The sequence below is a fragment of the Oxyura jamaicensis genome, chromosome 1, assembly GCF_011077185.1.
Source record: "Oxyura jamaicensis isolate SHBP4307 breed ruddy duck chromosome 1, BPBGC_Ojam_1.0, whole genome shotgun sequence".
In the NCBI taxonomy this organism is placed as follows: Eukaryota; Metazoa; Chordata; class Aves; order Anseriformes; family Anatidae; genus Oxyura; species Oxyura jamaicensis.
Genome location: NC_048893.1, coordinates 13,799,760 through 13,861,924, shown reverse-complemented (window position 1 = coordinate 13,861,924; position 62,165 = coordinate 13,799,760). Strand labels below are relative to the sequence as shown.

Genomic DNA, 62,165 nt, shown 5'->3' with positions numbered 1-62,165 from the left:
TTTTTTTTTTTTTTTTTTTTTTTTTTTTTTTTTTTTTTTCCCCTGAGAAGGAAGGAAGGAAGTTTGCGTAGTTCAGCAGCAGGAACAGCAGTAAACAAAGATGAGTTTTTATCCATCTTCTTCCAAGTTTCCTGGCTGAAATGACAGCCTGTTTCTGCCTCCTCTTTAAAAAGGAGTAATTATCTCTTAATCACAAAAGTGGAATGAGATAAATTGAGGGAGATTTCATCTAGCTTCCCTAGAGGAATGCCAGGAAAATAAACTTTAAAAGATCATGAAAACAATGCAGTTAACTTCTTCAGGTAACGAAGATTGAATGTGTGTAGGTGCCAGCTGTCGCTGTGGGTACCTTTATGTCACAGTGACGAAGAGATTAGAGTTACAACAGAGCTACCAGTTACTCCAGAACTTCTCTAAGTGACTGGAAACCACTTACACAGAGGTTAAATAAATCATACACATATGAACAGGGCATGGCACAGCAGTTCACCTGGGAGGACACCGCTTCAAAGGAAAGCTCTGTGACCACTGAGCTAGCAGAGGCAGCCAGCAGACCCAGCAGTTGGTGCAGGAGGGCACACGATGGCCACTTCACCTCCCATCTTAGCAGTGCACACTCCCTCAGCAACCATGTCAAGGTCTGACACACCACAGAGCTCATTCCCCCGTAGCTGCTGGAATTGCTGTGCTCGCCGTGTTGGAGGCTGCCACCCACCCAGACCTTCTGGCAGTGGGTGCAGCACCGCAGCCTCAGGTTGCAGGGAGTGCCCGGGGCCTCTCTGTGGAGCAGAGGCTGACTCGCCTCTTCTGAAGAAGGTGTGTTATTGTTGATGAGTTTTGTCCTTACCAGCATGGTGAGGAGAGCTTTAAACCAGGAGAGATGGGGGAAGGGGAGAGTTATAGAGACCTGAGAGGCTTCATGGCGATTCCTCCAGCAACCGTATGCAGCCAAGGAAGTGCCTACCAAACTGTTAAGAAAGGCCTGGAGGTCCTGGGGGACAACAAGTTGACCATGAGCCAGCAAACACAGAAGCATAGAATCATTAAGGTTGGAAGAGACCCCCAAAATTGTCTGGTCCAACCATAATGTGCCCTTGTGGCCAAGAAGGCCAATGGTGTCCTGGGGTGCATTAGGAGGAGCACTGCCAGAAGGATGAGGGAGGTGGTCCTTCCCTTCTCCTCAGCCCTGGTGTGGCCTCACCTAGAATATTGTGTCCAGGCTCCCCAGTACAAGAGAGACATGAAGCTCTTGGAGTGAGTCCAGAGAAGGGCTACTAAAACAAGTGAATGGACTGGAGCATCTCTCACATGAGGAAAGGCTGAGGGAGCTGGGCCTGTTCAGCCTAGAGAAGAGAAGGCTCAAGAGGATTCTGATGAGTTTGTATAAGTATGTGAAGTGAGGGTGTCAAAAGGATGAGGCCAGGCTCTTCTCAGTGGTGCCTAGCAATGGGATGGGAAGCAACAGGCACAAACACAGGAAGTTCTGTCTGAACAGGAGGGTGACTGAGCACTGGCACAGGTTTCCCAGAGAGGTTGGGGAGTCTCCTTCCCCAGTGTTGTTCAAAAGCCACCTGGACACAGTCCTGGGTAATATGCTCCAGGGGAGGTTGGACTAGATGATCTCCAGAGGTCCCTTCCAACCTCAGCCATTCCACAATTCTGCGATTCTGTGGTTTACAGCAAATGAATGCAAACAATGGTGGGTTGGAGCTCTGAAAATGTGACAAGCCCTGTTGGTGCTGGAAGGTCAAACAACGCTATAACAACCACCACAGCCACAGTAAACCGATAACATGTTGAGAGACCATAAATCACTCTTTCCTATCTCTATCATTGTGTTCATGACACGCTGGGTTTCTGATTGCTCAATGAAATGTCATTTGACTCAAGATGTTTGGTGCTTGTAAGGAAAGCTGTTCCTGAGCCAAACCACTCCTTTAGGGTGCAGACAAGGGTTGCAGCACTGTGAAGAGTGGTTTTGTAAAGCATAGGATCCTCAGTGAAATTACCCTGGGCCTCCCCACCCAGGTCCTTCATTGTATGACAAAAAACAATACGCATGACAGAATCTTAACTTACCGTCCCTGCTGAATTTAAACCAAGTAGTTTCTTTTGCCACCTAGCTGAGATCAGTCCCTTGATGCCAAAACACCTTTTTCTCATCAGAAAAGAAAAGAAGCCAAACCACTGAGTATTAAGTCATCATTTATAATTAATTTTCTTACAATTAAAATAATTTTCTGAAATCTTGCAGAGTTTGCTTGTTTTATATCAGGTTCTTAGACAGCACTTACATTATACATGATCACACTTGGAAAAGATTATTTCACCACATGTGTTTGCAGTAATTATTCTTTTGAGTGTGTTCCACTTGATTCTGTAAAACTATGAATATGCCAGAGGAAATACCAAAGGTGAAGATACTGAATGCCACTAGTGTTACAAAAGATAAATAAGCTAAAAATGTTGACATGACAGCCTGCGATACCATGACAAGTTGTGGGTTGTCTCCACTCCAAAACTGCTTTCAAGCTCTGTTCTTTCCTACAGCAAGACAGGATGGGGAGGAAGGGATGAAATAAAATACTGAATGAAAAGAGAATATTTTTAGCTGTTACCAGCAAACTTTTCAACTCTAATCTGCTTTTCACCCCTTCTGCTGTTCAGACTCAGGGACAGGAGAAGCAAACCAGCCTCACACTCACAGCTGCACTCCTGGCCCCATTCAGCAGCTCCATGTGTGTGCTGCTGCCACTAAAGTGGACCAGGACATGTTGGCCTGGGGGCAGAGAGCTCTTCCAAGAGGAAGCTGCCAGCAGCTACAGCCCAGGGAGCAGCTGATGCTTCTGTCCATGATGGTGCTTTCATTTTTTCTTCTTGCCCTTTCATGTCCACCCCTTCCCAAGAGGTAAGCAATTCCTCTGCAACAACCAGAGTCTGTCTTTGCACTTGGAGAAGCAAGGTCTTCATTGACACTAGCTCCTAGACCATGTTCATTGCCCCGATTGTCTCTGCACCTTCCCTTCTCTCCCAGTCTTACCGGCACATGCCAAAATAAGTCCAGCTTCATCCTGCCTTTGAGTCCACAGCAGTGGCCACCCGATGTTTTGCAGCTGAGATAGATAGAGAGCTTTAAGGCTGGTGTAACAAAAATGCAGCATTCATTGTGGAGAAGAGGTCAGTATTTGCCTTTGGGGGCTGGTGAGGGTAACCCCCTGCCTGCAGATTCCTATTTCTGCTTTTGTGCTTTCACCCCATCCTGGCCTGGTGTTTGTGATGGCCCTGCTGAAGGCTTGGCAGCTGTGGTTGGCTCTTTCCTCTTGGTCTCTGCGGTTGGCTCTTTCCTTTTCTCTGAAGTCTCTTTTTTGCTTGGTGTCTCTGCTCTGTCTGTGTCTGGGACGCTGCTGTCTGTAGCACTTGATGTTACCTGCATGGCTGGAGTGGGCTGAAGGGGCTCATTGCTCTTCTTCCACCTCCGGGCCCCCGACCATGTATTGAATTCGTAGATTTTGCCAGTGACTTGCAGGGGAGAAAAGACAAGGAATTAAAATCATGACTACTTCAGCAGATTAAGACATGACAGATCTCCTCACGATGAGGCTAAAAAGGAAAATGTGAAAAACCTGGAAAACCAGATGAGTTTGGGAAGGCAGCCCTGAGAAGGAAATCTGCATTTCTGCAAGTGTGGTACCCTGGAAGTCGTGGTGGCCACTCAGTGGGGATGCTTTTCCATTAATACAAAAATGCTGCACTTTTTTTGAGGAGAATAGGAACATGCAAAACAGGACCTTGTTATCATCCTAAGCTTCTATACAAATTCCAGCTGCTGTGGGTTATTGTGGTCAGTGTAACAAACCCATACATAGTCCTTAGTTGTTATGACTTATTCTCCTCAGATTTGTGCCTGGGGCTACGCTGGGAAAGGCCACTGTGTATGTTTGTGCTTACTTTTTCAAGTGGAGTTGCTTACTTGGTATAGCAAAACCTGATAGCACCACAATAGGCTGCATATGTCTTCCAGACCACATCAGGTCATCTAGGGTGACACGAGGTTCAGAGATCTGGGATTCCCCATGGGTTTTAGCTGTATGTGTTGTGTCACAATTTTAACAAACTGATTTCCTCCTGGCCTGCTGTGAATACAATGAAATAAAATGTATTTTCTGTTTGTGCATGGATATGCCTCCCTCAGATATACAAAATATTGTTAAGTTTGGTTTGGTTAGCACACGTTGCTACCTTTCCTTACTACAAAGATGGTTGGCCCTCTTCAGATTTTATGAGTAATTTCTACCTGGACACAAAGCAAGTCTCTCCTCCTTCAGTTCATCCACCATCCAGAGGTAGGTGGAAAAATGCCCATCCATCCGTTGTGATTGCCTCATGGCCTGAATTACTGTCTCTTGCTAAACAGACAGAGGATCAGGAGCTGCAGTGTCACTGCTTGTAATTAAACGCTATTAATACGAGACAAACAAGACTATTGAGGCCTGGAAAGAAACGGTGGTTACGTGTTACTACACGTTACAGTTTGTATCAGAATTAATGGTTTCTGACACATGAATGCAATTTGAGCAATTAAGGATGAAACTGGATCTCTTCACGTGGTATTTTTTCCGAGTGCTTACAAGGCAGGCATGTTAAAGCAGCCCAGATTGGGCAGCAGATCCTGACCAGCCCTCCTAATCGTATTCAACAGATGATATGCTGGGAATTATCAAATTTCATCTCTGAACTGCCAGCACTTGATCCTTTATGGCTTGGGATGAGCCATGGAGGGGAGAGGGAGGATTGAGGATCCCACACTTCTCTCCTGGCACCACAAAGCCATGTTACATCTTAGTGCTTGTGGCAGGCATGGCACAGGTGCTGTGGCTCTGGGGGCAGTTTGGGTGGGCTCAGTTGGCCACAAGCATGGTGTGGTTGGGTCTGCTGAGGAAAGGAACCACCAGGTGTCCAGCTCTTGCAGTGGCCTAGAGCACATCCATGTTTAACATCTAACAAACCCAGTTACACAGGCGAAAAGCAGGGACTTCTGGATGTCCCTCCAGAACCTCTTTATAAATAGCAGGTGGCCTTGGACTTGGCCCAAACCATCGTCAGGCAGCCTTGTGGATGAACTTAATTGCACAGTAGGGGCCCATTTGTTCACCCAACTTCTACTGAAGTCCCTGTGCCTAGCGTTTCCTATTAGCTCACAGCCTCTAAGAGCCCAGAGACAGCTAATAAGAAACACGAGGTACAGACACTTGGGTGGAAATTTGGCTACGTGAATCCAAGCCTCAAAACAAGCCTGCCTTTTTTTTTTTTTTTTTTTTAGATAATTTGAGACAGACCTATTTTCAGATGTATTTGTTGAAGACCTATTTTGACTGGGTGTTCCACATTCTACCAACCCTTCCTCTCCATTACTGGGGCCCTCAGCCACCACAATTTTATCTAAAAGCAGAATGGTCTTCTCTGTCCTCCCCATTAAGAGATGCCCAAGCCTCAGCTAAAGAGCAGCAATGTGCTGTTGCTACTTGGAGTGGGTTTGTGCAGGTGTGAGTAGCATTCAGAGAGAGGTTTTGGAGACAGAATCAGCACACCTGTGGCTACATTAATCCGCTGGCCATTTCCCATGCATGGGGAGGTGAAACCATGTAGCTGTGACAGCACCAGGGCAAGAGGCTGGGAGCAAATTCCTCCTCCTCTCTCACCTCCTGGTACCAGCTCCTTAAAGTCAGGGTTAGCAGAGCAGCAGTGAATAATCTGACCGTTGGATGTGAGTGTATTCTACCATTAGAAATGTTACTAGGGCACTGTCTTGATTTTCACTATCTATCTGTGAAATATAGCTCCCGTTCTCCTTGGAAACAGCAAACCTGAAATACGAAAAGCAAATGTCAAACCATATTTAAGTCAACTAATCCAGTGTGTTTCCGGCCAAATATTCATATTCACTGTTAATTGCTTTTTATTACCTGGGTCTCTGGCTTCTCCATCAAAGACAGTGTTTAGCCTTGTCATTTTCTGTGAAGAGAGACAAAATGTGGAACGAATCCTGTGAATTAGTTAAGCAAGGAGGAGCAGTGACTTGGAAATGCTGACCTACATGGACGGAGGCGGATTTGTATGACCTGTATAGTGCATTCCTGTAGGCTGAGTTTAATCAAAACTGGCAACAAAGGCCATTTGTGGTGTAGGGTGTTGCTGCTAGATGTTTAAAGGAGAATTAATAAGGTCTAACATGCAAAATACCCCCACGTGTGTAAACCACATGAGCTTCACCTCCACCCAGAGGAGGCTTGGGAATCCCCTCTCCAAAGAGCTTGGGGAGGGAGAGTGAACACTGCAGTCTTTATGCCATTATGGCTATGGAAAAGGAAGGAGCCCCTAGATGTGGTAACTGGGAGAAAAATAAAAATAATGAAAAAATCTATTACAATGGAAATAACTGTGATTACACCACATGATGGGGATCAAAACTAAACTTTAGTTTTGCTCTGAGGCCAGCAGTACTCACCAAAACCACTTCTTTCTTAGGTTTCTTCTTTTCTACAAGAAAGAAAATGCACGTTGTAAAGAATCAGATTTTTTCTGACATTGACTATAGATATTAAAGTCAAATTTCCCCCAAACAAATAGAGATTCTTAGTTCTCAGCTTCTCAGACATCTCAAATGAGTCTTACTTCTTTTCAAAGGGTGATCCCTAACACTGAAAAGCAAACATCTTCATAGTGTTTTGGAGTGAGGATTCACAGTTGCCAATGACAAATTAAAAGTTGAGCCTTGAAAAGTCTTATTCCTTCAGTCATGAATAAATAACAATGGTTTCTTAAACAAAACTTCCTTCATAAATGATATGAACAGATATAGAAAGTCAAATGTGTTCATTATTTAAACTTATTCGCACATTTGTTCAGTGAATAATTCCTTTTATGCATGTCACTCCGCTCCACACTGACACAACCAGGGTTTTCTTTAGGGGTGAGATGCCCCCACCCAGAAACCTGGCCAGCACAGGTCTGTGCACCACATACCACCTCTTCAAGGCATATTTTGAGGACTTGGGTGTTGTAGGAGCCTTGGACTGCCTATCTACCCGCAAGTGAATTTCACTTCGGGGGATATTTGAATTACAAATGTAGATCTTTTCCCATGAATGTTTGTACTTACTAAGCTTGTGCGCTCAAACATGCGTTTGGAGACAAAACAGGGAAGTGCTGCAAATCCAGTCAAGTCATATTCAGATTGAAGAACAGTTTGGTTATATGTGAATTTACCACACTATTAACTCATCCCACATGCAAACAAACACAGCGGCAGTGCCACAGGCATCTCAACAGCATGGATTTGTGGATGATACCCAACTAGTTGCTATGATTTCTTCTTGTTCACTCCTTGCTGGTTTGTTTAACGACCTTCCTTTAGAGGAAGCCACCAATGGGCTTTATGGCCAGGCATGCAATGCTCTGAAATGTTGCAGATGGGCCTGAACCTGAGCACCAATGGGAAACCTGTTCTGTCTGGCCTTTGCTGCCCAGCATTCGGGAACCAGTTTTTCAGAAAGCACCAAGCACCCATTTTTATGGAAACTGGCCAATGCTGAAATGTCTCAAATTGGGCAACCAAGAGAACAGCTAGTTTTATTGGGGTTTGTTAGTCATGTGTTTTGTTTTGTTTTTTCAAGCTGGGCAATACTGATTGAGGAAAGGCATGGCAGGCTTGTCAGGGGAATGCTAATGAGATTAAAAGGAGGACTGCTTAAAGAACACCTGGTTTTGTGTGTGTAACTTACGCCCCTGCTAAATTATACAAACACCTTTACAAGCACCAATACTAATAAATCTTGAAGTGTGTGTGGTGAAATCAGGGGAGCAAATGAAAGGGATCAGAGAACAGGGAATTAGAGTGGAGAGGACTCTTGAAGGTGGTTTGGAGTGATAAGATTTTTTTTAAGAGACAGCATATGAAATGCATGTGAAAAATACTGTAATTCTTTAGCATCCATACCAGAATACCAGGCTACTCTGAACTTGGGTTTACCTAGTAGTTAAGAGATCTGAGGACCAAAAGGACCGCCTCATAGGCTGGCATCCCATTATCAGCCAGCGTGTTTGATCAGAGTACTTCTGTACTTGGCCAAATGCATTTGTCATAAATGGATTTACAAATTTTATACAGAACAGTAAACACAGTGTTGTTGAGAGGTATTACAATATAGAAAAGAGGTACACACCTGGATCATTTATCCTGTAATGAAAAAAAAGATTAAGAGGTGTAGTTAGCAAATGTCATGCTTATGCCTACATAAAAGTATCATGCTTCACTCTCTTCCACTTGGCAAGAAGGATGAGTTTCCTTGAGTTCTGGGATTTGCTTGATTTGTTTGTTTTATGCCTTTCTTTCACTAAATGCCTGCGTCATTTAACACTGCTCCCAAACAGGAAGACAGCCCTGAGCATTGTGCTAACACATCTCCAAGAAGGGATGATAGTAAAAAGATAGACTTACTGATGATAGCATTATGGATTTATGTAATCTGGAAAAATGTATTTTCAGACATTCTCATCTTGTTCCATCCTTGGAGGAAGGTCAATTTTTTTGATCTGCTGTGCTCAGATGATACTTTTTAAAATATTTGAAAGATTGTAAATGTATTTGAAAATATAAAAATTGCTTTTTAATGGAAGAGCCTGCTCCCAATGAATCACTTGCCCTATTAATAAATAATAACAATGGCCAAGCTATATGCTTCTAGATTCATTTGTCATTTTTATCACAAATTGCTAAACTCCTTGCACACACCATTTGAATTATAATCACAGTCATATATTACTTCTTTACATTTTCTACAACTTCTAAATTTAACTTCAAATCCTGAGAATATTTACAGAAATCCTTGTTAAAGCCCAGTCCGCTGACAGAGCTGCTTGTCTTTGCTTTTATGAAAATGCCATTTTATAGGCACTCGGACTCCCAGCAGTGATCTCTTCCCACACTAAACCAGAGCCGTTCCCAGGTGCTTCCATGGCTTTTGCCAAAAAAAAAGAGCACTTAGAGGTGCCATGAGGCTTTATGGGCCAGAGCCTTGCAGCAGGCCTGGGTAACACTGCAGGAAATCTGCAGAAGCTTTGCCAGAACACAGAAATTGGCATTAGCACCAATGTTTGGAAAGGGCTCTGAGCTCTGAGGCTGAGAGGGAGGAATATGCAGTGGTACCTGCCTGGATGGGAGCACCCTTGCAGTTGGCATCGGGTACATTTGTATTTTTGCTCAGCACAGTTGGGCACGGACTCCAACAGGGCCTTACAAGATTAGCTGCCTTTAGAGGTCATGACTGTTAATTCCACTGTGACCTTCAGCTAATGCTGAAGTATTAGCAAATCCATTTTTAAAAAAGTGTCATTTTTCCTTGACTTCTTAACACCAAATATTGCCGTAGCCAGTAATTGCATTTACTACAGCAGAGGGCATACCGCCATAAAGCATTCAAAGCACAGATTTTGTTATGGCTGAAAAGGCTGAGTTCTCTCTGCCCGTGCCAGGGGCTCTCTGGCATGACACCTGGGAGGACTCACAGAGGAGCGCCGTCTGCTTTGTGCGCCGGAGGGCAGCGGGTGCGGATCCACATGGCCAGCAGGAGCCCCAGGTACCCCAGCAGTCCCAGGAGCAGCAAACCGCCGAGGGTGATGATGAAGGGCACGTACCATGCCGAGTCAGAGTAGAGATTTTCCTTTTTTGTCACCAGAGTAAAGCCAGGCTTTTAAAACAAGATAGGAAACGTTTCTCAATGCTGCATTCTTGTAAGGTTACCAACACCGACAGCACCGTTCATCTGGCTGAACTTCTGCACCCAGGCACCTGGCCCAAGCTTGCCCCAGGGCTCTGCAGATGATCGGCAGAGGAACATAGCGTCTGCTAGAAGTGATTCACACCACGTACCTCTCTGCCGGCTGCCGAGGCAGCTCAGATGGCTGAGATGGACCACCGAGATCCTGGGCAACCAAAGGCAGGTGAAATGGAGCCCACCCACAATGCAAAAGCTGGTTCCAGATGGTGTTTTTCAATGTCTAATATTAAAATAGGCATGCCATGGTGGGGCTTAAAAGCCTCAGATTGCCTGAGAAGCTGCGAGCGCACTGTTGGAGGATTTGGAAGTTCAGGGAATACTGCCATTACCGAGATAATGGCTTCTTGTTACCTAAGGCAAAACTTGAATTAGGTCATCTGCACTGCAGCGATCATTCGACCCCCTTCACAAAAGCAGTAGAACTCTGAGGAATTAGGTTATTGTATAAATTAAATGAAACTCTTTTTTTTTTTTTTTTTTTTTTTTTTTTTTTTTCCCTGTGACTTGCTCCAGAAGGGAAAACTACACTTCCTGAGCAGTTGTGATCTCCCACATCTTCTGTGTGCCAGGAGACACAGCTCTGAGCTGGCAGGTCACTAGAAGCTCATTCATTAGGATCCCATCATGAAACTGTCTTTATATGGATTAGAAATTACTTGTTTGCGCTATCTGGGTCAATACATGGTGTGGTTCTATTCATTTTGATCATCTACCAACTTTTTTATTAAATTTTCTGTAAGACGTTTGTAATCACATTGCGTATGAAATTCAGTAAGGGTATCTATTTGTTTTCCATCTAGGAACACCTTTGAAGTAACTTATTTAGCCTTGCAAAAGTTGACAGGTAGCTGAAGTGGGTAATATCAGTCGCTATTAAAAGGAGATGTTTAAAGTGAAGAGCTGTCAGTGCCCATTGCCAGTCAGTTGTGCTAGGCACAAGAAATCCTTACACAAAGGCTACAATAATCTTAAGATCACCACCACTCCATCCTCATTGGGACTGAAGTCACAATTGACTTTTTGGAACGGGGCTTCCTGTCACTGCACCAGCATTACAGCATCCGAGTCATCAGGTTGCTACGCTGAACACAGGCAATGAGCAGTGATGGGAGAAGGTGCTGAAATGGAAGTGCTTTTCTGGAAAACAGTCTGAAAATGGGAGGCCGATATCTCTGGGCAGGCAGATTTAACACTGTGGTATGTGGTCTGTACTGTCTGTGCTTGTAGTAAAGCATGGGAAAAGAAACATGGAATAAGTCTCATTACTCAGCTTAACTTTTCATTTATTCAAGTAGGGGGGAGGAGAAGGCTGTGAAAAAGCCATTTATTCCTTCCAAACAGAGCATTAGATGATAATTGGGTTATTAATCAGTCTGCAAGTCTGGATTTAAGCATTTTCATAGCAAAGCTTCCAGACCTGCACGTGTTGTTTGGAGGATCCCCTGACTCTGGCTGAGTTACCAGCCTACCTTGGCACATTTGGACAGTTTTACAATGAATAACACTTTTACCCCTTCAGTATCCTAATATTTTCATACCTGCATGCAGTGGAAAAAGGGTAATGCCATCTGCAGACAGGCAGAAAATGTATGGACTGGATGATGGAGAGATGATGAGACAAAGGATGAAGGCAGCGATCAGCACAAACATGGAGGCAGGCTGGTCTGCACCCTACAGGCTGTGCTGCTTCAGCAGGCAGAATGCAAGCAAGCTCTGCTTGTGTCCTTCACCACCCTGAAGAAAACTGGCTCCAAAGCAAAACCACTGAGCCAGAGCTTGCCTGGGATGGATGTACCAAGGAGCTGGCTGTATCACCGGGATGCAGGCACACAGCTCCACAGGGTGATCAGGGTGCGAGGCCAGGTCCCAGACTGGCTGCCAAAAGCTGTGCAGGCTTCCCCCACTCAGCTATGGACCACCATGTGGACTGGGAGCTCAGGAAATACCCATCCCACCCATCTGGCTTTGCCTGTCTGAAACCTGCTGAGAACTCAGGAACTTCAGTTCCTGACAGGCAGCTTGAACTTTTACATGAGGGTGACCTAGGGATGGAAAAATGGCCCTTGCAAATTAATAAGGATTTCTTGTTGTCATTGTTGCCTGTTTTGATTCATCCCACTGCATAAGAAGCAAACAGAAGTGCAAGGACACTGGAGTAGTTAAAAGCAACATAAATAAATAAATAATAAAAGAAAAAAAGAGGCTGAGCAAAATGCATGAAGTAATCTTAAGGTTCCAGGCAAAGGTTAACCCCTACACTTTCCTTATTAATAAAGCTGCCAAAATCCTTAACTTTCCAGTTACATGGTAATGGCAGAGTGCCTGGTCCATGGATACTCACCCTTTTTGTTTTAGAAACTAAAGTACAAAACATATGTTACAAACCTTTACCAAGAATCCTTCCTGACACCAAGCATATCAACAAGCAGTGGCTTCAATGTAAGAACACAAGCCCCAACACTTCCCAAAACAGGACCCACTGTAGGTTTTTGCTTTCCTTTTGCATACATCTACCCTCTTTTCTTCATTCCCATGGCGATTAGCCACTAAATGAACCGCGGAGTTGAGTATAAATTTCAGTGCACTTACCGTGGTGGTAATGGCAGTTGTTGGGTTTGGGATAACCCTGATGCTTAAAGACACTGTACCAGTTTTAACTAGGTGTGTAGCTTTGTCCCTGGCAGACAGTAAATTGTCATCTGTTATATAGACACACAGCCTGTAAATCCAGCTTTTATCAAGTCCACTCTCATAGTTGAACCTAGATGCAAGAATCAGCCGAGATGTGTTGGAGCCAGCACTTGGTGAAAAGGTGAAATGATTGTTCACGTTGCCTGCAAGTGATAACAATGAGTAAATAAATCAATAAAAACAACCAAAAAAGGAAGAAAAAGGAAAAACAAAGGGAAAAAGATAAATGCACAAAGCAAACAAAAAGATCGGCTTCTGTTGACAACTTTTTATGGATCATTTTACACCTGCGTGGTGGAATACCATTGACAAGAATGGCTCTTCAATCTTATTGATATCATACACAATCATATAAAATAATATGATCATAAAATCATTAAAATACAGAATAAGACCCTCTATGGGGACACAGCTGAGACAACGCTGTGAAAATACCTCAGTGCCATTGGGCACACAAGAGGCAGCTCTCACATCACACTGAATGACCTGTTCTTACAGCCCGGAGTGCACTCCACAGCAGCAGCACCCAGCCAGGGTGAAGACCCTAAGGCGCTGCAGAACTCCTGCTGCCTGGGTGATCCTACTGTGGCCCTTAGGCCATATGAGCACCAACAGCATCTCCAGAGGCTCCCCCAGCCCTTTTCATGGCTTCTCCCACTGCCCAGAGCATGCTCCCTATATGCAGCTTTTGAATGGGTCCCCCAGATGAGATCTAATGACTCATGGGGCTTAATTACCTCCAGGGCCTCATCTGCACTGTGAGCTGTTTGGAGGAGGGCAGAGAAGGGAGTTCCATGTGTCTGGCCCCGAGTCTCCTCATTTTCTGTTCATGTTACTGGAGATCTGCTAGGGGCCTGGGCAGCAGGGAGGCCAGCCCTGGTTGTTAGTCTTTGGACAGAACACAGATAGAACAGTTCAAAGCCATGGAAAAGCACCAGAATTACTTTGTTTTTGCTTTTGTTGGCCTGTAGAGCTCCAGAGTTGAGGTGACTTTGAAGGCCATGTCCACCATACAACATATAATGGGCCATGGGTTCTGTCTCAAAGGCCCACTGCATGGCACAAATCACATCTGTGTAGCCAAACCTCTGAGCCTCTACTCCCTCAGGGTCAGTAAGAGTGCACTGGGCAGGGTCCTGGGTTCCTCAGCAATGCCCAGGATCTCTCTGGAAATGCACTGTTGGTACAGACCAAAATCATGCCAGCAACCACACTTAAAGTTTCAGCAGTGCATGTCAATAACCTCAGCAACAACAACAAATTAAATTTCCCTGAGAGAGTGTTTCCTTTTTTGTGAAGCTAAACGTCAGTCCATACTGTAACAGCTCTCCAGATGCACTTGATTATTAGGTTTAAGCATACATTTTTATAATGTGGTTTTAATGCATACGGTATGGAATTAGGACGTGGGTTTGCTCAATTACTTACCGTCATCTGATTATCATCACCTAACGGTGAGGTATGCAGAGAAACAGAAGCCACCACAGCTTCTCAAGATTCACTCAACTATAATTGGAAGTTAAATCTGACCGTGAAGATCTTTCCAGCTCATTCTACTAAAGTCTTTGTCAATTATGCAATTCATTGTCAATTAATTAATGTGGTAGGCAATCCAAACTTGCAAGGGCATCATTCTAGGTGGCAGAATCCACAGCCAACTTATAGAAACATCTCTTTTGATAAGCTGCAAAATAATGATGTATGAAACTTGGGGATCACAATTAACTCTCCATGAGAAGTTGCACTCAAACTGTTCTAGACTTCTATTTACAAATCAAACCGAACCATGTATGTTTAAGAATTTGTGCACTGCTCCCAGCTCACATGCTATGATGCACTACCTTCTTTAATGAAGTAACGGAATGACCTGGGATCAGAATCGCGATCTTGACACTGAATCCTGAAGCCATTTACATTGGTCCCAGCTGCTAAACTGACTGGAATTTGAGATGAATAGAAATTGGGTGAACAAACTGGTTCTTCATCATTTACATCTAAAACATTCACAGTTACCTGAAAGAAAAGAGTAATAGGTGGCTGAAGTTCTTCTACTGTGCTGAAGCAGAATTTTATTGACTTCAGAAACAATTTCACTTTTCCCCTTTCACTTTTCTGATCAGCACATGAAGAGCAATGACCCCCCCTTCCACACTGGATTCTACCAGAAAATGTCTGTGATCATCTGACCTTCACTTCTTGTGACTGGCACTCTTTTGGAACAGTTTCCTTAACTTGAAGTATGTTCCAAAACCACAGGGATTTTGATCTGATGTGGCTGATCATCTGAATTACCTGAATCATGTCATAGTAAGAATGAGAAATAATAATAGTACCAGACATTCATTAAACTTCCTTTCAAATGTCTCAAATTGCTTCACAGACATTAGTTAGGCTTCTTAGCATAGTTAATAATAATTCAGAGTATGATCTGTGAAAGGAAGGAAGACTCCTTATAGACTGACCATGCCAGTATGAGAGAAATGCTGGTAATGGCCTTTCTAAGCCCCCTCTGACTTACCCCATAAAAACACAACTCTGATGGACTGCAACACAATTCCAATGTTACCTTGAGCATTTTGCAGTGAAAAAAGGTCACATATAAAATTGTAAGTATGTTTGAGAGCCATAGGGGCACTACATGAAGTCCAAAAAAGACTCAATACTAGGCATCAATACAGTTAGGCTGTGCTACTTGGCCTCAAGACTCTTTCCTTTTTCTGTTTTCTGGTACATATGTAGCCATAAGGAATACCTTAAATTGGCTAGGGCACAGAAAACAATTTTACTTATCTGTAAGATAAGGAAGAAAGATTGAAAGAATAAAATATATATAAAAAAAAAATATTACTTTAGTCCGTTTTGTAAGAAACAAATCAAGACAGTAAGCACCATCTCTTTCACCTGACTAATTTACAGTCCTGTGCAGGACTTGCCAAAAGAGACCAAAAGTGGTTTGCCCAACGTCTTACTGCTCTTGTCAGGAAGAAGAGAGAAAAATGTAGATAAAGGGGGAAAAGTAGACTGGATTTACTCACAGATGCTGTTGCAGTCTTCTCTTGGTCTGAGGCCTGCACTGTGAAAAGGTGTTTCTGAGTTGTTTCATAGTCTAATCTAGCCAAAATCTTCACATCTCCATTAGTTGGGCTGATCCAGAATACATTTGTGTAATCCCTGGTGCCTCCTCCAGCTACAATGGAATAAGTGATGACACTGGGCGGCCAGTCTGCATCTCTGGCATGCACTTTTCCAATTCTGGATCCAACTAAGAGGAAGAAAATCCATATTTCACTAACATTTTAAAACTAGAGGAAAAGGACATGCAGACTGCTTGTTCCTACAGAAGCTTGATGAAACTCTAATTAAACATTTGTTTTAGAGTTTTTTTTACCCCAAAGAAGTAAAGCATAATTGTAAGAAATACCAGTTTACCATGTTGTGTTATGGCTCCCCCGTGTATAGGCTTGCCTGCTAGCAATAAATACCGCAATGCAAGGAGTCTGTACAGAACCACAGCAGAAGTGCTCTGGTGGCAAGGGCCACCCCAGAGCCCCGCACTGACACAAATTACTGCCTTGCAGCAGCCCAAGCACTAGACTCTTTGTCCTCCTTCAGAAATAATCACTGCTACTCCTTCTGGAGAGTTTAAAGGGTGGTTTGAATCACCTTTGCATGGAGCATTTATGAAGCAAGCTACAAATGACAGTGCTGTAAACTCTGGGAACTACAATGGGACTGTGCATACCCATCTCTGCAGACTGGATTCAGACTTGATTCAGTGCTCAATGCCTCCATATGACCTGGGAACAATATGGAGTAAATAGGCCACATGCACAGAGTAAGGCTGAAGGAGCATGTAAATGAAGGGTTGGCATATTTTATTTCTTTCCTGACCCTGTGAACTCCAGTCCCGCTGCAAACTGTTGGCTCCTGTTTGGTATGGCAATAGCAAGCACCCTGTTAACGTCAGCTCGGCCCAAGACCTGAGCTGGGCTCAGCTTTCGTTAGCTCAGCCCAGTTGCTGAGCAACCAGTGTGTGTCTCCTGATCCTCCTGTAGCCCTCCTTGTTTTCCTATTTTACAGGAGCCAGTGCTGACAGTGTCCTTCTACCAGGCAGACCTCCCCTGGGAGCTGGTCACCCTCAGTCTCCCCAGTCTCCCCAGCTCTGTCCCAGGCCACACATCCCCACACCAACTGCAGTTCCACCATATTCTTCAGCAACAACTGACAGCTTCTCCACAGGGCATGCAGGAGTGATTTGTGCAGGCCTGCAGAGCCTTAGCAGAATCCCCCTGACCAGGGGAGGAAGAAAATAGAGCTAAGGGTTAGGGCTGGAGATTTGGGCCTGCACCTTGGCCCATGACAAGGGAGAGGAGGATTTGGAAGGATAGCAGGGCTGCGTGAAACATGTGTTTTTCCTGTCCCCCCAGGGCACATAAACACCACAAAGCCCTACAGATCTGCTGACCACAAGCACAGCTGCCTTCAGCTGTGCTTTGAGCCTGCACTAGCCATAATCATTTGGTGTGTTCAAGCAGATACTAGGTTATCTGCCTGCTGTGTGATGCAGTTGCACGTCTTCCTTGTTGGTTGGCCATTGGGACAGGTTTCTGAGTAATACCAGCCTGGGGCAGTGGTGGATGTGCTGCTGTTCAGAAGGGCCTGGCAGGCTGGAGCAACAGGTCAAAAGGACCTACAGAGCTCAGCACAGACAATTATAAATCCTGCTCCTGGACCAAAACAAGTCCATGCACCAACACAGGCTGGGATTGACTGAGCAGGACCCCAGACCCTGGTGGGCAAGTTAAACATGAGCCACCAGGGTGCCCCTGGGGGAATGGAGATCACATGCTGGGCTGCATTAATGAGTGTGTTACCAGTATGTGGTAAAAAGTGACCACTCCTGTCTCCTCAGCATTCATAAAGCCACAACTGGAGACCTGAGACCAGTCTGGGGCCCCAGTTAGAAGACAAACACTAACAAATTGGAAAAAGGCCTGGGGGGCACTAAGACAGCAAGAAGCAGAGCACAAAATGCAGGAGAAGAGGCTGGTGGCGCTGGGGTTGTGCAGGCTGGAGGAGGGATGGCGAAGGTGGAATTTAGTTGCTGTACCCCACTACCTAAAAGGCAGGAACAGGGAAGATTGAGATTCACCAGTCTCAGGAGGGAACCATGAAAGAACAACGGGGAATGGACACAGGTGGCCACATGGAAAATTCCAACTGCTTACAAAGAAAAAATTATCTGGAATGAAAGTTGTTCAGCTGAAGCAAGGGCTTAGAGAGGCTGTGATATCTCCACTATTGGAAATTTTCAAAACTCGACTGGATGAAGCCCTGAGCAACATGACCTAATTGTGAAACTAGACCCACTTTGAGCAGGGGTTGGACTTGAGACCTTCAGGGGTCCTTTCCAACTTCAGTTTTTATGTTACAGTGGAAAGTCCAGAATGAGGATCAAGATTTATCCGGTGTATATCCAACAGACCTCAGATTTTATTCTCAGCCAACAGGGGAAAGCCAGTACATCAGGTCATATGAGGGAGAAGATGAAGCTGGGGAAGATGCCATTCCTGTGCTAACTCCTCTGCATGCCAAGCAGCACAGCACAGAGTAGGCTGGTGGTCACATCTGGCATGTGAGGACTACCAAGAAGGAAAGATGCCATGGTGCTGCCCCACAAACTCCTAAAATGCAGGGCTCATCAGGGGACAGGAAGGGCACTGAGGTGGGAGTTGAGCACATGAACCTTTTCAAATTCAGTTGCAACAGATTTAAGGCTACATTTCAGCAGTTGGTCCTGGGCTGTTGTAGGAATGGAAAGGACCTTGTCTCCAGCACAAGGAGCTGCACTGGCTGGTGGAGCATGGGATCCTCATCCAAGCATCCCTATCCCACCCCACCTCCAGGACTCCTGCTGCACCTGAGGTGAGCTGGGTCTGAAGGGACAGTGGAGTGACAGTCTCACACCATGCCTGGGACAAGGCTCTCTCATCTGCGCTATGGTCTACAGTGTTGTTGTTTTTTTATACCATCATGATCCCTCCAAAAGGCTAATTTAGCAAGAGCAGAAAGACGGTCTAAAACAAGAAATCTGAGTTCAGTTCCTGGCTCTGTCACAGATTTCTTGTGCAATTGCTGAATTTGTCTGTGTCTCAGTTTCCATCTGTACAATTGGAGTTCTTGCCAGTTTTGTCTATTTAGGGTTACTAGGTGGTGTACTGTGAGACCCCAGTCAAAGTGGAACTTTGAGGTGTTTTCCTTATTCAAAGAAATTAAAATATATTTGGAGCAAAAATATATTTGTCAACATGACAACACTGTTTCTATCATGTAGATGCCACTTACTGTACCTTTAGTAGTTTCTTGAACATTAAATTCATATGATAAACTATCGAAGACTGGAAAAAAATCATTCACTGGCTTTATCCTGATGTAAATGTAAATGATGTCTGGAAATATAACAGAAGATTAAATCATAGTTAAGTATGGCTGTGAAATTTTCTCATGCATATATTCAAAATACATATGGTATTCCTCTCTCCATGCTGTTACAGCACAGGAAAATATCAAAAAATTGTAAAAGGGATACTTGCTTGAGTAGTTAGGAGAGGCAATATCTCGCACTCTGACAGTCAAAGAATAAAGTTCAGCTCCTAGATTAGCTGGGTTTTCTAAATCAATACTTCCAGTCATCTAAATTAAAAGAAACACAATTGTATTTACACTTTACACATAAAGTCACAATACACGTGATGGCAATTAGTTTTTTCAGCATTCTGTAAGTGTGGTCTCCTTCTTGACTATATAGAATTGTCCTGCAGGAGTAATATAGGCTATAAATCAATTACAGGATTGAATTTCAGGCTTTTTCCTTACATTCACGCTTTGGTGTCTCTTGGCAATTCAAAACTCTTTCCTTCTGCCAACAAAATATCTTCCTCTTAAGTGCAGGAAGTTGTATCGTTTGAAGGATAAGGTCTTGGCCTTTTACCTAGTTAGTTCAAAGTGTATCTAATGAGCTGGCTATTTACTGTGCCCTTTGTTGGCTCAGTAAGAATCTGTGATTGCTAAATAGCAATAGTTACTCCTTGAGCTTGTGCCTGCAGACCTGTATTATAGGTATCAGGTTCAGCTACAACTGTTTGTCCAGGAACCAAGTAGCTACTAAACGGTGGCTCACACAGAGATTTAAATCCTAATCTCCTGAGCTCTGTCTCTCTGCAGGAGCCTCATAAACTCTGGGGCAGCAGGACTAAAGCACAGGCATCCACTGTTTATTGTCTGTAGGGAAACTCCTGGAGGGATGGGACACTTCAGATAGCCTGTTACGTTACACAAACATGGTAATCGAAAGGCTGACAACAATCATGTCCTGTGCAGCAAAGTAAACTCTTTTTTTTGTGTTGGTAGATGAAGCAGATAAGGACAACGGTTATCAACCTTTATACTTCAGATAAGAAAACAAAGCAAACCATACAAAATTATTTTACTGCTCCTGTAGCACCCTTGTCTTCTAGGCAGAATGCCTTTGTACTTGCTAATTTTTGTGATGCCTCCTCTTTTCTGTATTTGTCTGTGGTTCTTTTGAAAGCAACAAAGCAACCACCACCGCACTTGTCCAGCAACTGGTGGGGGTTCTGGCAAATGCAAATATAACAGCAGCTATTAGCATAAGGCAGCCATGTTTTGACACGCAAAATCACACAAATGCAAATCCCACCACACTTTGGTGAATATTTATCACCCAAAGTGGTTTTACAATTCTGACCAATGAAGCTGGGAAGCAGTTAGTATGTTTGGGATTTCTCTAGTATTTCACTTCTTCTTGCTGAAGAGCGAGGATCTTCTATGGCCTGTCATTAATAAATAGGTATAAAACAACATCAGATTTCTCTGCTTATCTGTATCACAGCTGGTGCCTCATACCACCACCACCCCAAATCTTTTTTTTTTTTTTTTTTTTTTTTTTTCAGTCATATCTAGCACCTTGATTTAAAATGGGAGGAGACAGTTTTCTGTTCACCAAATTCTGTAGGATCCATAGAAAGCATCCTACCAAATGGTACGTAGCTCAAATCTGGTCAAAACAGCCATTCTCCCCATATCCCTCCACTGTGACATGAATTACAGTAATTCTTTTTTCTTGTGCAGACAACAAAGTAAGGAATGACTTAGTGATATTTCATAAGTTGCTTTCTGAAATGAGACAATCTAACATAAAGCCACAAATGACTGACCACAAGTCTTCCGGACCCAGTAGACTCCAGAGCAAAGTTATTGCTTCCAAAACCAGATAATCCAGTGAAATTAAATACATTGTTTGGTACATCAACATCAATATCTTTACAGTAATTTCTGAGATCAAGAAGAAATGTTCCAGCAGTTGTATTTTCATTTATCTCTTTCCTGTTTAAAAGAAACATGTTTCACATCAGAGCTCCTTATATTTCTCCCCTTGAACTCCTCATATATTACATGCCAAAACATTGACTTCCATTTATTTTCTAAGTGAAATCCTAGATCTAAATAGACAACAGCTGATGAAGCAACCTAGAATCTGAACCATATGCTGTGGTGGATAACAGCCCTGTGTGATGGGCAGGACACAAACATTTAGCCAGACCCAAACCAAAAACTTGGAACTCCATTTTAGAAGCTGACACGAGATCTTAACGTTCAAGATTACTAATTAGTATTAGTAATTAGTTTAATTACTAATTAGTATTTTAAAATGTGTTTACAACACTCACTTCTTCAGTGTGTTATAATGTTTTCCTGATGAGAAACTCATTCTTTTCTCCTTAACTAATACCTGGACCATTCTGCTGCTCTGTGAAGCTAGCGTTTCTGTCCCTGCTGTTGGCAGTGAGAGTCCCCATGATGCACATGATGGAATTTGGAACAGAAGGTGTTGTTTCATTTTTTTTAATAAAGAGGATTAAGTACAAAAAAAAAGCAAGCAACCAACCAACCAACCAAAAAAAACTGAAGAACTAAATGCCATTAAGACCTGGTGGTTTTTTCCTTGTGCAGAACTATAGTTCTTTAGTTGATCTTCTCCCCCAAAAACTTTTGCCTCATTGGGATCAAAGCTTGAGCTCACTGTTATTGTCATGGATGTTGTAACCAAGCAGTGCTCTGAAGAATTCAGTTCTCTTCCTGCCAGTCCACAAAACTACGTGATTTAAATACAAGACATTTATATTAGCTAGTGAGCAAGCAATTTAAACAGATACCCACTAAACAGGAATCCCTCACTGCAGAGGGTCTTGGCTTGAGGTACTGGATTTTTACTTGCAGAACAAACTACCACGTGTGCACTTGAAGTCTTTGAGAACTGCACTGTGTAGTGATGTGTACCCTGAAAGGCTGCAGCACAGGCACATCAGACACTTCAGATGGACAATTTCTGTTGCTCGGTTTTGACCTCAGTATTTCTATAAAATGAAGATAATGTTATATCCTCATCTACAAACATAAACCAGCTGATTATCACAAGGGTCTCAGAGAGTTCAGAGCCACAGCAAAAGTCCATGACGAAGTTACTATGCACAGAGGACACAAGAGGTGATCTGGACTCTGAAGACCTTACAGACTGCATGAGACAAAAACTATGGAGGCCACTAGAAAGAGATTCAGAAGAGAAGCTTAGTGTTTTAAAAATAAAACTCCAGATTTGCCTGGGAAGCTTTCCCTGGTGAATGATTCCCCACAGTTTAACATAAAGTAAAAATGGAGGAGCCTATATCTGTATGGGTCAGACAAGTAATTATATAAAACACATGGCTCTGATATCCTAATGAATTTGGTATCTGAAAGAGAGAAATATAAATACAGTATCTGACCATACAGAGATATTTTTAGCCCAAATTTCAGTTTGCACAAGTCAGAAAACTGAACTTTGTGTCCTAAGGCACTTAGAGTGAACACTAGCCTTCAAAGGCTAATGATAAATATCCACTTGAACCTCTAGCTGGAGGTCTGAGGCCCCTAAATGATGTGCCCTAGACAGGACTCTGGGCTGGGGCAATGAGGTGGCACTCAGGCAACAAGAGCCTCGGTACCTGAAGGTAGACGGCATGCATTCTGGTGGGTTGTCATTGATATCTTCAATAGTGATGATGATCTCCATTTGACTGGCATGGCCACCACTGGGACTGTCCTCCACCCGCACTATCACTGAGATGTTAGGGTGGAGCTGCAGGGGAAGGACATCTCTGTCGATTCTCCTGGTCACCTGCAGCACTCCAGTTGCTGGGCAGAAAGCAGCCAGAAGTTAGATGCTCACCCTCAGGGGAGGTAGCAAAACTCATGGTGTGCACATGGGAGGAAGGACAGGAGAGCTCAGCAGACAAGTGGCAGACTAAAAATTCTTCAGTTCTGTGGAAATCATGGCCAGTTTAGTTATTTTTTAAAACAATATGCAATAGCCTTGAAAATTCCGTGTAAGACTTTCATGGATAAATACCCATTGCTCAAAAATATACCAGTGGTGGCTTCAGCAGAGGCCTTAGATTTCCCTTACACTGTCAAAGAACTAGTGCAAGTCAGAGTTGAGTGCACTTGCAGACCATCAAGGACAGTGAGCTGCTAATGTCTTGTTCACTATCAAGTAAAATGGCTTCACTTTCTGCTGTTGTCATTCAAGCATCCTTCAGCACCTCTAAATCTACTCATAATCAACAGATCTGGTCTCAACTTCTGCCAAGTGTTCTGGTCAGCCATGCAATTTATTTATTTATTTATTTATTTATTTATTCACTTCTGTTAGCCTCTGTCCAAAAAAGAAAACATTGTTCTGGCAGAGCACAACACTATTCCCAGAGTACTGAGGAGGTGAAGAACAGTTTGTATATCCTCTGTCTTCTGGGGTGCAATTGAGGGGGGCAGTAGCAACTCATGGCCAAAGAGCATAGGGAATCCAAAGCACAGAAGGATCATCTTGATCCCCCATAGCACAGTGCTGTGTGGCATCTCTTACAGCTGTGATAAACAGCTCTAAAACAATAGTAGATGAGGGACAGGGCAGTCACTGAATGCCAGCTCTAGGAGCAAAATGCTCTGGTCAGTGGTGTGTGCACCCCAGAAAACCCAGGAACAGCACAAGAGATATAACTCTTTTTAATGGCCTTGCCTGGAAAGGGGCATAAATAGAGCCATGAAGCTGAGATGCAGGTTTGCCATGCATCTCAGTGCTAGAGCAGATTTCAGGTAGGAGAGCAAATTGTGGTCTAACTACTTGCAGCTGTTGCAAGAGCCCCAGAAGGACCGCAGAGATTAAATCCTCAGAGATTAAAAAGAAGGCAGCTGATCTCACTTCCATGCAAGGGATTATCAACCTCCAGCCATAAGTCAGTATTTGTCAATAAGTCACCTTTGGTCTACTTTCTTTAAGATATCTTATTTAACCCTGTTCAGCTGATGGAAGAACTCGACCCTAAAAACCTACTGAGAAACTCAGGCAAAATCATTTTTTTGCTGTGTGGTGGGGGGCGTATCAGAAGATATGTTTTTGTTTGTCTTACATGGATTTATGGAGAAATATGTGTCAGAAGACTGGATGCTGTAGAAAAGTCTGCTAGGAGAGTCTTCATCATCAGGATCTTTAGCTGTTATATTGGCAACCACAGTCCCTGGGCTTTGTTCCTCTGGAATCCTGTAGATCCTTTGTTTTCTACAAGAGAAAGCAAAATTCAGCAAAGGGCATGTCTGTGTTTGCAGGAGCAGCTGATCACAGGATTAGCTGAGCAGCCAATTGTAGCAGCAGAGCCATGGCCACGCTGGGCTCGGAGATGTCAGGGTAAACATCCCAGTCACTGGTTCTGCCAGCTGGACCTGTAGCAGTAGCTGAACTGGAATATGGGCATAAAGCATGACAAAGCCACACAACCAAGTGTCCTTCCCTTCCCCTGCAACTTGTCACAGTAAGAGCAATTTGACTTTCACAGAACTGTGGAAGCTGAAAATGGAAGGGGCTGTTAAGTCATGCAGTTTGTCTCCCTGTAAAGCCAGCAGCCTGTAAAGCCACTTGCTCCAATGCTGTCATTCTGCAAGACAAAAACAAAAATAGAAGCAATAATGTAAATAATCATATTTTGGAATGAATGCTGGAGGCATCTGGGGGACAACAGTATTACTGAAAAGCTTGAGCTGGCCCTGCAGTAGGCAGAGGCAAGAGATAACCCTCCTGTTCTCTCAGACATCCCCATGATGTTGCTCCAAATTCTCAGCAACATCTGTCTGATTCATTTTACATGTAGAAAACTGTTCTTTACTGCTACTGTTTGATATGCCAGTGCTCCCAGATTTCCCATTAAGTGAGTGAACTTTATGGCCAAGGTATGGTCTGGCAGGCAATTGCTTATAATGGTTGCAGTTGCATGTTCACATGGGTACTCAGGTATGCAATTATGGTACTTGAACCACATGTAAAAGCAGGTGTAGGCAAGCACACAAAAACTCTGCAAGGACTTTATGAGGGCTGATTTATTCCACTGAAACACACAAACACACAAAACATCTGCTAACAAAAGTCAAAGGGAGTTGAAGGTGTTCAACAGTTCAAAAAAACATTAGGAGTATGTTTCATGACTGAACCATTTTTGTACATTTTAAACTTTCTAAGTCATCACTTAACTAGTTGATTAGTCTATAGTTCCTACTATAGGAAAACATGAGCCCTTTGTTTTCCTCTGAAATCCAGCATTATGGGGCATTTAGCAACTGGAGCAGAGAATTGCAGAGACAGAGTAGAAGATCTGATGCCTCCAGGTCTTCACTTGCAATTTTAAGAGTGGCTAAGGAGACAGTACGTCACCTGTTCTGTCAGCTCGTATTAAAAGGGGAAAGCATATAGCAGGCAAATCACAGAGTTTTCTCAGTAAAAACACCTAACTTTCAGCCAGAAACAAACAAAAAGGTGTTTGTGAAGGCTGTGGAGCCTGTGTCCTTTTTAAGGTTCTGTCCCACTCTTGGTGTTGGATCACTTCCTTGTTCTCCCATTCCTCGGGCATCACTCAGAAAGAAAACAAACAGCAACAGATCTCCGTCACTGCTACCAAAAATGCCACCTGAAAACTCCTCTCTGATTGCTGGGGAATACGGGAGGGACAGCTTTAACTGGTTTTGGTGAGACAGCCAAAATTACCAGCCCTGCCCAGACCCTTCTCTTGTCCCCAGCAGATCTCTCAGGACGAAGTGGGACATTTTCAAGCACATATCCCCATTGCACAGAGTGCTTGTGCAGCTGGCCAGGAGCTGGGGCCTCTTCTACGCAGCTACATCTGGGCTGTGTCCTGCTGTTGATCTACCTGCCACCTGCCCGTGGTATTTTACAGTATGGTTCAAGCAGACCTTTTGGACACTGCAGTATAATTGTGAAGGAAGCATATGTTAGTTTTCTTGTCTCCTCCTTTGTTTTACTCACTCCATGAGTTTTCCATTGATTTTAACATCCAGAATTTCAAAAGGCTGAAATGCCGATGGAGTGTTGTGAACACCAAAAACAGATGTGCCTATATATACTGTGAGGACAATTAAAAAGACCCTTTGAAACTCTGTTCTTGACAGCTTTGATCAGAAGAAAATAAAGAAGGTTTGCTAGCTTGTCAAGTTTCCTCAGCTTCCATCTCAGCACTAATTATTATAGTGTCAGAAAATACATAGTCCCAGCATGTAGCTCACATTTTAGCAGGGGAGAGCGTATGCATGTGCACAGTGAGGACAGCTCATGAAGTGCAATTTAATCTCAAGCTCTTTAAAAACCGAGCTTCTATTTTTGGTCTGTAATGTCAATCTAAAGCGGAAAAGATTCAAACAAATACCAAGCTTTATTTGTGCCATATGACATCTGAGCCTTAGACGTTAGGTGTTATGGATACTCCAGTCACTGAAGTTTTCATTATCTTGAACAAATAGATAAATATTTAAAAGAGCTCCTTCAGCATTCCAGACATAAAGATAAATAAACAGAAAGGGCAACATTTGGAGAAAACAGTCTAGAACAAACCATGCAGGCTTTGGCCCTGGGAGGTGGATTCCTCCTGCTTGTAGCAGTATAGTAATGTGGAGAGAGCTGTTAACGCTATTGATTACTGCATGCATGAAGTTCAAGTTATAAACAAGTAGCAACAAAAAAAGTCCATGTCTTTTTCTACTATTTTATTCTTCCACTTCTTCAGATTCTCTACCCCTTTACCCAGCACTGCCCAGCTCCTTGGCCTCAGCCCAGGAGCTGTGCATTGCTCAGGCCCCACAAGGCAGCCAGAAGATTGCTCCAAACAAGTGTCTGGAGACTTCTTGGCATGCCCAGGTGCTACACTGTCTTCTCCCTCTTTGCATAAATGTCAGGAGAGAACCTGCCATAAATATTCTTGGCAGGGACCTTCTAAAGCCTCAGTATCAGGAGAAGTGAGTGTCTAGGATCAGTTAGTGTCTCATGCGAAGTGATGAAGATAAATCAAGAACATAACCAGACCAACCCTGTAAGAGCTGTATTTGTCAGGCTCCAACTTCAGAAACAATCATCCACTGTACTTTCCACCACACAATAGCCTTCTAGTAGCATATGGATATTCTCTCCCGTTTTGCAAATTTTCAACAATACTCCTGCTTCCAGCTAGAGCTCCATTAATTTTCAAAAGCTATTTCTGACTTGGGTGTTATGACACAACAATTTCCTGCTTATGACACAGTAAGAGATGGCAATGTTTCAAACAGCACTGGGATCATTTACAAGTGTAAGTGTCTGGGAAGAAGAGGAAAAGACAGATCAAAAGTGAGACCTTTTTATGTCTAGACATTTCTGCATGAATAAACACCATTATGGTGAAATGCACATCTGCATGAAGGGTAAACTCTGTATGATTGTATTCACACAGAGTAAAACTCATGTCTTTGTCTTAACTTGTCCACAGGTCTTTGCATAGCTTTAACCTCTCTAAACACAAGCACAACAAGCTTGTTTAGTTGCTTTTAGCACGAGGGCAGAACCTGGAAAACTTAAAACTGTTAAAGATAGAAATAAGAATAAAAAAGGGAAAAGAGAGAAAATCTTCTCAGTAAAACAACAGGATTCATGACAAAATGAAAATACAGTTTTCAGTAGTACTTTGTTGTTATATTAGCTTGCCCTGTGTTACACCCTCCCATTGGTGCCAAGGCAGTAAAGCTGGGAAAACATCTACATTTTAATTACAATGGAAGTTTTTCACTCACATGGTAAAGTAAGGTATTTCATCATTGATGTTAATTATATTTATATTCACTGTTTTTGTAGAGTTGAGTCCTTCTGGATCCATCACTGTTATATTTAAAAAGTACCTGTTAAATAAGAAAACAAAACAAGAATCACTCTGTGGCTACATAGGAAAACATTGCCTACTGTAAGCTGATAAAAAGAGCACATGAATTAAATAAATTCTCACCAATGTGGATCTTTCTCATAATCAAATTCTTTTTTGGAAACAATGGTTCCACTTTCCGAGACCAGGAATGGCACTGATGCAGGGAGTGAGGAATACTGAAACGAAGAGCACAATGCATTAGTTTTTTTATCCTTTTGTTAAAGCATCCCTCTGTTCTTGCCTTGCCTTGTAGAAGGGACCAAGCTACAGTGTCTCCTACTATTCCAGACCTGCAATGGGAATTTAACATAGAGGTCAGAGCCACAGCACAGCTGGCAAAATCTTTTTTGTGGTGGCAGCAGAGTACCTCCACGTAGTAGGAAAGAGAAGAAGGGCTGGGGATGGATTTGGGAGAGTAAAGAAGAGCTGTGCAGGAGGTAATGAAGTCTGGGGGGACAGGCAAGGAGAGAGGCTGGGGAGGGATGAGTGGACTTTAATGGGGTGCTTGAGGGAGTGTGACATCGGTGTTCACACAGTGGTCAGCACCTGCATGTAGCTGCAGATACTTTGTGCATTGTACAACACAAATGGGTACTGTAACTGTACCAGTGCACAAGCTAAATCCCCTCACCTCTGCTTCCCTCCTCACCAGCCCACAGGGGCTTGGTGGTTTGGCTGGATAAAGCCTGAGGATGGATGTCAAGGCAATTGCTCTCCTGAATAATGCTACACGTGGAATTAACAACTTCAGGTTCTGTGCTTGTACGTGCTGTCTTTTATAATACAAAAGTCAACAAAGCAAAGCTACAAAATGGTTCTTAGGTAAGTGCAGAGGTATTTTTCTCTTTTCTGCAAACAAAGTTATCACTGTCCAGGAATTTTGCTGATATCAAGAGTATTTTCAGATCTGCTAATCCATTTTCTTAACTGGGGGTCACAGTTTGCCCTAAGATCGTCACAAAAATGAGATTCAGTTGCCTTGCAAGCAGTTTCCTTACTGTCTCATTTGAAATAATTTACATTGTGACACAATATTAAAAACTTTACTTACATTTATTCACTCTCATCTACTAAAAAATGTTTTGCAAGCCATTTTTTAAAAACATGATTTCTACTGTATCTTTGGAGTGCTGAGAAATCAAAATACAATTTGAGCCCAAGTGTTGAGGCTGGGTTTTCTCAATTTATTATGAAAATGATTCTTTTCTGCTGACAAAACCTTTTCCCATGTTCCTGACGATGAAGTGCATTGTTGAAAGATGCTAGCAATTAGCATTGCAGAAACAGTGGATAATATAATCTGTGTTTCTTTCAACTTACTTTGAGTCCACCATTTTCAGGATCAGCTGCATGAACTTGGTAAATGCGTTCAGGAAGTGTACCTTCCAAGATGTAGATCGTTACAGCTGCACAGATATAAGTGTACTAAGTGTTAATTGGATAAGAATAAAGGACACAACAGCAAACATACTGATAAATTAAAGCTATCCAGGCATATTACTGACTAATGTGTGTTCTCACTTCACCTGCATAATTCTGAAATAATCACAGGAAAGAGCACAAACGCTCAAAAGACTAAAAGGAAAAATGCATATCTGTAAACAGACAACCATCACTGAGAGGTGCAATCTGAATTATGCGTTAGGGAGACTGATCTATACCACACATCAGGTCTTCCTTGAGCTGCTCGATGGGGTACAGAGTACACGTGTATCTACCTTTACCATGCAGATAGGGAGAACACAGCTCCGTGCTAGGTTCCCACCCACTCTACATCCACCCTTGTCCCCTGCCAGGAGACCTCAGAGCTTTTCCTCTTCTTTTCTGCTCTTTCTTTACATCTGTGAGGTAAATAAATAGTGGATGGTCTGTGCTTGAACTCTTGCCTTATTAAGGGTGTTAATTCTGTGCAAGGAGTATTGTGAGAGCTCCTTTCCATGTCAGGAGCTCTCACAACTGGGCTATCCAATACTGGGCCACAGGCAACAGGCTTAGCTCTCCTTGGCCAGAGTGATTAGCAAAACAACGGATCTTTAGATCCCATTATTTGCTTTCTGCCCTTTTGTGTCTGCTGGACCTGGTGTTTCTGGACTATTAATTTCCACTGTGACCCCTGCTGACTGCTGCTTCTCATCAGAGCAGTGGGAATCCCAGAGCAGTGTAATGAGTTGTTCCCAGAGGACAACAATATGAATATAAAGTTTAATGAGAGGGAGATGCTTTTTAATAACCAACGAATGTGCAATTAGCGTCTAATTGTGGCTGGTACTGTTAACTAAAGCCACGCAGTTAGACAGATCAGACATCTGTGCTCACCAATTTATGGCAGCTCTAGCTGAGAGTTAAGCTGATGCACTTATTTGAAACAAGCTCCCACGTAGAGTGTGCTTCATGCTGTGCCGATCCCTGAAGTGTCACGTTTAATTATTATTAGATTCCAGCAGCACCCATGATATCCAAGACACCCTTGACACCAAGAAGATGACGTGGCCTTTTCCCTCAGGGAAGCTAATTTGCTTTACAAACTAAGTATTGTATAGAAGTGGGAATGTCAACGTGCTCGGGAGGCGTTAGTGAGCAGGCTGATTTGAGCATGGCTGCACTAAATCCATTCCTGCAGACAAGCCCTGCCCTCTGCAGCACTGGATGGCCAGACTGCAGCCACACTGCTCTGCTGATCATTCCAGGGGCTGCAAGCCACCAGCCTAAATAACAGCACTGCTTTCCAGATCTAGGGAACCTCACTTACAAATACCTACCATGAACAGACCACAGCTTGCTATTCTCAGATAGAAAAAAAAAATAAAATATTGAGTATTGAATTATTGAACGTTCTTGCCTAGGTGCTGTTACGAGTTTAGACACCCCAGCCTCTTTACTAACGCTATTGCAGACTTCTCCCTGTTGCACCGTTGCTTGTGGTCTGGAAGAAAACCTGGTTTCAGGTAAACCTGAAATGTAGCAAGTTTTACTGCCATCTGCCACAGGAGACAATTTTTTGCCTTTTTCAATTTACACCACCATAAATCACAATCTAATCAATTTCATTTTTTAGAATTATTTTCCACTTAATTTTCACATGCAGGTGCAAATGTGATATACAGGTATAAAACACTGGCATATTGCAGTCTTTGTTTTTCTCCCTGAGAAACTTGCATATACACAACATACATTTATTTAAATTTATCTTGCTTCTCTAAATCAGTCCAGTTTCAACAAACTACTGAAACATGGACCCACAGTATACTGGCTATATCCCCACCAAACTTCGTGTTTCCAATACCTCTATGCCACTTCACATCAAAATATAGTATAAACATATACTGATTTAAATAACTTGTTTTTATATATATTTGTGTGTGTATGATTATATATATGTATATATATTCTTCAAATGTTTTTAAATGGTTCTATCACTTTTGGTCAAAACTTCAAGAAAACAGAAGGGCATCTCCAGAGATGAAGTATACCAAATATCTTTGTAAAATAAGGCTTTGATAAAAACATCACCCTGTTCCACCCTTTTTTTTCTAAAGAAAAACATTTAGACCACTTTAACTACTGGCACTCTATGCAGTTCTGTTTTGTAAGTGATGTCAGCTTTTTGAGTGTTTTTCTTTTCAAATGCCACTACTATCTTACTTTGAATTGCCATATTTCCTCGAAATACAGGAGGTTCATTTTTATCTACTACTTGGACAGTCAGTGTATTAAGGTCAGTTCTCCCAGTTGTATCTTCAACAAAAATCTGTAAATCAAAGCGCTTTGGCATCGTTTCATAATCTAGGACAGGACTTCCAGTGGTAACAACCTGAAAATAGGAAAAAATATTGTTAGCACATCATGAAAGAGATGTAATTTATAATCTATAGGAGAGAATACCAGTAACAGGACATTTTCCATCAGTAAGCAGTGAGTATTTTAGATCATATGCTGATTGCTGGCACCACCTTTGCCACTGGCACAAATGTGAGTAAAAAGAGAATGGAAAGTCCAAAATGTTGTGGCCTCACAGAGCAACTCAAGGACCTCTTGTGCAAGGGACAGTCAGTGGAGGAAAAGGCCTGGAAGGAGTAACCCCACCTTGTGTCAATCAATGAGCTGCAGACACCCGGGGTCATGGTCTTACTCCCCCCAGATTTTCTCCCAGAAACACCAGCAAAGAGAAATAGAAAAGGGCCCTCGTATTAGTTCTGTGAAAACCTGAACTTCCTTAGAAACTTCCAGAAAAGTGGAGTCAAAGGCGCTCTTGAGTGGCATTGTTCAGGCTCAGGCATACAAGTGAGTTGCAGCGGGATGACAAGTTATCATGCATCTGAACACTTGCTGCCAGTGACAAAGGTGAGGTAATACTTGCTAATTTATCCAGCAATAAAAACTAGCCTGAACCAACAGAAATTACTTTGCATTTTCCACCGGACAAGAGTACGCAATAGATAGAAATAGATCACAGATGTGTGGAAGTGTGATAACTTCATACCTCAAGGTAACTTCCTCATATGTCACAGCCCTCATTCTGAGTTAAACTTGGCTTTGATCTGGCTCAGCTTACTTTGTTTTGGAAGTGAGTCAAATTCATTTTAATCTGAGGTGAGAGTGTCCAAGTAAGAGCTGCATGTGGTTTAAATAATCCACTTTAAATTCACAATGACTTCATATTAATTAAGTTGAAAAACTATGGATAAATCCTCAAAACAGAATCAGGTCCTACATGTCCTTCTTCACCTCAGATTTTCTAGAAAATCATGTTTTCTATCACAGAATAAACAGAATTACTGTGATAAGCAGTTTTTGCCTAGATGCAATTAAAATCGTAATCACTATTGCTACTCCTTTGACATATCTATTACAGCATGTCCAAATAGTACGGCGGTCTGCATTTGCAACTCTTCTCTGATTAAAAGATGAGTCACTGTGCTCTGTCAGTTCTCAGTAATCCAAGAAACATCAGCCTACAGGGCTGAGCATTGCTCCAGCTAAATGTAAAACTCACCCTGTATACAAGATCTCCCATGGATTCAATATCAAATGCTTCTGTAAGTGGATTTGAATTTACTATGGTAGGATGTATTGCAACACCTTCAGAAGACAATGCAGAAAGAGTTACATTAAAGGTATGAACGCAAACACCAGCTGGAGAATTTTCTTCAACGGTGCCTGTTGCAGGTAAGCCCCTAAGCAACTGGATTCTTCTTCCTGCAAGATGAAAATGAATGAAAAATTACTTTGGGGAGTCTTAGGCTAGCAGGAGCACACAGCTGGTGCCAGGAGATGCCATTAATGAGCACAAAACAGCCTGATTCTCTCTTTGCTCATGAATGGTGGCATTTCACTGCAGTAAATCCACTGCTAATGGCAAAAGAAGGAATCTCTTCTGTAATTCAGCACTATACTACTGTCACTTAGGGTGGCTGATGTTTAAGTAGTATCGTTACTGTGTTGTTTACATACATTTATGCCTTTATATAGTAGCATTAAAATATTGTTTGTTTCTATTATTTGATTTCACCCTTTGTGTTGGCTAACTGCTGCCTCTGTGCACTAACTGCACTGAAAAGCACCTTGAACCACACAGGCCAGGATGTTAAAGAAGCAATCTTCGTTGTGAATTACACCGTCTGCAGTGCCCACTTCCTCCGTTTTCCCTTTTCTTAATCTCTCTGGCACAGCTGTGTGCAGGCCCGGCTCACGAGTTGTGTAAGCAGCAGCTCTGGGGGTTGTGCTGCTTTGTCTTCTGCTCCGAGCACGGAAGAGCAGCCATCCATTCCCCAGGGCAGACGTGGGCCCACAAAGGCACCCTGTGGTTCACAACTGCCTGGCTGCAGCACGGCGCTGTGGCATCCCGTGGCCTCGTGTGAACTCCCTGCTACTCAGTCAGGCCTCCCGACTCCCCAGGACAAAATCTGTGCTCGCTCTGATGTTTATCACGGGTATTTTTGTGCTATTTTAACAGGGGCCTGTGGTGCTTTATCTCCTGAAGAGTGTGTAGAAAATGTAAATCAGGTCAGCTTTTAGAGCATGCCCTGAAACAATATATTAGTACCCTAATATCCCTAAACTGGCCTCAACAGGAGACCACGGCAGGACCAAATGTTGCTTGGGGGCTTTGCTGGCTTGTCCAAAACACTTGCCAAGGGAGCTAGCTGCCTTCAGTAAAACTTTCCACACAGCATGTGCCAAGACAGCAGGAGATACTCTTCACTCGAGGGCCAGGCTGTTCATACCACAGCATTTACTGTAGCAAAGCTTCACAAAGCCTTTATTTTTGTTGGGCAGCTGCAAGGTAAAAAGCTGCTAGAGGACTATTCTGAGGACATTAGGGCTGCAGCACAGTCACACTTGGATGCTCAGGTTCCAAATGGAGCTCGAGGGAAATGCCCTAGGAATGGAGCCAAAGGGAAATGGGCTCCTTTGCACTACACTACTTACATCCTACACTGGTAGGATGGAACCACTTCCCTCTTTCCCCTTCTCATGTGGCTGGGGAAGGATGGCCCACATCAGCTCCCAAAGAGGCACTAACATTGCCATACCTCCAACAGCAGCAGGATCTTTAATCTGGAAGGGGAGAATTCAGCTCCAGTGCTTTCAATGACTTTGGAAGAAGCCTTGGTGACTTTTGCCCCAAACTATCCAAAATCTTGTCTCTTTGATTCACTAGCAACATTTTGGAGCATTTTAGGGACAGATCACATATGATCTGTCTTTGCGTGTTAGACATTGCTCCTCTTACTGGACTCTCAAATAATGTTCCCCACAGGATCAAAGACTTAGGATATTAGGGCCTTTGCTTCATGAGAAGCAAAAGTAATAACAGCAGATGAGCCCCTGAGACAAATCATGGAGTCCTACGTTTCCCCTTCTTCACAAGTCCCAATGAAGGACTAAGTGTTTATCAATGTTCTTAAAGATTCTGGAAAACATCATCAACAGAAATCGACCATGCAAATGAGACTGAGCTGAGAGGGCCTTCTGGGGATACATTTCCACAAGTGGAGCTGAACATTGAACTTGCTACTGACAGCAAGCCAGAGTTCATTAATGAAAACCATTTATAAAATCAATGAAATCATTTACAACATTTAGAAATGAAGAAAGAAGAGTTGCTATTTTCATATTATCTCTAAAGATTTTCTTGTCAGTTTATTCAGGATTTGTCTTTCTAAATCATAAACTCTCACTTTTTGCTCTCTTTTTTTTTTTTTTTTTAACTGAAATTTTCTACCCTGTATCTAAATGGCATCTTCTTCTTCCAATTGATTTTAAAAAAGCCTTCCTTCTGTATTCACAAGTCCTTGGTTACCTCTTTACTTCAGAGGAAGAACCATGCCTAAAAAAATTTAATAAATTATATACCTGAATTACCAGCCCCAAACATTAACAATTTCTGAGCCTAAGACAAAGCGATCATGAAATTGGCTTTGAGATGTATATGTATGTTCAAGTCTTATTTATTTGTGATTTGTTAGCCTTTACAGTGTGCCTGAGTCATATTGTCAAACTTTTCTTTCTCTGCAACTGTACACATCAAAAAACCACCATTCTTCAAGAAACACTGAGATTCACATGCAGCATCCTGATTATGGTTTGGGGGTCATAAAGGTAAAACGTCAAATACTGAGAGGTTTCTGAGGACTGGAAGAATTTTTTCAGTTCCTTGAAAGAAAAGTGATCCTACCTGAGCAGATAGCTTGCTACAAGCAACTCCGTAAGCCACACAGATTGATGTTTGAAGATCTACTTTAAGTTGTTAACATGTATGTATTCATATTGGCAAAACTTTCATGTTTTCATCCTGGGCAAAAATATTGATACCCTCCTAATAGCCTCTACGAGTGTTTTTCTGTTTGGTTGCTTATTTTACTTCATCAGATAGAAATGTTATCAATATTAGAAAGGAGGATACTGGAGTACTGTTAATAGATATTGTCTCTTGCAGAACTGACCTCCTTTCCCATTCCAACACTTTCTTACTGAGCAGTGGCTATTACACAGTGAAGTGCCTCTTCCAGCCAAGTGTCTTAGTGAGGGGTCATATTCTCTTCATTATACTGCTGTAACCACAGAGCTCAATCTATTTCAGTAGAAAAATAATTGTTACTTGATTTTTTCCATCCGTGTCTGATCCTTAAATATGTATAATAAAGCTCCCAAGAGAAAGTACAACAGCCAACAGTGTTCTAATTTTAGCAGTGTAATGAAATCATGTTCTTACCAGATACTACTCCCAGCAAAATGAAGAGAATGAGTTTGCTCTTCATCGTCTTTATGACCCTGCCCTTCATGTCCACAGGATGCCAACTGAAGGAAGATCATGGTATGTTTTCCCTCCTTTATAATCAGCTCCACCTAAATTCTCCCTCTTTGTCATGTTGTGGAGTGAGAAATTAAACAAAGGACCCGTGTCTCTAAGGGAGTTTCTAAACACCGCCAGCATGTTTGCTTGTCAGAGAACTGCTCCTTGCTGACACTCCATCCACAGACCTGGGCCACACTTGAGAAAACAGACATGAATAATCCTTTCACTGCAATCATCTTATTTATTGAAGCATTATGCAAAGAAACTAGCAAGTTTTAAATGTGGAAGTACTGTGCTGCTTTCATATCTCTGGCAAATGTGGTGCTCTTTTCACAGACCAGGATCAAATCCTCATGTTCTCTTACTTAAACCAACTACCTGAAGCTTTCTCCTTTCTCTGGATATTGGAGAATTACTCAGACCACACACACTGCATACCTGGAGGTGAAATTGCAGCATATGTACATGACAAAGTCAGTTTTGCTGTAGCTGTCTCAGGAACAGCATGAACCACCACGCGAAGTACACTGGCTCCCTTGGATTAGGCATTTAGAGAGCTAGCCCATAACACACTCATGCAATTTTTTTCTCTTTTATCTAAGGGCAGTCCTAGCACTTTTTGGCAGAGTGTATTATAGGGGTGGCACTATTACTGGGACTGGATACAATATAGGTGCATCGGCATCAACTCATACAATAATTTAGGTTGGAAGGGACGTCTGGAGGTCACTTAGTCAAACACCCAGCTCAAAGCAGGCCTAACTAGATCAGGTTACTCAGGGATTTGACCAGTTAATTCTTAAACACCTCCATACAAACTTATCAGCTCTGCTACGAGGCAGGACTTAGTGATTCATGTTTAACACCACCCTGGAGAAACCACACTGAGCTAAGCTAGTATCTCTAGATGGTTCTGCGTGACACTCTGTGGCTGTCCCAGTGAAAGCTGACACTAGTTCAGATAGCTCTATCCTGTGCGCCTGTGTTTTGTATAGTACAAGGATATTAATTGGACATGCTGAACATGAACAGCTAGCATAGCACTGGGAAGGGCATTGGCTGTGCTTGCATGCACACCTTAAACTACAGGACGGCTGTAGCCAGAAGGAATCTGCTGCTATGACCCTGGAAAAGATGCATCAGTAAAACCTACTGATCAGAGCTGAGCCATATCCACATATCTGATACTGCTTTGGGGAATTACAAGAAATGTTCATTTGATGGTTGATCTGCATCTATTTTAAAGTGCTTCTAGTTCTTGCCAAGTCCAGATGCAGCCTTGGTCTACAAGTAAATGTGGCCACATCGTATCATCCTGTGAGCACACACTGCATCAGTCTGTAGTACTGAGGAAACTAATCTTCCATTGCCCCAGGGAATGTGTGCCTAGGTGCTATGTTAGAAAAAATATACAGAGAACTTCACCCTCAAATGACTTAGTTATGATGATATGATATTAATGTAAATGTATTTATATTGGAAAAAAAATCTATCCTGGCCCGGACATATCAGGTCATTGCCTGTCCCTTCACATGCATTTTCTGGATCCACAAAGAAGCTTTTGATCTCAATGGATACCTCACAAAGATGAGGTCAGCGTGCGCAGACATGAACCAGGCCTGGACAATAAGTTCATGATCTTTTAATAATTACCAGCACAGTGTAAAATTGTTGCTAGCTTTTTTACCTCCTTTGCAGTGTCTAATCTATCCCATTGTACTGCTGTTTCTTGTACTCTTGAAGGAACTAGAGAAATATCTGGGTTAAGTTTTAAAGTCTTTCAGATGTATGTTTACATTAGTTTAATATCTAGCTTGATGGACTGATCCCATCTGATGCTCTGAATAGCGAAGCTTTTCCCAGAACTCAGAGGTCACAATTTTTCTATCCTTTATTTTCTTTTCTTATTTCTTAGGCTGTTATTTATTTATTATTATTATTATCATCATCATCATTGTCATCATCATTTTCTGCTGTTGTTTGATTGTTTTCCCCCCTATAAATACATATTCTGATTTCTTTGTTTTTTCCTTCCTTCATATGAGAACCCACACAGATCTATTTTCAGCAGGAGTTCAGTGTCCATATACATAAATCAGACTTTCCTCTGTACATCTTGTGCTAAAGACACCATAGAGGGATATGGGTGACATGGATAGTGAAGGCATTTGGAAAACATATGCGCTTAAAATGCCAGCCTTTCCCCAGCTTCCCCTGGAAGTGCAATGTTTTTCAGGTGCTATGTGAAGACTCATGTAGCAGTTAATACCTGTTTTCTCTCTAGGTATGTCTCTAGGACTTTCAGGTAGTCACTGATAAGTATGTTGTGATAAAAGACAATAAAGGTGACCAGGGAGACCTGGGGGGAGAGTCCAGTGCAGCACACAGTGAGGGAGGAGAGAGCAGATAAAGGTCAGCTCACACAGGAGGAGCGACTATGAGCAGAAAGGGCTCTGTTTTTTTTCTTCCTTCAGTCACTGCCAATATCCCTCAGTACCTACCTTGGTCCCTCTTTTTTTACATTCCTCTGCTGAGAGGATTTCTGTGGTTCTCTGGTCCATCCTGACAGACTGTGAGGAATGAGGTGAGAAAGACACCAGAGTTAAAAGAGAGCCCTGAAGAGGGAGAAAATCAAGTAGGAATAAATATATTCAGATTGGCAAATATAGAGGTGGTTAGGAAAAGGTGAGCAAGGTCGGAGGAGTTTGCTGGTGATGCTGGTAGCACCTCTGCCACTGCAGGAAGGGCAGGAATGAGATTTCTGGGGATATAAAGCAGCTAGACAAAAAGAGGTCAAGGCAGAGCAAGCAAGAATATAACTAGGGAGTTTGTAGGCAAAACAGAGGGAGGAAAATATTAACTGGAGTACATGAAAAGGTCAAAGAAAAAGCTGGGTTTTAGTCACTAGTTGTTTTTCAAGATAATTTGAAACCTTTAGAGCACTGTTGAAATAAATGCATTTCTGAAAAAAAATGTGGATACAGAGTGTGAGAGGAAGGTGCTACACCTTTCAAGAAATTAAGGGGTCTTGGTTCCAGGGGAAAGACCAACAGACTGACAACAGACCAACAGAGTGTGAGAGACTGTTCCAGTGTTAGGTTGGGATGCAGAAATAAAGCATATGGGAAGTGAGGGATATCAAGTGGAAAAGAATAGAATTAGATGTGCAAAATTTCAATTGCTTGTCCTCAGAAAAGCTGTGGATTTTAACAGAGGCCATCATCAGAGACACAGTGTACTTGCATAGCAACATGTGCAGGTTTAGGACATTAATCTTTTCCTGCACATTTAATTCTCCACTGACTTCCAGTCTGTCAACGAGAAGGAAAAGTTCTCTCGCTTTTCAAATGCATCAGAGGTTCAAGACATAATTTTCTCATTAATGGCTACTTCAGCCAGAGTAGTGGCTCTCTTTTGCTCAGCCAACTCACAGGAAGAGACATTTTGCTCTTACTGTGATAAATACCCGCCAAAAATTGGGCAGCCTGAGGAGAATTTTCCCACACCTGATCCAACTTCAGTTCAAGACTATTTATTGTTATTTCCCCAATTAAATCGCCCAGACTGTCAGTTTTATTTTCATCTCCTTTCTCTTTGAACAGTATAGCTACTCCATCTGCTGCCTTGGTAACCTTTCCTAAAATATTAAAACAGTACCTCGGCATCCTACACCAAAAACTTATGCACCATTTTATTTGATTTCTCAGCTAAAAGCTTCCTCTGTACCATTTGTGAGTAACAAGAGCAAACTAAAAGCCATGAGTAGTATCCAGGCTACCTTAATCTCACCTAAAGAGATCCCAGCTTAGTAAGTTTAGTAACTAACCCCACACAATTATATAAAAAGTCCCAGACAGATATCCAGGCCATCTATTTTCTAGCATTTACTTGTCAACACATAAACCTGCTAGTCATAATTAACTTGAAGTGTCTGCAAGTAACAAGTACTTCCATCATGTCAAGATCTTTCTGGGGATCCAGACTTAAGTAAAGGACAGACTAAAATCTGGGCAAGTAGACACCAAAACCTGAAAACGTAGCTGTTGTCAAGAGTGAAAACAAGGTCTCCCATTGCTCCAGCAGTTATACACCCTATGGATGAGAGCATTCGCAAAAGAAAAATGAATCCCAGAAGTCTGGCTTTTGCCACTTATTTCATAACTTGAGAATTTGAGCACTCACTTTAGGAGAACCGGGGGCACTGAAGCATTAAGATTGTTCTGATTCTTCCCATTCCCTCTGCTCCATCTTGCCTGATCAGCCTCTGTCTTCCTTCGTGTTGCTGTAATGGCAAATGTGGATGGAGTTAGACAGATGATTACAAGGACAGGAGTATAGGAAAGCTCTAGACACACTTGAGTTCTCCCTACAGAGGGGTCAAGTGACTTCTGCAGGGCCACACAGGAAGACCCGAAGAGGTGAACTTCTTCCACTGAAGCTCAGTGGTGCCAATTGAAAGGTACCATGACTTTAAGCAGTGTATTATTGCCAAATGATTTTCCCTTTAATTAGTTCTTGCACTGCTTAAAAATACTATTTTTTCTGCATCAACATGACATGAAAGTTGGTGAAAAACATTATTCATTCACCTGAGCAAAAGTAGATGTCACCAGCAACTACTGTCTTAAGCTTCAAGATCAAAAATGTGTGGTGGTGTAGAAAACTCAATACCTGCGAGAATTGCTGTCTTTTGTCCATGCCAACCATGTACATCCCTTGAATTTTATTTTTTTTGTCTTTAAATTCCAATGCAAGTAAAGAATCAGTGAAAAATGTATTGAGGCCAATGAAGTCTCCTGAGCACTGGATCAGGGCCTGAGCCCATGTGGCAATACCTTGTACCTCATGATACAGTATTTACTGCACACTACAAGTTTGTCTGTTACTGTAATTGCCTGGCCACCTAAGCTGATTAGTAAATACATGAACAACGACTTGAAGTAGCAAATAATGCAAATGCAACAAGAAAGAATGCTCTGGGCAAATATGGGTACAGAAACTCTGGGGTTTCTATGTACACAACGTGATGCACTTCACTTAGTCATACACTTCAATATACCACCGAGAATTACTTAAACAGGCCTTTGCATCACAAAACACACTGTATTTTGTTTATTTTATTCAGCAAAAGGGATTTGATGATATTTAGCAAAAGTGACTTTGCATTTTAGCACAAATAAAATATTTTTTATGATCCCTATTTTAAAAAAGAGTACAGAATCAATAGAAATATGGCTTGGCACAGGGCTGGGGCACAGGTGGTAGAGTTTCACTTGGAGTTGGACAGATTTTTACACTTAAGTTCCTCCATCCTTTTAACAGGAGGACTGAAAACAATTCACCACTTCACAACAGTGTGAAACTTTGTTTATTGTTTCAGGAACTTCAAGATCTTCAGCTGGGCTCTGCAGCTCTCCAGGGGAGCAGCAGAGGGATGTGTGATGAGACAAGGGCATGCGGCCCTGGAGACATCCCGGTTTCGCTTGGGCTGCCATGGCCATGGTGGGGACGGGCCTGTGCCAGGGCCCTGAGGTAGCACAGGGTATCAGCCATCTTTGTTCTCTTCCTGCCACTCTCAGTGGCTGTTTCCACAGAGACACTGGTCAGAAGTAGCTCTGTATTTTCCAGTGGGCTTCTTTAACCTTTAAATCAGATGTAGTACAAAACAACAGCAGTTGTCTACCTCAGCTGCTTGCTTTACACTTGATTTTTGCTTTGTGAAGGGAAATGGTGGAAAAAGTTTTATCTCTGCTGGGGAAGTTGAGGAGTGGAAGAAGAACACATGTGAAGCTGCGTCCAGATCTGAGGGCATGGAGATGTGCCATAAGAGAACAAAGGAGGCAGTGAACATGGTTTTGGGACCTTGGCTCTAAAAAGTATGTAGCAGAAAAGCTGTGGCAGCATGAAAGTGCGTTTATGAGCTGAGAAAAAGGTTGTGTGGTGCTGAGGATGTGAAAAGCCATTTCAATAGATCTGGGTCTGAATAAAGTACTGTGAAGGTAAACACAGTCTTAACGACACAAAGGACGTAGATGCAATATTCTTAACAGGCTCTGTTCCTTGCTACCTGTAGTTTCAGCGATCAGAAATAAAACTTAAGAAATATCACACAGGGATAGATAGGTCCAAATTCATCTGGGTACAGATACAGGAGCACTTTTTTACAGTTATGAGTGTAGATTACACTTATTTTATCTGACAGCAAATGTGAGTGAAAAAATGAGCCACCTGTGAGTGACATGAGGCAACGCTGTATCTGAGTAATGACTTGACTCAGTCTACCACCCCATGAATAGGCAAAAGGCAGCAGGAAAGCAGTGCACTACTCTGGATGTAGATACTTCTTGCCTGTGGACTTGAGCACAAACATCATGGAACAGCCTGAGACCACAAAACCTTTCTTAATGAAACAGAAGACCGCATTCAGTAAACATACTTGTCCAACAAATGTTTTGACAGAGAACTGTGAAGCTGTAAAGGTAGGTGGGTGAATGTATACAGGGAGAATATGTCTGCAGCTCAGACTGTCCTCAGTCATGTAAAACCTAGCTCTTATGAGCTACATGGGTGATAGCAAGGAAACAAGGTCAGAATATGTCCCTTTGCTGTGCATTGCTACCCTGACCGTTGCTGGAGCTGAGGGAATATTGCCATCTAGTGCCACACAGAAATCCAGCTGTCTAAACAGAAAGTCAATTAGTTTGTGTGGGCAATGGTTACAAAGCATATTAAAAACATTCCAGGGACATCATCTTGGTCAGTGTCTTTGCCAAGCTTGTTATTGAAAATGGTACATTCTCTCCTTTAAACAAATGAGTGTGTTGTGGGAACTGACTCATAATGGAGGAGAGACTATAATCTGTAGTTCAGAGGTTATGAAAAACTACAAAAGTTCTCACACAATGTTTTAGAAACTAGCAGTCAGAATGATGAGATGCCATTTAGGATGGGTTTTACCTCACCTACCTTAAGCTAACTAAAACATAGACTAGTATATGTTAATGCTATATAGTCCCCCTAGGCTTCTTTCAGAAACAGAGGCACTACCAGGGCACAACCGATGTGAACATCTCTAGCCCTCTCCTTTAGGATGGGATGTGCTCTATTTTCCCATTGACTACAGTGAAAACAAGCACCGGCCTATCCCATATTGCATTCCCTGATAGGCAGACACAGTGGACTATTGTGTATTTTGCAAACACCACTGTAGGCAGCAATAATAGAAACTTCCTCCCATTGTCATGCCAGAAAGAGCCCTGAGGGGTGAAAGGGCAGTGCAGCTCCCCTCAGTCAAGCCCCTGCTGAGCCAGTGATGAGAATTTTTTAATCAGTGCATATGTCTGAGGTACTTTTAATGAGGCCATCAACTCACTTATCTATGCTACCAAATACATGCCAGATTATAACAATTTCCAGTCATTGCCCATCTGGAGCAGATTCAAACCAGTGGTTGATTTTCAAAAGCAATTTGAAAATCAAAATCAATTAAGCAATCAAATCTTCCAGCTGCAAACAATGTCCAGATTTTCAAGCCAGCGATGTAATGTTTATGTATGCTGACTTAAAATTACTTAAATGTCCCATCAGTACCTCTGAGTTAATTGGTATGTTATTGCTTGTAGCTGTGACTTTCCCACTATGTCTACCCACTAAGCATGTAAAGAAAAGGATTAAATCACAGAGGTAATCAGAGTCAATAGTGTAAAAGAATAATACTTTTCAGCCTGAGAAGTGCTAGATATTTGAGACAGCCATGGCTCCATTTTCTTTTAAGTAGCACAAATCCCAATTAAGCAAGCGGCTACTAACTTCATTTTCTTTTATTTCCTAAAATCACTATTGCACACTATCAAGTAAAAATCCTTATGGGGGATTTTTTTCCTCTTACATGCTGATGTTTTTTACATGCTGCAAAAAAAAAGTACGTATCACAGATTGCCCCCAAAAAATAATTATTTAGGTACTAAAATGCCTCACAATAGTACTACCCTATAGAGTTACTGATGTCAAACCCTGCCAGGATTTTTAGGACTATCTTCTTTGCTTTAGAGGGAAGGCCATTCAGTAAAGTCCTTCCTTACATGTGGTATTAGAGAAGAAGTAGAATATCTGCCCTGCCCTGAGTGTCTGTCCATAAAACCTGTTGAGTTAAAATTCCATCTAAAAAAGAACTTAAAAAGCAAAAATGGCAGATTTATAAATATATTTTAAAGCACCTATAAATGTGATGTTCTAAAAACCCTCACTCTTACCATCTCACTTCTCCATGACCAAGATTATATCTAAAGATTATAAAGATTAAAGATTATATCCAAGAAAATATCTAAACTAACAGCTTCCAGAAATAAATACCAGAAATAAATACCAGAAATAAATCTGGCTGCAGATTCTGGAATTCCCCCATACCTCTTGGTCCATGGGGACACAGAGTGACCTTTCAGATGCAACACAAAACCAGCTGATTTCCTCGGGCTTTTGTGTGAAGTGAAGGCTAGCTCAAACAACTTGGGTGTTGTAAGTAGGCAGGGAAGGACTACTAACATTAGCCCAATATCTTAATTGCTGTACTTAAGTGGCTGTGAACATGCCTAGAGCTGGATACAGCACAGTGAGAAAGCTCTCACTGACTTCATGGGGATCTGGATCAGCCTTTTAGGTTTGAAGGAGCTGGGGAAGTGGCAGGGAGATTGGACATCTTCCTTGCTGGTATGAGCCGTTGTGGCTTTACTGACATTTGCACCAACTGAGCCTTTACCCTGGGATATGCACAGCTTTATGAAAGCTATGATAGAAAATAAAATCATATATTTTCCCATCCTAAGGGGTAGCAGTGAGGTGAAATGCCAAATCTCTATTAGAATCAAGAAGCAGTTACCCCCAGAATGTTCGTATACCAAGCAGTCCAGTTGGCTCAACAGTCTTAATGTAAAGAAAACTAATGCAAATATATGTTTAATAACACTTATATATCCTTTGCTTCAGCTGACAGGTATGGTAGACATTTTTTTTTTATCCATTCAGCTCTACTAAGATCCAGGGAGCTGGATTTATGAATTAATTCTGGAAAAGAACTGAGGTCAAGTAGGACACAGGGAACATGGGCAAGAAAGGGCCTGTGGAATCACAGCCTAAAACTCTTCCTTCATGTGTCCTGAGGATGTAGATTAATGCTGGTCTAATTTGTGGGATAACACTATAAATGCATTTCACCAGACCTTGAAACCTCTAACATTGTTGCTGATTTGTGAATACAGAAATTTAGCCTTGCTTCTGTTAAAAAAAAGGGAAAAAAAAAAAAAAGGAAAAAAAAGGTGCTAAACGTTTTATTTTTACTTGTTTTCTGTTGAAATGAATTAAATGCTCTGTGAAGTATCAGAGGGGCAGCCACCATGTCCCAGCTAAATGGCTTGTTTTTAGCAAATTACTTTCAATTTTTACGCAAAAAAGAATTTAATCAAGTGTCAGAAAGAAAATACATCTTGACAGATTAGCAGGGTTGCTGTTGTTAAAACAAATTTGTTGCCAGATTTGTTTACAAAACTTCTCTTTCAGGGATGGGTGAACTTCCTGGAATTTGCCAATCTTTTGAATAAATATTGTGGAGGATTTGTAAAATGAGAATTAATTAAATTTTTCCTCTGAGTGTAAGTCAGGTTTTTCACTCCATGTAAAAAATTGCTTTTAAGCAAAGAGAAGTCTTTTTGGGGTCTGTGGAGGGGCAAAGAAATCTGAGCACTTTCTTTTCCCTTCCAAAGAAAAATCAGGGTCTAGTAATTATTACTAATTCATGAACTGCAATTTATTCGTTAGATTTGATATATCCCTCTAAGTTTCTTCATAACTATGAATTGAGCTCAATATATTTGACTTCAGCTTTCCAGTCCCTCAGAGGTTTGTGCATTTTTAAAATAAGTCTTTTTGTTTTGGCTGCTTCTGTACAATATATGGCAGATATACTCATTTCTGGAAGTAGGGCTTTTTAATACTGACTTCTGTATATGACATGTTGCTCTACTGGAGGCTTTTGAGTGTTAGTTTCGATGGGTGGTGTCACCACCTCAGACAAAGAGATAAGCATATTGGCATCATCCTTTCATTCTGCTGGGATATCTGAAAGGATCAGATGGTGAAATGCTCATTCTAGGGAGGGAGCAAACAAGGATAAGTATTTCATTATACCTTTTCCTTCACTGCAAGTTGTTCTTTGCGTGATTAGGTTTTGTTGTTGTTTGTTTTGTTTAAGTGATCAATAGGAAAATGTGCTTCATTTGTGAAACAGCAAACCTGTCCTTTCATGTATAAAGTCAAGAAAGAGTCACTAATTATCCAGTCTGTGAGAATGATTTTGTTACAGCTCCATAGTTCCTTGGAGAGGAACTCCAAAGATGGTAACTCTTTTCTAATAAAGAGATAACCAAGTGTTTTTTTTTTTTTTTTTTTTTTTTTTTTTTTTGTCTGTTTGTCAAATGCCATTAACCTGAGATATTCATCCATTCATCCTTGACAGACGTCTTCCATCTTCCACTGCTACCATTAGGAAGATATTGTTCCTGGCTAAGCCAGTAGCAGACATCAGTCTGGCAACTGACAATCTGCCAACATCAGCAACAGCCTGAGGGACACCAACATCACTGTCCAGGTAAACTAAGCACATGTGCTGTCAGCACGTCCTATAGATAACTTACATAAAAAAGTTCCTGTGTGACTTCACAGAACACACAGGTTTGAAAATGAAGCATGATGCATTCAGGCAAACAGTCTTTCTTTGATTCTTTAGGTGTCAAATCAGGAGGGAGAACTGATTCTTTCCAGTTACCTTTACAAAAAAAAAAAAAAAAAGTCCAGCTTTTGAAACTATCAAGACTGTCTCTTCTTAAAGGTTTGATCAGTTAGAGCTACCACATGCTGCTGCTGTCCTAATTAAATTAAATTCCACTGGGGCTATCCTTCCAAAGCCTTGCTGGGTGCATTTGAGCAGTGTTTCCCACAGTCTTATGTACGAAGCTGCACGTTGGCAGGATGGATAAGCATGTCCGTTTTAAAGACAGCCTCAAGCTTTTGCTTAAAGAGGCTAACACTGCCACTAACAACTAGGAAATCCTGGCAGATAGTCCACAGGAATATCTCTTTCTATATTTGCACAATGTCAAACACGCTATCAGCACTGAATAAATAATAATCATAGAAACCTGGAGTCAGCCAGGAAATAGCTGTGAGTGAGACATTCATATTTTAAAACCTGAAACTGCAAAATTATCTTCTCATGATTCTGGTAAAACTGTTCTTTTCCTTTTTCTCCATTGTTTTCTTTTTCTAAATAAGAAGAAATGATGATGATGATGATGATACCAAAAAAAAAAAAAAAAACTTTCTTTGGTCCTGTATTACATCATTTAAGACAACACCTACATCTGAAGTGTCTTGCCTGCTTAATACATAAAATCCCTTCAGGGAGCAAAATGAAGAACAGTTCTAATTTCATCCAAAGAATACATTTCTAACTTTAGAAAAAAATATAATAGAAATGGAATATAAATATACTATATAGGAGAAAGAGGGAGAGCCATTGAAAAGCAGTTTCATCAGACAATCTTGCTCCTAATAATGTCAACAAAGTCAACTTTTTTCTAAATATGGTTAAATCTCCACATGAAACAGATTTATATGAGCCATAAATCTTTAAAACAATGAACAAAATTCACGGGGAATTGAGTCTTCAGCTCTATAGAAATAATAGTAAAGGGCAATTCCCTTTAGTAAAGCAAGTTCAATTTGGTAACTCATTCAATTCAGACTCTTGACAAACATTCAGGGTGGCTCTTTCTTCACAAAAGAATCAATTACGTCTCCTTGTCTGTTGAAGTGTAGCGCTCTGATAGAATACACGGGGTATTTCAAGACCGTATTTTTTAAGGTTGCAGATAAGAAGAAACAGATTCTTCATGTACTTTAAAATCTGCTTTTATAATTGCAGCCAAGGATACATGTACAAACATATTTTTTTTTCATTTATTGGTCAGATTTAATGGAAATAGAAAAGATCCAAGAAATCGTTCAGTATAATGAAATTGCAATTAAGTTAGTCCAGGAGCATTTTCCAAAAGATATAATGGCAGGGATTATAAAGGAGAAGAATAAACTGAAAACACAGAATGCCAAAAATCACCATCTGCTGAGATGATGGAGTATCATGCTCAAAGCTGTTAAGGTGTTACTAGAGCTGTTGTATGTTACAACATTAAACAGTTAATTGCAGTTCATGGGTTTGAAGTAAAAGGACTGGGGCCTGCTTTTTGCCATAGCAACCATGAAAAAGGAAATTTCTTAAAGCATGTATTCAATGTACACCAGGATTAAAAAAAAAAAAAAAAAAAAAAAGTATATGTATTTGAGATACAGAATTTAAATTGTAATTATTTGGAGAAATTCTTCTCTCCAAATTTACATTCAGAGTATCCTGGAGAGAATAAGACATTTATTCAAAAATTACCAATGGTCTTTCCTGAGGGACAAGAAGATGTATTAGATTCTGTATCTTATCTCACTACGAACTGTTAAGATGACTCCTGCTGCTTAGGTAAACAGAGCAGTGAAATGAATGGATAGAAAAGAAAGGAAAACTTCTCTCTCATTGACGTGTGGCCAGTTGTGCTGCAGGCAGGATATGGGCATAAATGAATCAGTCAAGATCACATGTACTATTGTTCACCTTTCACTACTCCAGCCATTTCTCGTGTTTGCTGAGGTCAGCCTATCAGTGCAAGAGAAGTTAAGTTATGAGGACGTTTCTTATTGTTTAATCCCAGGTCAGCTTGAGTTTGAGAGAAGGACAAGAGAACAGGAAAGTAAAACAACAGTGACATCATGAGAGTTTGATACTGCTGGAACTTACCCATGTGCCCTTTTGAAATAAAATGCTGGTGACTTCAACCATCTTGCAAGAAGTGGTCCAGTTTTAATGGATCACCGAGGGCTGGAGACAATAGGAGGGGCTGCATTTCACCAGCCCTGAACTAACTGAAGGTTTGAATAAGGAGATGTTTTTAAAACATCTGTTCTAACTGCTGAAAACAATCATGTCTATGGTATCTGCCAACTCTCATGATCTTCTGCTGTTGTTTTAAAAGTGTGCATGAGAAATTTTACAAAATCTAGGACCAATAATCCTGTGGCCAACACAGCATGCTCTTAGACTTTTACACCACAAATGCAGCATAAGAACTGCACAGAACAGTTGGCTACGTTAAGATTCAGATTGACAAGGACAGACTGAGGGTTTTTTATCAACTGATGTATAAATTTCCATAGGCAAAATTACTAAACCCTGAATAAATGGAGGAATTCATGCACATATGAGCCCTTTCACGACCTAGAGATGCCCTTCAAGTTTTCCCTCTGCAAATCCAGGGGACACATGGTCATGGCACAGTGCATCTGTTAAGTCCTCCAAAATGACCACTTCTAACCCCTCCAAACTCATTTATCCATTTCTAGGAATTCATATTGTATTCCTATTAAATGTTGCGTTAATCAAGGGACTGTTGTTAGGTCTGTTCACCACCATTATTCACTCTGTTTACATACACCCTCTAACATCCTATTTGTATTTGTTTATAACAGCATGACACAAGTTTTGCTTCACTGGTTAAGAACAGCTTCAGAAATACTTAAAAGTGCCCATCTATACTGTGACAGGAACACAGAATTCAGTAAAATCCCACTGCTTATGCTACTAACAGATTTGACAGAGTTGTATCAATTGTGCTAATTTTGATGATGCATGAGGGCATGGAAAGAAAGGTTCCATTGTTCTCGTATCCAGAAGAGTAGACACCTCTTGCCACAACGGACTGACAGTCCATTTATGCTTAGACAGATAATATTCTGCACAAGTTTTCAGCCCGGTATACATCAAGCTTTCTAATTTTGGTAGCCTTTCCTATATCACAGGCTGCAATTGCAATAGTATTTTGAAGGCATTAGTAGTCGTAATGCCAAGAGAAAAATAATGTTCTTAATGCAGCAGGAAAAACTGGTATTCTATTATCAGCTTAATACAGGGTTCTTGAATGTAAATATCAATGCGAGTCAAAATGTAAGAGCTCAGATTTAGTATATACAGAATAAGACTTCAATTCCCCATTAGGAGGAAGAGGAGTTTGTGTTTAAGAACTGCTTTGAATTTGAATATTTTTAATTGATCTTATATAATAATAATTCAGCAGAATTAAACACAGAAGGAATCTACAGATGTCCACCGTCCCTTAAAGGAAAAGCATTTTTTTTAATCTGTCAGTGAAGAGATTCAGAAAACAACAGCCAGTTCTAGCTACAATCTCACATCAAATAAATGGGAATCTAAGGTACAAAATACCTAAATACTAGTTTTATAATGATTTTAGTTAACGTTTTTTCCTAAAACGGTATTACTCACTTTTCATTAGTCTTGTAACTTTTGCATGTATGAGATGTCTCGTGCTTAGTACCTAGAAAACAAGACAATTCAATGCCCAGAGCTGCATCACTGGAGGTTATTAGCTAGTTAAATATACGATAGTTATAGACCTACAAAGATTTTCTTAATCTGAGCCTGGAAATTTGGCTAAAAATCTTAGCTCCTATGCATTTCAGAACTGTGCAACCTTCAGAGACAATGCTGAATATTTTTATTAATGTATTTACTTTTGCCTTCTTGACTAGCTATGTTGCATTTCACTCCATGTGTCATTAGATCTGTTTGCTTACACTTGGTCTGCTTGAAGGAAATAGTGGCTACTCATCAGACCATGGTTTTCCAATAAACAGACCATCAACGGATGACCTATTTTTATCATTATGAGGAGGATTTAATTACAACATTCATTAGATCTGTGAGACCATAAATGAAGTCCATCCATATCTGGTCTCTGCAACCTTAGTGTCTGTAAAATGTCTGCTGAAGAACTTGACAGAAGTTCAGGCTGGCCTGTGAGACATTTTGAAGAATGATGCTATCAAAAAAACTGTGGGGAAAACAAACAAACAAACAAACAAACAAAAAACATTGCATGCAAGCTGCTGCTTAAATATCAAATACATTTTTTACTTCAGTTGCCTTTAGTTGCCAGGCATGTCACTCACTGTACCCAAATTCCTGCTCTGGCCTTTGGGATCCATTTGGACTATAACGAATTTCCAGATGCTGTATGTGAAGATGCTATCTTTGACTCTCCTAGCTTGTGGTTGGAATCTCTTAAGGACAAAGCTCCTTAACAGTTAGTGTGTCAATGCAAGGAGCTACAGGAGACTTCTCTGTACAATAGATCAGACACAATTGATTTCTGGCACTCCACTTCCAGCCTCAGCCAGAAATACAAGAAGAACAGGCTTGCGTTCTTCTGTGATTTCAACGTCTGCTTCCTGTACAAGCTGGAAATAGGACATACCATAACAACTGCCAAAACATTTCAGAACCTCAAGCAAGGTTTGATTTGAGCTGGCTCCCTTTGAGCAAGGGCCCGGGGAGCCAATGTGAGCAGGCCTGGCCTCCTCTGCTATCAACTGATTTAGGGCCCAAACATGACCACCACCAAAGGCACCACCACTTGGCCCTCGCTGAAACCTCTCATCTGGCTGGCCTCAAACTTTCAGAGCTGGGCTGAAGTAAACTCAAATGGCTTCTGAATGCCAAGGGACAGCCTGCATAGGCTGCAATTTGGGTGCCTTTACCTTAAGCACCCTGCCTGGCCCCACTGGCCTCCCCACCTTGCTGGCTGCTGCCCTGGGGAGGCTGGGGGCTCCGTTCTGCCTCGGAGGGCTGAGGATGTATCCCCATTTACAGTGGACATCATCAAGCTGCTGGGAGGGTGGAACACCCCAGAATTTGTGGAAAACGTCAGGAGGGTGACGGGGGAGAAGGCCCCTGCACCAGGGGACAGAGGCCTCCAGACAGGGCCAGCACCAGGCCGTGGAGGACGTCTAGCTTCCCAATGAGAGGCAGAGCTGGCTTTCAGAGCTGGCTGCTGAAAGGAAGGAAGAAGAAAAAGTGGTTTCTCCACAAGTGAGGAAGCATTTAGACAGAAGAAACTCCAAACAGTTTTCTGAGGAGAGAGGCAGCTCACTGGCAGGAGGCGGAGAGAGTCATCAGGGCTGGGAGAGACATATGGGAGAGACCTGTCTTCTGGTGAGGGAGGCAGGAGGAAGACAGGCTCCGAACTGCAAGGCAGGGGATAAAAAGCGGGGCAGGGAGTATTAAAAGACGTGGTGGTGTGTAGCAAGGCAGCTGGACCTAAATGGGTGGTCAGTGAGAGGCTGGGGGCAAGAAACAGACCCCAGGACAGCGCTTCACAAGAGTGACCTGGTGGGAGATGGAAACCCATCCTGCAGTACTTTGGCTAAAAGTGACAGAGAAAAAGGAAAAGAATTCAGAAAATGTAAGTCTGAGAGAAAGAGGGATACAAACAGGAGCAATATGGCATCTATGCTGAGAAGGAACAAAAGAAAATTGATTATGACCCATTGAGAGAGATGCAGTAAGTTGCTGTGGTGTTGTGTGCTGCCTACGCAGTGCTCAGGTAGCATGCACAAGTGTGTGGGGTGAATGGAAAGGGATAATATGCATTATTCAACAGGGCAGCTTAATTTTTAATGTAAGTATATTTCTACACCTACATCACGGGAAATGTGTGAAAATCTTCGGGGACCTGCATTTTGTGGGTTTTGTTATTCACATGAGCATTTTGAGGGAGCCAAGTCTAGGAAAGGACCGAACTGTATGAATGCAGACTTAATACTGAGGCGAGGTAACTTTCTCCATCCCCAAGTATCGTGCAAAATCTAAACAACTTTGTCACATCTTTCAAAAATGTAGGGAACTCCAACAAGTTTCATGTTTTCTGTCCTGACTGGATGGTTAAGAGCCTATATTGGATATGGCCATCAAAAATATTTGTATTGCCGTTACTTACCAAGAAACTGTTCCAAATAAAACAAACCAGATAAAAATTTAATATGTAAAATACAAGCAATTTTTGCTGCACCAATACTAGATATGCTTAATAATTTTAAGAAGCACTATGAAACATGTGCTGCTATTTTGAAACAATTCAACTGTGATCTTTTCTGGGTACCTGTCAGTACAGGGAATTTCAATTTTAGCCTGTGAAGTACTCTTTGACCTGTCATTTGTGTCTCCCATCTTCCCAAATAGTCACATTGTTAAGTATCTAGCTCTCAATCTTCTGCAACCAATGCACTCCCCCGACCTGGTCTAACAAAGTTTCTTGTCGCAGTTTTGTCTAACGGAGTGTTAGATGAGGGACCCTGGGTAGTGTGTTTTAAGAAGTGACTTCGAGATCGCTGTTTGATATGGGTGGTACCGTATCACTGAGACCAGATGTTCAGGTGTCTGGTAGAGGCCAGGACATGGGGAACGTTCTTGAGTGAGCTGAAGTATTGGTAAGGAAGGTTGGTCTGAATGAACTCTTAGAGGCTCCTGACTGAAACCTGAAACCCTTACAGAAAAAGAAAAAAAATAAAATAAAATAAAAATAAAAATGAAACACTTGGCTTTGCTTCCTACAAGCAATTGGTAAGTTCCTATGTCCAGTGAAGATGCATGTCTGCACTGTACAAAGAACTCCTCTCTAGAAATACAATGATAATTAGTGTTACTAGCTTTGATAGCAGAGGCACGCCAGCTCTGGTAATACAGTAGGTAAGATAAATTATCCTCTTGAAGAGCAGGATAAATGAGCTGCAGTACAGTGCTGTGTTAATGCACTTATGACTACAACCAATGTGTGAGCAAAATTGTTTATAACAGGCTTTTAGACACTGGAACAGAAGGATGTGCAATTTATTTTTTCACACTGCTTGCATAACTCTCTTGGGTTTGAAATGCGTAGTTAAGTGTTGATTTCAACCTCTAGCTCATGGCCATTTTTTGGTAGTATTTTTCTTTAAACTTTCCAGAGTTCACTCTAATAACATAATGTACTGTGCATTTTCTGTGCATAGTTCTGTGCAACATACCTTTCTTTAGATTTTCTGTTTCATCTGATTAGTGCTGCTGTAGTGTTTCAAGCACTGTTTTCTGTTTGGGGTGAAGCAATTTGAAACGCTTGTTTGAGAAATATGTTTTGTTGAGATACAAGAGCGGTGTTATGTACAAGAAATTATACTGTCACTTAGAATTTCTTTTTCAGTTCTCCATTTCTCTGACTGTTTCTTTTTTTAAGTGCTGGCTTCTTTGGCTAAGATGGAACCAAAAGCTTAATTTAGACTTCTTATTCTTGTGCTATTTCAGGGGACATTAAAATAGATTTCTCTGCTATAAGTGTCTATTTAATTCAGTTTTCTAGCTAAAGGCTTTTATGATGGCATTCGTATAGTGTTTGAGACACCTTCTGAGATCACAGAGTGATCAGAAACAGTACAGGGACTGAACTTCCGTCAGAAACGTGGCTGTAGGGAGCGGGTCAGAGTGGTTTTTACATTTGGCTTGCTAGGTGCTGAGTTGTTTTGATGGCAATCCTGTATGCATCCACTTATAGAAACCTCAATGCAGGATTTTTTAGGTGTCCATTCTGCTTAACTAATTGTAATTATCACACAGCGGACTAGGATGCTACACCGTAGAAAAGAAAAAGTTTCAAAATCAGTTTCACCACAGAAAGGCAGGACTATTTGTGGGTTTCGCACTTTCTCAGTCCCAGCTTCTCTGGTATCATTTCCCCTGAGATGCAGATTTCGCAATAAGGAGAAATTTCGTTTATCCACTGTGGAAAGAGAGACTAACTACAGACAGATAACCTACAGGTTAAAGCAGCCAGCTAGTTTGCTGGGGCTTTTCTTATGCAAACTCCATTGCCAACTGTCTTTAAGAAAGTCCTGTGATTCATTTACTGTTTCATTCCTACCAAAGTGGATACGTGGGTTCATAAAACTGTCTGCTATGTAATAATTCCTGTTCTATAAGACAAAACCACGATTGTGGAAAATCCATTGTAAAATAGGATTCTAAAAAGTACTAATGAATCTTGCCAAGCTGCTTAAATGATAATGATTTTGTCACAAGAACATCATATGTTTATAATCTTGTTATGATACTGAAACCTTACCCAGCTGTTTTTTGTAATACTTTTGTAGCCAGTTTAAAGCCATCTGGTGCACTTATTGTCAGGTATACATGATTTAAAGCAGAGGTTCACAAATTGTTGTTGTTGTTGTTGTGACTGCACATGCAGCTTCAGCGACCTCATGGTATTTTCTCAGTAGATGACAGTGGAGTTGAAATGCAATCATGTCATTATTTATTTGTACACGGTGATTACATGTGATGTTCCTGACAGCAACATGTGAGAACTGCTGTTTCGTTTTGTTATCTCTCAGCATTCAGATCCTGAAAATTATAGAAATGTTGAATTGATCTCCATACAAACCAAAGGCCAGGACACAACTTTGCATTTCTTCTAAATGCTGTAACTTTCCCTGTGATTTTACAAAGCCCAAGTCTTTAATTCTACTAAGTGTACGTAGGAACATATGATTTTTATCTCTTGCTTGCTTAGTGGAAAGCTTGCATTTGGAGATTGTCTTATTAAAGACCAGTAATATATGGATTAAAAAGATTAGAGTTAAGTTTCATCTGTATTTTGCTGCTTATTACTTAAACACCTTAATTTGCTTAACGTTTTTTTAATTCTGTGTAATGATTAGATCAGTGTAGTATTTAGAAGCTGCCACCAAGATCAAGGTTGCATTATATTAAATTCTGAAAAACACATAGTAAGAGGAAGCCCCTACTTTGCATTTGAAACAAACAAACAAAAAAAATCCAGAGGGACTGGGGAAGGAAAGAAGCACCTTTCCTGACTGACTGAACTATTTTGTTGTGGCAGAGTGACTTGTTCAAGGTTATAAAATAATTAAACTTGGTGTGTGCAGGTGGAAAAGAAACATAAAGGATGTTTCATCTGCACTTTCATGTGCGTTTTCTTTACTCATTTCCTGTGGAAGTAAGTCTTCCGTGATTATAATGTTTGTGCCTTTCCCTCCCTTTTTTCCTCTCCATCTATAACTTTTGGATCCCTTCGACTGATACCAGCAAATTTGAAAGAAGAGTCTTAAATAACATTGTTCTTCTACAAATGCTGTGAAAGCAGATGCCGGGAAGAAGAAGAACCCATCTGAATGCCCCTTTTGCTGTAAAGCTGCAGCCAGTCACATTCAGCACAGCAGAAGCTTCTGAACTACCAGGTCGCCCATCGTCCTGTCTCACTGTAGGGCTCTGGAGCAAAACATACAGCCGTCCATGCTACACACACTGGTCTGGCTCCAATCTGGAGTGAAACAGCATTCAGGAGGAACCCTGGTGCAGAAAGGAGGCTGCTTTTCTGTGGCTTCAGGGCTTGCACCCTACAAGCCAATGGGATGGGGTTTATTCCTTGGTGCAGATCACACAGGTAGTGAGGACATAAACAAAGCAGAGCTTGCACATATCAAAGAAAAGATGGTGATCACTGGAAAGTTGAGCATATCCGTTCTGATGATTGTGGAACCATTTGTTTAATGATAATGTTGCTCTTGAATACATATGGTAGGGAGGAGGAAGAATTCCTTTGGGAGGGCTTTGGAAACGTTTCTCTCAAACTGTAAGTCACTGGATTGTTTCTTTTTAGGAAGGAATTGGTACATCTTGCATCTTTGATTTTATGCTAATTTTCTTTCATATGGTCTGTTTCTGTTAGAGCCTAGACTGTAGATCTGCAGTGTGTCATGGTAAGCAGCATGTAGATTAGTGCCATGTGTTAAAGTTGGAAAGTTTCTTCACTTTTTTGCTTGTTTTGTGGCAGCTTGTATTAAATAGTTTCCCCCTCCCCCCTCCCCTTTTTCTCAGTTGTGTGGTTAGGAATTGCTTTATTGCTTGTGTATCCTGTGGCAGTGTTTAATATTAGTTAGATGTTTGGCCATATGTACTTCCCTAAAATCTTATGTTGGTTTTCACTGATGGGGATTTCCTGGGTGCTCGCGTCTTCCTTCTGAATCTTCTCTCCAGATACGTTAGCTTCGGTAATCACAGAAGCATTATGGCATAAGGCTGTGCAGTGCAACTTCTTTAATTACCAGACTATTAGGCTGTCGTCAAGAATTTTCGCTCAACTATCTTGCAGTCAGTTTGAGCACAAATGCCAAACATGGTTGACCATTAACTTCATGACATTTAGTATTCCGCCTAAGGAATTCCATCGCGCTATTCCTGACTAAAGTTTTATTTGCAGTGAGCATGGTTTAAGGTTTTTTGTTTGTTGTAATATGCTATTGAAATCAGGAGCGTGAGGTATTTAATTTTGAAATAGGTGCCTGTTTTTGTTGCCAGGAACAGAAATAGTGGGGGCTTTGAAAGTATTAAGAAAAAAAAACAGGAAATATTCTAGTATTGTAATGATGGTTTAATAAAAATTGAAACACGGGATTATTTTTATCCTGAGTTGTCAAGTCCAGTCTCCCGTTTTTGCATGCAGCTATTATATAGCTCATTCATTACCGGAAACCTTCTAATTTTCAACCTTAGCCTAAGCAATTTATGTCTATTTGTTCTTTATTTTTTTCTTCCCCATTGATGATTGTCTTCTCATAATTAAAAGCATCGATCATATCCATTTCCAGCTATTTTTTTCTAGACTAAGTCAAGCTCTTCTCATACTGTAGACTTTTAATTCCTCTGATCTCTCTGATATCCTTTTCCACACTGTTTTATAGGAAGACTAACTTAAAGTGTTGACTAGAATTGTACTTAATATTCAAGGTAAGTCTCGCCAGGGCTTTGTATCATAGCAAGACTGCTCTTCCTGCTTCTGGAAGTTGCACGTGTGGTATATCTAAGGTTACACATCCTGTGGCTGCTTCACGTTGGTTGCTAACAAGCCTGCCGCGACTGACTGATTTTCTTTTGAGGCGTACTTTGGCGAGCTTTCTGATGCTTTGATTGTTTTAATTGTGTTCCTGTAGTTTCTTGTAGCTAGTGTTACATGACTGGAGGCACTCTGGCCAGGCCATATGGTATGAAAGATTTTAGGCTTGCCTCCAGATATTAAAGATGGAGCTTGTATACTCCAGCTACTTTTTGGAAGGGGTGGAGTGTGAATGCTGTCTGTATTTAATACAGCATCTGTTGACAGTGTATATGAGGCAAATAGTGTTTGTCCTTTGCCCCAATTATTTATCCACTTTAGTGCTGTAAAGAGCCCGATCTCCATGAAATTGTAAGAAATTCACTTAAATCCATTTTAGGCTGCAGTGCCGTGTGCCCATCTCCAGGTCGCTTTGCTGACTTGAGCAACTCTTGTAGTGCCCCTCTGGGCACTGCTCCAACCCTTAGCCCTGCCCTAGGTGTTATTTTATTTTTTAGCCTAGATTAATGGCATGCACTGTCCCACAAAGGACTGGGGCAGCAAGAAGTGAGTGGTGACAAAGGGTCTTGAAGGAGGGGCTGGGGGGAGAGGCAGGACGGGGAAGGGACCCCTGGAAGGCCACACCATCACCGAGAGGCGGCTGCTGAGCTGGAGGCTTCGCTCTTCAGCACCGAGCAGCTGAATAAAGTACACCGTGTATGGAGTCGTGAGGCTGTCTGCACGCAACCAGGTGCTTCACCAGCGTGTGTGTGTGGCTTCGTGGGCAAAAGGTTTATGCTGTAACTCCTTACATGAGATACACTCAGTTAAAGAGTTTCCACGGGGTTTGCTACCCTTACCTCAACGAAGCAGTGACACCAAAGCGCCACAGACCTAGCACTGAGTGCAGACCCCGTCCGCCAGCAGGCGGCTCGCCGTGAGGTGAAGCCCCCCGCCGTTATTTCGGGGCTCGCCGCGGACCCCCTCTTCCTCCACACGCCGCTCGGACAACAAAATGGCTGTGGCGGGCGGCGATCCGCGGCGGCGCAGCTGGAGGACGCCGACCGGGACACCCCGGGGTGCGCGTGTGTGTGTGGAGGGGGGGTGCCGGGCTCCCGAAATCGCGTCCCGGGGACTTACTGCGGGGCGAAGCGGGGGCCGGCGGCAGGGCCCCGGCGGCGGCGGCTGTGGCGGCGGCTGCGGGGAGCGGAGCGCAGGCGCGGGGGGGCCGCGGGCATGCGCGCTGTGCGGCGGGGAGCCCGATCTGATAGGGAGCAGGGGCTGACACTACCCCCGTGTGGGCGGCGGAACGTCCCGAGGATGACGTGCGGCGTTCTCGAATCCCGTGTCTCGCTCGTTCGCTCGCCGCCGCCGCCGCCGCCGAAGGAAACGGGAAAAGCAACAAGGAGGGCAGGAGCAGGCGCGGCGCCATGGCGGCCCTGGAGCGGCCCGTGCCCAGTCCCGAGGCGTTCCTGGGCCAGCCCTGGGCCGCCTGGGTGCGGGAGGCCGCCCCCCCGCACGCTCACGGCGCCGCCCCCCCGCACAGTAAGGGCAGGGACCGGCCCCGCGGCTCCGCGCACGCCGCTCCCCTCCCCCGGCGGCGGGGCAGGGGCCGGGGGGGGCCGGGGGAGGGGGCCGGCAGGGCCGACACCCCCCCCCCCTTTCCTTCCTCCTCCTTCCTCCTCCTCCTCCTCGCCTGCCGGGCCGGGCCGGGCCGTGCTGCGGGAGGTGCCGCCCCCCCGGGCGCTCAGCTGACGCGCCGAGCCCCCGGTGCCATGTGTGCGGGAGGCGCTGGCGTGCTCCGTGCCCCGCTGCCTAACCCCCCCCCCCCGGGAATTTTAGGGGGGGAGATAAAGGGGGAGGAGGATGCCCTGGGGGGGGGGGGGGGGGGCGGGGGGGCCCCCGGGGGGGGGGGGGGGGATTCCCCCCCCACCACCCCCCCCCCCCCCCCCCCCCCCTTTCGCTGCCGCCTCCCCCCCGCCGAACAATAACTGCACACCTCGGGCCTGCCTGACTCTGCTTCTCTTCTGCAGGTGTAGAGCTAGAAGAGGCTGGAAAGGAGGGTGGAAAGAGCAGGGAGGTTATGAGGCTTAATAAAGAAGGTAAGTGGATAGTGCTGGCACACCTCTCTACCTGTCTGTTGGGTCTCGGTGGCTGTGGTTTGGCCTTGGCAGGGCAGGCTGGTGGCACGCAGAGCGCTCTGCCCTGGACGTTTCGGGGCTGGATGCACGCAGGTGACTGTCACCGTGTCAGCTTCTCCCCAAGTGTGAGCATAACAGGTGTATGCATGCAGTTGGCAGGCATGCTAAGAGATAAGGTGATTTTAAGTCAAAAGACAACCACACGTCAGTGGCCATATTGGATTTTTTTTGAGGACTCTGGCCCTTCTTGGTGCAACAATTCACTCGCTTCTCTCTGAAGATGAGCATATAAACCCGGGAATCAACTTTAGGCCTTATATTATCATCGCTGGCTCACGCAAAAAAAATGTTTTTATTCACTGAAATAGTCTCTTGTGATCTTTAAGTTCATTCACTTTACGTTAAATCATGTTTTATTCTTTCATTCTCACAGCCGAGTGTGATTTACAGTCAACTGAAGCGGCCAACATGTAATACTACCTTATGCCAGGCTAAGTCATGTGTATTATGCAAAAACAAATATAAAAGGTCATTTGGGTCATAAGGTTTTCTGGTACCGTAAATACGAACAGGCAAATTCCAGGCTAATAGTATTTGCTAATATGCCATACTTGACATAGTTCTGTCAGTTGCTGAGGGAGAAACTTCACTGGTGAGCGTAGGCAAACCCATTTGACACATTCTGTTTGTGATGTGCGTCCTTAACACAGTACTGGAGTAACACCTAATGCAGCTAGTGAATTGGTTTGGGACATATTTTCATGTAGCTTTCTATTTGTTTCTGTTCTGTTAAGAACAGTGTTATGCACTTCTAACCTTCCCATCGCGAGTAACACTTGTGAAATCGGTTCGTAACAAGTGATCCCATCATAGTGAAACTTCTCTGTGACTTATGGGTGCTGAGAGAAATCCCACTATTACCTGTAATGTCATAATACATATTCTGAAATGATGTTAAGCTTCTCATCATATTATTGTTGTCATTACAGGCGTTTAATTTTGAGCATCTTGGCAGCTCAAATGAATATTAGGTCTTATAAACGAGCCCTTGAAAAAAGAATGAATGAATCAGTAACGTAGATCTGTGTGATAAACTACAAAATTGGAGTGGAGCGCACATTAAATAAAAATATATTAAAAGCAGCATAAAACCTCCACTTTGAAAGACCTCCGTAGAGATGCCAAGCTCGGTTGTGTTCCCATCTTGACTCTTACATGCCTGAACTCTATTTTGCAGCTGAAAAATAAGTTAGAGACAGAACTGGGATTCTAACGTAGTTTATTTATAGGTATACGTTCAGGGCTCAAACAGTCTGTGAGTCCGTCTGTAGCGATGAGCATACACTTGATTCTAAAGCAATTGAACAAAAATCTTGCTACTAGAGCTTGGCCTTCATAAGGAGCGTAATTTGTTGAGGTTAAATATTTTGTGCCTAGAAGTCCTTCAGCACAAATTCTCATTGTGGAGTTATTTGAGACATAAAGATTGAAGAGCATCACTACTCCTTAGTCATACCTAATATGCAAATCGTTTCCTAGAACGAATCAGTCTAGGCTGTGAGCTGTAGTCTCTCCTTGTTTGCTTTTGGGGAGTTTTGAGACTCCATCAAGGGAGATCTATTTAAGCGTGCTCTCCAGAAAAAGTATTTCCAAACAAAGTGTAACGTCGTTACTGCTTTGATTGTGACAGGTGTGAACTGCTTATTAGCTTTTATGGTGCTTGCGTTGCAGTACAGTTTAAAGGAAAAACAAGAAACTAACAAAAATGACTGTCGTATTTAGAAAACAAAAAGCTTTAGGAATTGTTTTGTTTCCAAGTGGTAACTTGCTTGGGATCACTTAGGAAGAACTTCCACAAAGTTTGAATAAATTAGCGTGTGTCAAAATATTTCTACTGTATTCACTTAAGCAGTCTGTTAATACAGGTGCTTTCACCACACCCACCCGTGTGTCTGAACGCCCACTGTAAATCTTCCTCGAGC

At 42.3% G+C, this 62,165-nt stretch overlaps 2 protein-coding genes across 6 annotated transcripts in view; one reads left to right on the top strand and one right to left on the bottom strand.

Annotated features, from left to right (window-relative positions):
• Positions 1-2,188: 2,188 nt before the first annotated feature.
• CDHR3 (cadherin related family member 3) lies at positions 2,189-36,255 on the bottom strand. Its single transcript, XM_035309472.1, has 19 exons — positions 36,087-36,255; positions 32,865-33,067; positions 31,514-31,682; positions 29,192-29,277; positions 27,953-28,047; positions 27,744-27,848; positions 24,053-24,201; positions 22,592-22,781; positions 20,765-20,933; positions 19,121-19,220; positions 18,878-18,976; positions 15,563-15,789; positions 14,369-14,540; positions 12,426-12,670; positions 9,565-9,746; positions 8,223-8,236; positions 6,506-6,537; positions 5,964-6,012; positions 2,189-3,519 (listed from the first exon to the last, which is right to left on the bottom strand). Exons 1-19 carry the CDS (start codon positions 36,154-36,156, stop codon positions 3,230-3,232), a joined length of 2,646 nt encoding a protein of 881 aa, XP_035165363.1. The 5' UTR covers positions 36,157-36,255; the 3' UTR covers positions 2,189-3,229.
• A 23,022-nt stretch (positions 36,256-59,277) lies between these two features.
• ATXN7L1 (ataxin 7 like 1) overlaps positions 59,278-62,165 on the top strand; it is a 115,116-nt gene continuing 112,228 nt past the window's right edge. For 3 of the 5 annotated variants that reach the window (XM_035331720.1, XM_035331730.1, XM_035331740.1), the window contains exons 1-2: positions 59,279-59,587; positions 60,076-60,144. In XM_035331720.1, coding sequence (XP_035187611.1) covers positions 59,473-59,587; positions 60,076-60,144 — 184 coding nt within the window. In that variant the 5' untranslated portion in view covers positions 59,279-59,472. Of the gene's footprint in view, positions 59,588-59,698; positions 59,820-60,075; positions 60,145-62,165 lie in introns of those variants that run through there. The other 2 variants (XM_035331750.1, XM_035331759.1) reach the window with 2 other exon arrangements.

Bases quoted from the DNA above. Each gene is read 5' to 3' on its own strand.
- CDHR3 (XM_035309472.1), bottom strand. From the start codon at position 36,156: ATGAAGGGCAGGGTCATAAAGACGATGAAGAGCAAACTCATTCTCTTC. The intron at 14,541-15,562 runs GTGAGTAAATCC...CTTTTCTTTCAG, and splicing joins AGAAGACTGCAACAGCATCT to GTAACTGTGAATGTTTTAGA. The intron at 9,747-12,425 runs GTAAGTGCACTG...TTGTTTTAAAAG, and splicing joins CAACTGCCATTACCACCACG to CCTGGCTTTACTCTGGTGAC.